Source organism: Xenopus laevis, chromosome 3S (genome assembly GCF_017654675.1).
Source record: "Xenopus laevis strain J_2021 chromosome 3S, Xenopus_laevis_v10.1, whole genome shotgun sequence".
NCBI lineage: Eukaryota > Metazoa > Chordata > Amphibia > Anura > Pipidae > Xenopus > Xenopus laevis.
In genome coordinates this window covers 61337346-61388716 of record NC_054376.1, presented here as the reverse complement: position 1 = coordinate 61388716, position 51371 = coordinate 61337346, and the positions used below count along the sequence as shown (strand labels likewise).

The 51371-nt window shown below is 38.3% G+C and overlaps 1 protein-coding gene and 1 long non-coding RNA gene across 15 annotated transcripts; one reads left to right on the top strand and one right to left on the bottom strand.

The window, feature by feature from the left end:
• Positions 1 to 6173: 6173 nt before the first annotated feature.
• On the bottom strand, positions 6174 to 37880 carry LOC397944 (tropomyosin alpha-1 chain-like). 14 transcript variants are annotated; one of them, XM_041588383.1, is made up of 10 exons: positions 37555 to 37820; positions 36529 to 36654; positions 36209 to 36334; positions 22825 to 22958; positions 22489 to 22606; positions 22140 to 22210; positions 20474 to 20549; positions 19401 to 19463; positions 19235 to 19304; positions 6174 to 7401 (listed from the first exon to the last, which is right to left on the bottom strand). In XM_041588383.1, exons 1-10 carry the CDS (start codon positions 37666 to 37668, stop codon positions 7319 to 7321), a joined length of 981 nt encoding a protein of 326 aa, XP_041444317.1. In that variant the 5' UTR covers positions 37669 to 37820; the 3' UTR covers positions 6174 to 7318. The 14 variants fall into 14 exon arrangements, with proteins under 14 accessions (XP_041444317.1, XP_041444316.1, XP_018109606.1 ...); XM_041588381.1 differs by lacking the exons at positions 6174 to 7401; positions 20474 to 20549; positions 36529 to 36654 and adding exons at positions 13255 to 13442; positions 18619 to 18697; positions 21137 to 21212 and having other exon boundaries at positions 37555 to 37841; XM_018254114.2 differs by lacking the exons at positions 6174 to 7401; positions 36529 to 36654 and adding exons at positions 13255 to 13442; positions 18619 to 18697 and having other exon boundaries at positions 37555 to 37795.
• On the top strand, positions 27771 to 33573 carry LOC108712995. Its single transcript, XR_001935088.2, has 3 exons — positions 27771 to 27898; positions 29957 to 30081; positions 33475 to 33573. It is a non-coding gene; the product is annotated as an uncharacterized LOC108712995 (long non-coding RNA).
• Positions 37881 to 51371: the final 13491 nt, after the last annotated feature.

The following is a 51371-nucleotide window of genomic DNA, read 5'->3' as shown; positions in this document are numbered from 1 at the left end:
AAGTAGAAGCATATTGAAGCAATAGATTGTTCTTGAACTTGATGAACTTTGTCTTCAACCCAAAAACTATGTTTATTTTGCTCAATTTACATGATAGGAAAGGATTTATAATTGTATTTTATCAAATAATTCAGTTTTTTCCTCTGTAATTATAAAACAGTACCTTGTACTAGATCCAAACTAAGGGCACTTACCAGGGCCAATCCTGCCATGAGGCAAGGTGAGTGGTTTTTAAAAAAAAAGTGAGAAATGTTCAGATTTTAGTAAATAACCCCCATAATGTGGCCCTGCAATAGGCTTAGAAAAAAAGATCTTTTGTGGGACTCTTGCTTTGTTAACGACAAAATGTTTGTTATAATCGTCATTATGACTTGGGGGCCAATTCATTAACTTCGAGTGATGGATTCGAAGTAAAAAAACTTCAAATTTCGAAGTGTTTTTATGGCTACTTCGACCTTCGACTACGAGTTCGAATCGAATGATTCGAACTAAAAATCGTTTGACTATTCGACCATTCGATAGTCGAAGTACTGTCTCTTTAAGAAAAAACTTCGACCCCCTACTTCGCCACCTAAAAGCTACCGAACCCAATGTTAGCCTATGGGGAAGGTCCCCATAGGCTTGGCTAAGTTTTTTTGGTCGAAGGATAATCCTTCGATCGTTGGATTGAAATCCTTCGAATCGTTTGATTCGAAGGATTTAATCGAACGATTATTCCTTTGATCGTACGATCACAGTATTTGTGCAAAATCCTTCGACTTAGACATTCGAAGTCGAAGGATTTTCATTCCCAGTCGAATATCGAGGGTTAATTAACCCTCGATATTCGACCCTTGATGAATTTCGCCCCTTAGAGTCAATTTTTTTCTGTAGAATCAAGACTCAGAATTGTAATGAGGAATTGATAGATATTGAATTGGTCAATTTAATGAAATATATTGAAATAAATAAGTTAAAGGAAATTAAATCATGGTGGGATAAAGCCTGGTTAAGTAAATACAGTACAGAACATAAAATCCCTAGAGGTATGAAAAATTTAACAACACCCTCATTTTACAAGTGGATGGAGATTCTTGACAGAAACCCTTATGATTTAATGAGACTTATAGAAAAACGTGAAAAGGAATTGTTGGCAAGATATTTAATAATTAAAAGAATTAAGGAGTCAGATTCAACAATTTGAGCATGTGCCAGAAATCAAAAATATGGAACAACGGATAGTAGAGAGACAGTTAAGAAGGAAGAGGAAATAGTTGCTGAAAGAACGAAAAAGAGGTTTAAAAAAAATGATTCAAAATGGCAAACATCCCACATAAATTACCTAGGGGTCAAATTGACACCACACTACCATCAGTTATATAGAGCGAATTTTGTACCCTTGGTAGCTCGCTTATCGACAGATATGCAGGAATGGGGGTCCTATGGTACGTCTTGGTTTGGACGCATAGCGGCGGTCAAAATGACTGTACTCCCGAAGTTATTATATCTGTTTGAGCCCATTCCGGTCCCCATTCCCCGCTCTCAATTAGGCCATATTCAAAAATTGATCTTCAAATATATCTGGGGTTCAACTAAATCTAGGATTCCACGCTCAGTTCTCTTAGCGAGGAGGAGTCAGGGAGGCCTTGCAGTCCCGGACATAGGACGATATTACGAGGCTTCTCACCTGCGCCAAACCTTGGCTTGGTTGCAGCTGCAAGCGCCAACTAGGTGGGCACGATTAGAGGCTACTTGGGTATTTCCTTACCATGTCAGTAACTTGATATTGATAAACCATCCCAAAACACAGCTCCCAGTTTCAGCCCCAAAGCCTATGAAATTTACCCTCTCCATATGGAAGCTATGCCAAAGGAAATACCGAATTAGTAACTACCCATCGGCCTTGATCTTGCTCTCCGGCAATCCGGACTTCCAGCCCGGCCAGGGGAAATCGTACCAGCTAGACTGGGCAGCATATGCATTTCATAGAATCCGGGATTTTTTTGACCCATTGAGAAAACGGCTATATACATATGATGAAATTGCTCGAAAATGCGAGTGGAGTGCTGGGAAAAGGCTGGAATTTCCTAAACATGCCTATATGCAGTATTGGGAAAATGCATGGGGTAAGGAATTGACCCAATCCCAGTGGGAAAGAATGTGGGAGAATGCACGTAGAATGACAGTATGTACCTTACAGAAAGAAAGTGTGTATAAATCTATGATGAAATGGTACCTCACGCCGGATAGGCTTTCCAAAATGTTTACCCACAGTAGCCCTTTCTGCTGGAGAGGTTGTCAACTTAGAGGTACATTGTCTCACATTCTATGGGATTGCCCGAAACTGACTCACTTTTGGAAGGCAATTATTGATTTAATAGCAGCAGTTTTTAAAACTTCCATGAATATAGAGATGCCCCATCTGCTACTAGCCCTCCCTATTACTGGACTTAAGAACGCTGCCCAAAAGTGGGTAAACCAGGTAGCGACGGCAGCGCGATTGGCAATCACTTCCAAATGGAAGTCCCCAGACATTCCATCGATTCAGGAGGTTACATTCAGGCTTGAAAGCAATAGGAGATTTGAGGAAATGACTGCCCGAATAAGCAATACATTACCATTTCACGATAAAATTTGGGGTAACTGGGTCTACTATACCACAACCAACAGAGCGGACTCCCCTGATTGCTGAGAGTAGATATGTTTAAAACTGGTATGTTACAGTGGTCGGCCACATGTCTCACATCTCTTGTGTATATTCAATACCAAACTGTGGGGCTCATTTCTTTTGATTGTTTTTTTTTTTTTTTTTTTCTTCTTCTGTTAACCTTTCTCTTGCTTGTTTTACTGTCTATGATTGTCCTTTTGACAGACCTGTTTTATGTGTACGATGTAATGGCTACTATTGTGCAATTCTACGCCAACATGGATACCTATTATGATTGGAATTGTCTGTATTTTTTTTTTGTTTTATTTTTCTTTTGAAAATCAATAAAAACTAAGTTACAAAAAAAAAAAAAAAAATGATTCAGATGCCTATAGATTGGGAAATGGAAAATTGACTTAGTAGGTACAGTTGTTTCAAAGAAAACAACAAATATTGCACTCAACTGACACAGCCTCTTCTCACACTTTCCACACAAGACTCCACTGCTGAAGGAAAAGCTTGTTTAATTTTGCTGCACAACATTAAACTAAACATTGCAGGACAGGCATCTTCAAATGAATCAATCAACCTCTGCCATTGACTTGTAAATAAACTCGGCAGGTTTTAGGTGGCAAATATTTGAATTAGAACGGTTTCCAGGGTCCAGGAGTGAAAAATCTCACATTCGAATTAACATAAAAGAGTTGAAGCTTTTAAATTCGAATTTGTGAGTTTTGGGTAGGACTACACGGGCATTTTCAGTGCGATCCGATACACAAAAACGCAGGCGTCAAGTCTGATGCGACGGAAATAAGGTAAGATATACTAATGTAGGATGAAGTTACAGCGTTGGTCCGACGCAACAGCGTCTGCATCCGACAGTCGTGTCACTTCAGATCAACGATGCAACACCATCCGACAATGCTATTGCTTACCTTATTTCCGTCTCACCTGACTCGACGCCTGCATTTTTGCGCAGCGCGTCGGATCGCGCCGAAAACACCTATGCAATCCTACCCTTAGACTCAAAAAAAAAAAAAAAAATCGAAAATTCTAATTTTCTATTCAATCCTTAATAAATCTGCCCCTTAATTTATGGAGTGGGTTAAAGAGCAGAAAAGATATGTTTTAACTGGAGATACGACAAATGTTTAAACATAAAATGAAATACTGATAAAGCAGAAAAAGGATAGATTTTCTGAGAAGGCCTATAAAAAAAGAAATAGTGGAAATTATAGTTCCCTTTATATCTCAATATATTCGTTACTACGCTAAAAAGATTGGTATGATCATAAAAAAACATCGTGGAAGAAAATGCATCATGCTGCTTCTAAACAAATGCACTGAAATGCAAATAAGTAAAATGCAAATACAGTAAAATGCAACTCAGAACGCTCATGAGTACAACCAGGCAGAATATAATGGAATCAATTAGCGAATGTGTTTATTTGCACCCAAACCTGCTAATGTGCGAGATCCATAAGATATAATTAATCCTTATTGAAAGCAAAACCAGCCTATAGGGCTTATTTTAGGTTTACAGGATTTTCTAGTAGACTTAAGGTATGAATATCCAAATGACAGAAAAATCCCTCATCTGGAAAGCCCAGGTCCTGAGCATTCTGGATAACAGGTCCCATACTTGTACTTTCTTTGAACAATAATCAAGGAGGCAACAAGTCTATTAGTGTAGGTATTGGGAATGTATTACAACACCGAGCTGGGTTGGAAATGGATAGGACACCACAGTGAATTGGTTTCTCTTCCACTTTTCAGTGGAAGCCCAACAGGAATAAAAGCTTATGTCCTTTTACAGCTATGATCCCTAAACTATGCAGGCATTGCATGAGGAACACAAATCCACACTAGTTTCCTGGATGGAGCACAGGGTTGTTCTTGCTCACTAGCCCAGACTTTACAGGGTCCCTGCTCCTTTCACTACCCACTATAATGGAGTCTAGAAAAGAAATGGAAGAACATGGTTTTTCAGATCCTTTTAACTGGCTTATACACTTCCAAGAGAAGGCAGAACCCTTATTTTACTTTGTTGGAATAGCGCTACAGTATTTCCCTCTTTCGATTTTTTCAATGGCCCTTTTAATTTCAATGAATCCTATGCACATTTGCACTCAGTATATAGCAGTGATCGCCAACCAGTAGCTCGTGAGCAACATGTTGCTCTCCAACCCCTTGGATGTTGCTCCCGGTGGCCTCAAAGCAGGTGCTTATTTTTGAATTCCAGGCTTGGAGGCAAGTTTTGGTTGTATAAAACCCAGGTGCACTGCCAAACAGAGCATCAATGTAGGTTGACAATCCTCATAGGGGCTACCAAATGGCCAATCACAGCACTTATTTGGCACACCAGGAACTTTTTTCATGCATGTGTTGCTCCCCAACTCCTTTTACTTCTGAATGTTGCTCACGGGTTCAAAAGGTTGGGGATCCCTGGTATATAGTCTGTACATGTCCAGGTAAGGGATCTATTATTCATATGCTTGGACCTGGATTTTCCATATACAGCCTTGTAATTTGGATCACTGTATCTTAAGTATATAAACATTTAAACATTAAATAAACCCAAAATAATTGTTTTGCCAACAGTATACATTCATACAACTTATCTACCATCAAATGCAAGGTCCTGTATTATTATTATATTGAGAAAAATAAATGAATTTCCTCAAAATTGGCCTTCCCTTTAATTAAAAAATTGTGGTAAATGTTTCCCTCTTCTTTTTCATATACAGCTAAAAACTCAACAAATTCTGTGCTTAGACACACAGCAAGATCCATATAGTAGATTTGCGGCTGTACATCAATACTTCCTATGTACAAAATACATTTTTAATACAGGGCAGTAAAGAAACTAAGCAAGATTGGGGCTGTGAGTAGAAACGGGGATGATTTAGAAAGGCTAGTATGCCATTATGGTAATGATTTGGTTGAAGGGGGAAAAAATAGCGGTTCCATAGAATGTATTGAAGTATGTACGGGCATTTAATTCTTGATCTACATTCTATACTATGACAATAACATTTCCAAGAGGGTGAATACTTTTTATAGGCAAGCTGTAAGAATGTTTTTTACCCTTAAATACCAATACAAATCCAATCAATTCATTTTACCACTTAAATAAAAGCTAAAATAAAGCAGGGTTCCAAGTACAGATATAGGATCAGTTATCCAGAAAGATCCAAATTATGTAAAGGCCATGTCCCATAGACTCAATTTTTCTAAATAATCCATTACATATTCTGTAATAATAATACAGTACTTTGTACTTGATCCCAACTAAAATATAATAAACACTTATTGGAAGCAAAACCAGCCTATAGGGTTTATTTAATGTTTCCATAATTTGGATCTTCGTAGCTTGAGTCTACTAGAAAATCATGTAAAGATCCATTATCCGGAAAACCCCAGGTCCCGAGCATTCTGGAGAACAGGTTCCATACCTGTACATCAAGGCAGCACAACAGTGAGTAGTCAAATACAAAATCACAATGCACACAAAACTGCTATGCATATAATGACACAAGAGTATAGAAAAATTTCAAGTGTGCTTTTTATTTCATATTACAATGTTGTACAATTTTGGTTGTAATCTTAAAAACTAGTGTAAAAAAAAAAAAAAAAAGTGATGCTTTGCAAAATATGTATATCCAAAACAGATATAAAGCAAATTTTTCCCAAATAATTATTCTGGGTTAATCTGGATCAGAAACAATACAAAAAAGTACAGGGAAATGCAACTAGACCATACAAGAACGCATGCTGTAAACTTTGCTGATAAAGGATCTGAATTTCGTCTTGAACCATCATAATATAATTTTACACCACTTATTAACCAGCTTCTGATTGCTAAAAAAGCAGCGCATATTTTAAATTAGACAAAATTTTTTAAAAAAATATTGTTTTTGCAAAAAATGGTTTGTCAAGTACTTTTCACATATTTCTGTGGCCTGTATGTTGAGCCTCCAGCACTGTAGAATATTTTCTTGGTGAAGTACAAATTCACCATTTGCCTTTATGAAAAGTAATTGGTAAATATTGGCTTCCCCCCCCCCCCCCAAAAAAAAAAAAAAAAATTGGGTTTATATCTGCCTCAACCAACCATTGAAAGGGCTGACCACTGTGAAAAAGTGGATTCTCTCTCCCCCACCCCTAATCTCTGCCACTATTTTACTGTAATACCTGAAAATTTTGCCTTGTAGTAAAACGCTACAGAAAAAATTATTATATTGCATCGATTTGTCTAAGAAACAGAAAACATTTCCAACAGAAGCCTGTTGTGACAGTGGTGAAAGGGGAACCTGAATTACCAGAATTTATGGCAAATATTTTATTTAAAAATAATACAAACACACCTGCTGTTTATAGACATAAAATAATTGGTTTACAGTATATCGGTGTGCAATTTAAGGCTTTGTTTAATTGGCACCATGTCTGATTGTATTCAGATTGCCCATAGTCCCAGCCCCACTTTAATTCCATTGGTAGAAAAACACCCAGGCTGCATAAAATAAAAATCCTTCTCCCCCAAAGATTTTTTAATAGAAGCCTTTGACTTTGAGTGCTAGAATGGTTCAGCAACAACTAAAACAAGGGGCTGATTCCACTGGCATTTAAAAGAGCAAACATTTAACAAGCAGGGACTTCCAAAAACCAAGCTATGGAACACACCAATGTCTTTTACATGTTATTTAATTCCAACAGTGTCTGGTCCAACATCTGATGCATTTTTAAGTTTTCCTCCTTAGCATGTGCCACTTTCTCTGTAAAGGGAAAGAAAGAAAATATATTAAATGGATGAAGAGTAATAACACTTTACACAAGTGACTAGTTCAACCCCTGTAGCAGCACCTTGCACAGGGCACTTCAGTGCACAAAAGGGTCAGATGTATTAGAAGAGTCTCTGCAGTTTCCTTGAACTACACCAGGGGGCACATTTACTTAGGGTCGAATATCGAGGATTTGACTGACAAAGTAAAATCCTTCGACTTCGAATATCGAAGTCGAAGGATTTACCGCATTTCCTACGATCGAAGGAAAAATCCATTGATCGAACGATTTTCCTTCAATCAGAAAATTGTTAGGAAGCCTATGGGGACCTTCCCCATAGGCTAACATTGCACCTCGGTAGGTTTTAGGTGGCGAAGTGGGGGGTCAAAGTTTTTTTTAAAGAGACAGTACTTCGACTATCGAATGGTCGAATAGTCTAATGGTTTTTAGTTCAAATCGTTCAATTTGAAGTCGTAGTCGAAGGTCGAAATAGCCAAAAAAAATCATTCCAAATTCGAAGATTTTTTTATTCTATTCCTTCACTCGAGCTTTGTAAATGTGCCCCCAGGTGTCTGAAACCTGTGATGGCCCAGCTATAGCTGAACAAAACCCCAGCAGCTGGGTATCCAAAGGTTTCAGATGCCTTGCGTGAATGTTATAAAACCAGGGAGTGTAAACCTTTTGCATTCCATTAACCAGGCAGTGATTTAAATAGCAGACTGGAAGGACAGTGGCTAAACGAGATGTTACTGGGCCCTACAGAAAATGAATTTAAGGGTCCCAGAGCATTTGCAAGTTGACCCCCCCCCCAAGATATATTGAAATTCCTCATTAATTAGGGCCTCACTGGGCTCTCTATACTGTTGGGCCCACTTCCTCTTTAGTTCTGTTCTTGCTGGAAGATTAATACAAGAAACAGAAGAGAAAGATGCTCTAAATTTAGAAAGAGCGCTACATTTTTGCCTTATTAATTCAAAACAAGACGCAGGCAATGGCTAGTGCTCCATGTGGCACAGGAACACTTTCCAGAAGGCCTGTAGTAGGCTAAAGGAGGGGATGATGGGAGATTTCATTTCACAGCAGGTGGAAAGTAAGAGGAAGGAAACTGCAGGAAAACACTCAATGTTATATCAACTCCAATATTAGTAGCAGATTAAGTTTTACATAACATTTTAATGAGTGAAATTCATATTGAAAATCATTTAACCACCCTTGACAAAACTACATTATTTATGTAATGTTACATAGTAACAATGGTTAGCATGTATGATGGCAATTGATGGTCCATGCACCCTATAAATTAAGCATGAACTTCACTCAGGTTTGTTTAAATGCACGAGCATGCCAACAGTTAAGATTTGATTTTTCACTCCTTATAATATAAGTTATGTTGCAAAATGCTGGTTATGACATAGAAAACCTTTTTTTGGTTAGAAAAAAAAAAAATGAAACAAGAACTGGAATTATACAATACCTCACCTTTACTGAAGAGATCAGTAAACATTTCTGCTAGAAAACACATCTACATCATGGACATTGGTTTAAATAATAATTGTTTTGGAACCCAAAGCACAGAAATGTCAGGAAGGTGTGGCGCAACCAAACCCCATACTGAGCAGGGTAAAGAGATGGCTACGATACGTACCTCCTAAATAATAAATTTCAACAGAAAATGCACCAATTAGAAGGCCATGTTGTCATACCAGGTCAACATTACAGGATGCCAATTCTCCATCTGTCTGTTGAACTCACAGTTTGCAAAGTTTGATTAATTTGTGTCTGATATTAAATAGTCTAGGTTGTCCAACTTAAGATTTGAAGACTGGATGAGGTCCTTTGTAAGATAATTGTAGGATATAATTACTTTGTAATAAGAGGGCCACAAAGCAGTGAGATAGTCGCTATTTGGCCCATGGTAGGACTGGTGTAAGTGATACCACTAAATGGACAGACTGAGATGCCAATAATCAGACAGTCAGTGTTTAAATGGGTGTTGATTAGCACAAGGCCGTTTAGAACAGTTTAGTATCTACACAGTGGCTCTTAAAGAGGCTGTTCAGCCTTACAAAATTAAACATTTCAAAATTAATGGACTACTGGCTCCTCAGAAAACAGAAGATACATTTCTACAAAGTAAAAAACAAGCCTCCCCCTGAAAAAAAAAAAAAATTATGTATGATCAAAGAAGTAAATGATGAAATCTTAACTTCCACCACCTACTTTGGAGGATATATGAATATTTAACAAGGGAGTCATGTTTTGTATGGTTTGGTGAAAAACGTGTCAATTTATTCACACACTTTTACATGTTATCAGACGTTTCGGTCCCACATGGGGACCTTTCTCAAGGTCCCCATGTGGTACCGAAACGTCGGATAACATGTAAAATTGTGTGAATAAATTGACACGTTTTTCACCAAACCGAGGTACCGAAACACATAGATGTCTACATGATTTAGTAAAGGACTTCTAAAATACCTTTATGTCGTGAGTGCTTCCTTTCATTTCTGGACTTTATATTGAATCTGGCGAGCACCCAGTGAAATTGCCGAATGGCAGGTGAGTGCCGGCAACATATAATATATGTTATATATAATATATCTTTTTTACACAACATTATGATGTACCTGGAGTGTTGTCAGGGCAGTGACTGGCAATAAGGGAGCCTACCACCATTCTTTTTTGCCTGTGCTGAGGTTAAATGGGCTTATGGAATTGCCTGAGCCTATACCAAAATACTCCCCCTCTATACAGACATGCTTTATAATGCCTAAGCCTATACCATAATACTCCCCCTTTATAAATTGACCTGCTTTATAATGCCCAGCTGAAAGCTTGTACCAAAAAAAAAAAAAAAACACAAGGAAGTCTCTTTTTATTTAAATATCACACTTTAGTAACGTGAATCGCTGGTGGTAAAAGCCATGCTCGCTAGTCTTCCAAAATTGCTTGAATTTTCCTCTTGGGGTACAGACTACCTTATCTGCATCCCAAACAAACGAACATATACTATTTTTCCAGTGGCCTGTGTAGCATATGGGCAGTAAATGCCTAACCATTTGTAAATGACACCCATATGTATTCAAACATTTGAATCAGAGGTACTCCGATTTAAACAGCTCCTGAAATTATAGTCAATTTCCTTTAAAGACAGGGTGAATGGCAGTTTTATGCTTCCTGGTAAGAATGACTTATGACAATGATTGCATAACTAACTGCTTTTTTGAGCAATGACGTGCAAGTTTGCTCAAACAGAAGTAGGTATAGCAGTAGGACTAATGCCTTACACACTGCTTGATATCTAGCTTATACTGCAAGTCACAAGTACTTCAGCAACAATGAATAAGAAGCTGCAATTCTAGGGACCAGACATGCTGCCTGCATTGTTTGCTAGCACTGTGCTGATAGAGGCACAGTAGCATTCAGCATTAAAACAGAGAAAATAGCCCCAAATCCTAGGCTTTAGAGAAATTACCTGTTGGCAGTTACAGTATTGACCCCCATGAACCCCATGCCTTGCTTTTCATTTCCACTCTCTAAATCTAATTGCACATAAAGAATTACCACAATTACCTGTGGTGTATTTTTATTTTGGTATGCAACCTATGGTGCACAGTATTATGACCACAACTGTGAAAAAATAAAGGGCAATAAGAGGCAGTTAGAACACCGCTGTCCATCTGTCACTAATGGTATCAAATTGGTTTGAGTGTTATTGAGCGGAGGCATCCACCTCCTCTCCTTGTGATTCAAAAACATATAGGGGCAGATTTACTAAGGGTCGAATATCGAGGGTTAATTAACCCTCGATATTCGACTAGGAACTAAAATCGTTCGACTTCGAATATCGAAGTCGAACGATTTAGCGCTAATCCTACGATTTAAAGATCAAAAGATTATTTGTTCGATCGAACGATTAAATCCTTCGAATCGAACGATTCGAAGGATTTTAATCCAACGATCGAAGGAATATCCTTCGATCAAAAAAACGCTGGCAAGCCTATGGGGACCTTCCCCATAGGCTAACATTGACTTCGGTAGCTTTTAGCTGCCGAAGTAGGGGGTCGAAGTTTTTCTTAAAGAGACAGTACTTCGATTATCGAATGGTCGAATAGTCGAACGATTTTTAGTTCGAATCGTTCGATTCGAAGTCGTAGTCGAAGGTCGAAGAAGCCCATTCGATGGTCGAAGTAGCCAAAAAAACACTTCGAAATTCGAAGTTTTTTAATTCGAATCCTTCACTCGAGCTTTGTAAATGTGCCCCTTAGGGTAGCAACACACAAAGTAGAGTTTGATTTGCTTCCACCAGAGGGCAGCTGTAGTAAAAAATAAATTAAAAAAAAAGATGAATGCCATAAACCTCTCTGACTGATATTTAGCTTGGTCACAGTCAGAAAAGCTGGAAAATCCATACAGCAAGGGTCACATTTAGCCATGAATGCAGTCCTCTGATGGCAGGTCAGTATAGGTTAAGGTGGCCATACACGGGCAGATTAAAGCTGCCAATATCGGTCCTTTAGACTGATTCAGCATCTTATCTGCCCATGTGTGGGGGCTCCCGACGGGTCCAACTGATCGATATCAGGCCAAAAAATCAGCCAAATATCAATTGGTCAAGTTTGATTTTTTCGTACGATCCAGGACTGCATCGGCTAGTTGATGCGGTCCTGCGACCCGTCGGAGCCCATTTGTAGTATCTTAATACGATCGTTCGGCCCCAGGGCCGAACATTCGGATTCATCCGATATCGCCAAGCCGTTGGTGGGCATATTGGGTCAAGATCCGCTTGTTTGTCGACCTTGCCAAACGAGCGGATCTTAGAGTGTATGGCCACCGTTACTATACATTTAGCTTGCTATTCTGAGTATAAAACAATCATATGGCCATTTTGAGGGCAATGGCACACCAGGAGATTAGTCATCTGTGATAAATCTTCATAACCATGGGCAAATGTTTTCCCACTGTTAATGTAAATTGCAGGTGGGAAAATATATCCAGCACTTTTTTTCTGAAGTGCTGCATTTGTTTTCCTAACAGCAATTTACATTATTGCAGGTGGGAAAGCATTTGCAGGATATAATGCAAAGGAATAATTTCTTGGTTTGCCATTAACAGATTATACACAAGATCCACTTGGAGAGGAATGCACATATAACCCAAGGTGGCGCTCACCTAAAGCACTAGTCATGTATTGTCTCAGGTAAGGCATTGAGTTAGCTTTATACACAGGCCAAAGGCTGCAGACTCAGTAAAAAGTTGCAGAGTTGGCAGTAGGCTTGTGTATGGCCATTTTAATTATTTATTTTATAATTATTTTAATGAAAAGAGCAGGCGAGTACCCAACAGTGTAAAGCAGGTACAGAAATAATATAAATACAGTATATTTTGATACATTTGCTTCCTACTGACCAAATTAATATGGTCAACTGGCTGATTTGTACTTACACTACCATGGTCTAAACTGAACAGCTCTAAACTAAATGTAGAAATTAAAAACAAATAAATTCATTACACTCCTCAAAGAGCTTTACTTCTATGTCCCACAAAAATATAAGTATATAAATGGTACAGTCTGTTTCCAGGGGACATCTTGGTTAGGACTCATGTCCCAACACAAAGCATCTGCATGAAACACTTGAACAGCAAAAATCAAAAGATTCAATAAAGATTGTCTGGTGGCCATTTAAGTACAATAATTGTTTGGACTTGGTTAAATGGCAGCAAAACACTTGAAATAATAGTTGAACACAAAGAGAAATGCCCTACAAAATATTAAAAGTATTGATCTGCAGTTTTATTAAATGTTCCTTTATAAGATAAGCAATAAATAATGCAGGAAAAGGAAAGAGAGAGAAAATACACAATGGGTCCTTTATTTTACAGAGTGTCTGTACAACAGAAAAGTGATTCTTGTTTAATGCAGCAGGACAGTTTGAAAGGTTCCCAAGAAGAGAATGGGATAAAAAGGACAGCTCAGAGAGGATTATCCAACCCAGGTATGATAGAGATGACCATTGGAAGCAAAGCATTTTATCTGTGAGAAGGAAGAGATGAGAAAACATTAAGAAAAAAAAAAATAAATGTATCAAACAAATGGCAATGTGAAAGAAACATGCAGGCAGCACATGCTATAGCATGAGGACTTATACTGTTTATTTTTAGATTAGAGACTGGAATGGATGACACTGCATTTCGATTAGTCTGCTACTGCTTTCTGCTGATTCTTCTAAAACTGAATTAAAATGAATTGAAGTAAGCATACTCAAGAGTGCTTCCACCAGGCTTTTAGCTCAACCAAGAGCCAGCGACCCTAGGGAACTGCATACAGGCAGTGCATAGGGAGCAAGAGATCTGTGGAAATTTAACTAAAATTGCCAAAATCTTAAAGGAAAACTATACCCCCAAAATGAACACTTAAGCAACAGATAGTTCATATCATATTAAGTGGCATATTAAAGAATCTTACCAAACTGGAATATATATTTAAGTAAATATTGCCCTTTTACATCTCTTGCCTTGAGCCACCATTTCGTGATGGTGTCTGTGCTGTCTCAGAGATCACCTGACCAGAAATACTACAACTATCTGTAACAGGAAGAAGTGTGGAAGCAAAATACACAACTCTGTCTGTTAATTGGCTCATGTGACCTAACATGTCTGGTTTGTTGGTATGTTTGTGAGTACAGTGAATCCTACGATCCCAGGGGGCGGCACTTATTTTTTAAAATGGCATTTTTCTATTTATGATTACCCAATGGCACATACTACTAGAAAAGTATATTATTATGAAAATGGTTTATTTACATGAAGCAGGGTTTTACATATGAGCTGTTTTATGCAATATCTTTTTATAGAGACCTACATTGTTTGGGGGGTATAGTTTTCCTTTAAGCCACCAAAAATAGAAATTTAATGAAAAAGACTTTGGACCACTATAAATTTACATCTATTCATATTTGTGAATTTAGCTTTGCCTTATCCCTACATGCTGTGTAGTACAGTACGGACTACCCTTTGTTTTCATTAGGGGACCAAATTGTACCCTGCTTTACAGTATTAAAGTTTCACCCTTTCAAGTAATGTTAGTTGACCCTGTGATAAACTGCAGGGACAAACAGTTACTGCTTTTCCCTTTTGGTTACAATTAGCTAGAAGCACACAATCTTTATATATTCATATTGCTGCACTAATAATCTGATATTATCCACCCCTCCTCCCATAAAAAAAGGGGCTTGTTAACACCTTAAGGCAATGTATGCTTCTAGCAGATGTGCAATACAGTATGGAAACATTCAACCTATGACTACATGCACAGGACACCATTACCACCCTCCTTTTTAAGGTAAATTAACAGTGTATTGTTTAATTACTTAATTCTGCTTTCTTGTATTACAAAGGAGGAGTAGAAATCTGTTTATGAAAGAATGCCTTCTCCTGCTTCAGGATTTACTTACTTATAGTTCTGTTGCAAACTGAACAATGACAGTCAGCAGATATTGCTTAAGTCATAGCAGTAGTTATTTAAAGCATAACTCAAGAGACTATGCTTGCTCAGGTTCTAAAGGTGGCCATACATGGAGAGATCCGCTCGTTTGGCAATGTTGCCAAACGAGCGGATCTCCCTCCGATATGCCCCCTAGGGCCCAACGATCGGATCCTAACGATGCCCAAACGGGCGGTCGGATCGCAGGACCGCATCAACGAATAGATGCGGCCGCGATCCGACGGGATTTTCTGTCCCATCCAATCGAGATCTGGTCGACTTTCGGCCAGATCTCGATCGGTGAAGCCCGTCGGGGGGCCCCATACATGGGCCAATAAGCTGCCAACACGGTCTGTCGGCAGCTTTTATCGGCCCTTGTATGGCCACCTTAAAACACATACTGAACCCCAGACAGATTCAATGAATTTGACTGCCTGGGGGCATTTCAAAACTGCCACAGAGAACATGGTGTTAACAGCCTTCCCTTAGGCCAGTGATCCCCAACCAGTAGCTCGTGAGCAACATGTTGCTCTCCAACCCCTTGGATGTTGCTCCCAGTGGCCTCAAAGCAGGAGCTTATTTTTGAATTCCAGGCTTGGAGACAAGTTTTGGTTGGATAAAAACCAGGTGCACTGCCAAACAGAGCCTTGGTGTTGGTTGACAATCCACATAGGGGCTACCAAATGGCCAATCACAGCACCCCAAGAGCATTTTTTCATGCATGTGTTGCTCCCCAACTCCTTTTACTTCTGAATGTTGCTCACGAGTTCAAAAGGCTGGGTATCCCTGCCTTAGGCTATGGGCACTTAGGCTATTGGTTTCAGCTGTTGCATATATTTGCAGGCTAAGAGAAGATCTGTTCAGTGCCCCTGCTCCATTCATTTGAATCTTGTCATCCTGTGTGCAGTCACACTCAGGCCGAGGTCAGCCCAAATACTGACCTCGGCTTCAGTTCTGCCGTGTATGACCATACACTGGCTCATTGGATTCATATCAATGAAGCAGGGGCACTGAGCAGATCCGCTTCTCTCAGCTTGCAAAAATATGCAGGTTGACAACAGCCTGTGTGCCAATTGCCTTAGGAGCACTACAGCTTACTATTCTTGCTCTGTATGATAAAGTGACAATAAGGGAATCTACCACGTATGTGTAATGTCCATAAGGGCTCCCACTTTTTTTTAGGTCACTAGCAATGTCGAAACAAGTGACCCCCCCCTCAAAAAAAAAAAACTGCTTTGATTATCTTTAAAAGTATATTGTAGTATATTTAAAGCTGGCCATAGACGCAAGGATCTGATCGTACGAATAGAGGACTCGTACGATTTTCGGACCGTGTGTGGAGAGTCCCGACATTTTTCGTCCGGTGGAGATCTGTTGATCGGACAGGTTAAAAGATTTGTCGGCTGCCGATAATATCTCTGCATTTATTGCAGATCGTACGATTTTCAGTGGGAGACTGTCACTAGCTTTTGTCGGACATAACTTTCGTACGATTGCTGTCAGGGCAAGAATATCAGCTGATCTGTTCTTTTGTACTTTATTTGATCCGAATGGTTAGTGGCAGGTCGGGAGATGGGAAAGTCCGATCGTACGATTGTTAGCCAGCTAGCTAACAATTTATATACTACACTCACTTTCATGCAATTAATTTAGAATTCCATTATGCATTATGAAAGGTTAACTTTTGAATTTGGTTAAATCTCCTTAATAGTTTCTCATTTTAAAGGGCTCCACAAGGATCACATGGCAGAAGCTGGGGAATTATGGAAGCTACAACTTGGGAGTTATTATTATTATAGCCACTATAGTATAAACTAATAGCTAAAGTGAAAGCAGAGTGCTATGCATATGTAGCATTAGCCATAACAACTGGTCAGTCATCTTCATTTGTGCTCTAGAACTAAGCTCTGTAGGTCTCTTGGTAACATGTGTGTCCTTAATTAGGCCTTACTAGGACTATAACATTTTGGAATTTGGCGATTATTGAAAAAGTGCTTAGTATAGGAATCAGCTGTGTGCTGTACACTACTCTTAAAAGTCTCGTTACTGGCCTTTTGCTAGTTCAGATCTGCCTGCAAAATTGCAACAAATAAACAAGTAATTAATTGGTGAGATCTAGCTGAACATCCTTGATTTTGCAGTTGAGGTCAGGAATTCACCCTCCTCTTCTTAAGTATAGATGTAGGCCCCCAGTAGAGCAGAATCTTACTTTTCAGCAGATAGCATTGCCTAATAACAATTAGTTCTACTACAAAGGGCTGCAGTGCAAATGACTATTGATCATAGCCTTGCCCAACAAAACGCAGTGTTGTACATTATTTTCATAAAATAATGAACTTGTAGTTTAGATATAGTAAGGCTAAACTACAAAAGCAACAAATTTCAAACAAAAGATTAAAAAAACAAAACAAATACCACCACATGTATAAATGGCTCCATCCAAATTATTTATAGACATACTTGACAGTTTTCTTTTTTAAAGTTTGGCTCTCTTACAAAGCTAAATGTACACTTGTCCCACTGAGACACACATGCTATGAAACACAGACAGTAATCTGTAAAAGTATTATTGAACCGATCTATATTTTTGTAATTATATATTTATTTGGTAATGGTTAAAGCTTTCTGGTTAGGTTAAAGCCAAATGAGTGTTACTAGTGACAGTTCCTAAAGAATTATGCAGATAGTAGTCCCTTGGTGACTCTATGTTGTTATTGGTTAAGCAGTTAACTGCTCCATTGCCAGCCATAAATCAATGAATATTCAGCTTGTTCTTTAGAATAAAATAATTCTGCAGTATAGCTTAAAATGTTTCAGTGCTTTTGCCAACCTCTTGTTTATGAAATCAATCTATGGACCAGAACCGCAAAAAAGTTGAGTTTGGGAAAGCACATTGTAGCAGGTCTGCCTATATCAATGATATAGCTTCAGAGATCTTTTTAGCAGTCTGACATCCTTATGTATTGTTCAGCATATTATTATAGAAGTATGCACTGCAAATGGAAGGTGTTTGTATATATGGTAGTTTAAAAAGAGACATGCAAAGCTGATTAGTAATGACCTATATACCTACAAATCCTGAAGATACCAAGTTGAACTGCTGAAACGAATATTGGCATTTATGCAGTCTTATTATCTGTTGCCTTTAAAAACCATCAGCAATTGTGCTTGTGGCTGTATTAAATTAAACAAATCTTTGCAGCTATGCATCCTATAGACAAAAAAAGAACTACATTTTGGAAGGAGCCATTAGTATCCAAATACTGTATTAAGCATACAGCATGGCTTTGTTTTTGTTTTTTAAGTTAGTGTGAAACATTTTTATACACAGGAAAAGCAAAATTAAAAAAAGATCTAAGAAAACACAAAGCAGATTTTACACCTGTTTTAGACTCTGGCATTTTTGTTGAAAGTTATACTTTCAGTTCAGGATAATTCATATGGTACCAGACTAGATTTAATGCCAATTAAAAAGATTGTCCAAACTATTATATAAATGTACCTGGGCCACTATGATATAATATTAGCCCAGAACACAATTTGATTTGACATCATTGATACGTGCATAAGAATCAGAAGTTACCATATTGCCAGATATCTAAACAGGGGTAAAACACACCCAAAAGGTGAGCAAAGAAAAAACTGAAGGTGTGAGGGTAGGACGTGAGTTTTATTAAGCAGTGGAAAGGGTACGGACATAAGCGAACACACAGAAAAGTGAATTTACATTGAAGTCATGTCATTGAGAGCGTGATCCAGTTCTTCACTGATGGCTTTGTACTTCAGTTTCTGAGCATACAGCTCATCTGCTCATAGTGAAGGGTGGCACAAAAGATAAGGGTGGTAGGGACAAAAAAAAAAATGAAGGGGTAGGGCAAAGAAATGGAAAGCAAATAAACAGAGTAGGGCAAAGGGAGGAAAGAATTTTGGAGAAGATATTGGTAAATCCACCATCCAGGAAACAAGATGAGGAAGCAGTCAGCGTAGAAGAGAGGCAGTGAAGAGCCCAGGTCAGAGAATAAATGGTGTTTTAAGAGAGAGAAAAAACAATTAGAAGGAGTAAGGTAGAAGGTATAAAGCCTTGCCATATAAGATATTCAGAATCCAGCAATATATTAAATGATCTAGCTCCTCTTTCATACTAATGTAATGTGCGATTCTGGATCTCTTCAGAGACTGGCAGAATCCCCTTAAATTACTCCAAAAAAAATCTGACACTATCAAGATAAAAACAAAACCCAAAAAGCGGTTTGCACATGTGGAATATACAATCATCAGATGTTTCCATTGTGTGATACAGAAACCCCACAGATGATCCACATATGTAGACAGGAATTTCATACCTTCTAAATCATCAATGCTCTTTTCCAATTTGGCTACTGTCCTCTCTGCAAACTCGGCACGTGTTTCAGCCTTAAGGATAAGAGGAAACGTAGCATATTAATTCAGCTAATTCTCCAATGCAATATATGATATTAATTTACAATAGGTATAGAATTGTGTACTCACCTCCTTCAGTTTATCTGTAAGAACCTTAATTTCCTCTTCATATTTGTCCTCCTTCTGGGAGTACTGTAAGCAAAACAAGAATAGTGTTAATCATCAGTATATGAAGTCCAATAGGAAAAAAATGCCATATTTATATTTAAAATGCTTATTTATTTATTTAATGTTTTTATAGGTTCTAGAGTTAAACTGCTTTACATAAGATCATATACTCGACTGCCAGCATCCTAAAACAAGGCCTGGCAATGTGTACAAGTCTGTTTGTTGGACAATATAATAATACTGAAAGTAGATAAAAGGATGAGTAGGTCAAAATTAATGCAGAATGAATCATAATCAAGACATAACCCAAACAGATTCCACTGAAGAGACAAATCCTACCCCCCGAAAATCACGTAGACAAAGAAAAAAAGGAGAGAGAATCTACCACCAGGTAACTGCAATAATTGCAATACAAAATCAGAGACTATAGACCAAAACTTCAATTCACAATAAGGAGTCTGTCTCTCCAAAACATAATAATAAATGAAAAAAGGGTGGGATCTTGCAAGATTTGCCTTCCAGTCACTGCCTTGTTGAGGATGCTGGTTACACTAATTCAGAACTGAATCCACTTGTAGGTCATACTTTATCCATTCTAACTATGCATAAAATAATTAATTTTAGCTGCAGCATATTGGGTATGAATAGTTAAACCACTCTTTAATGAAAAGCTTTTAAAGAGATTGGCAACATCAAGTGCCATCATACCTTAGCATTTAAGTTAAAGTGAATATTGGGAAAAGTCTGCAAAAATACAGCTCTCTAATGTATGTTTTATGTATATTCATTTGCATCCACATCTTAAAGCACAGTTTTTTCACAAGAAGGGTGGTGCAAGAAACCCAAGGGTTTTAAATCTGAATACGTGCTTCACGAAGCCCTTCTTCTTGGACATGGATTAATTCCATGTTGTCATTACATATGCACCCTGTGAATCTGGATTAGAACTGCCCTAACAATTTGCTGTAAATTCCATTGTCACGGTGTGGCTTATATTTATGTTGTGCATCTCTGAGCTAATTTCCCCATCCTACCTTCTCTGCCTGGGCCTCCAGAGATTTCAGGTTGTTGGTAACAGTTTTCAATTCCTCCTCAAGCTCGGCACATTTGCTATTTGGATGGGGCAAGGGAAAAAGGCAGAGGAAAAGGGAACATATGGAAAAAGGCAAAAGGAAAAAAAAAAGAAAAGAAAATTGAAAGAGAAAAATGAAAAGTGAATTGGAACAGGGGAAATCCATTAATGAGCTATAATAAAAATCTGTGAATATATAAAATGAAAAGCATGGCTGCATTTACCAGATATTATGCAAGGTGATATCTTTGCAAATTGGTTTCACTTTAAAACAAAGGCATTCTGATCCAGTCAGCTAATATAACCTGCACTTATGTTGGGAATATTTACTATACATTTAATAAATCTATTAATACTGTTGATGCATCATAATTTAGCATTGCAGATCAAAATGTAGTATAAATTTTACACATGGTAAATGCCCCAATTATATTTTATATGCTCAGCTTTTTACAGATAGCTCAAAAGATCAGTACAGAAGAAAAAAAAAAAAAAAAAAAAAAAAAGTCTACTAGAAGATCACAATAGTCAAAGGAAAGTATTGCGAGAATACTACAGCAAAGCAAACCAGGATTCTGATACCCAGCAGCCGGGAGAAGGAAAGGGCACAGACTAATGGCAATACCTTCTCCTCTGAAGCTATAAGCGTTTTCAGCGTTTGGTCCATTATTCTTTGCTGATCGTCCAGCTGCCGGCAATGGCTGTTAATGAGTGCATAAAATAAAGGGAAACGAGCAAGCCATTTGCAACACGTGGTGCATGCAAAGAAAAACATACGGTTATAAAAGGTATGGGTGGCATATATACTACAGAGCAAAGTATATATCCTGCAAGGTGCTGACTATAGAATCAGACTGTAGAGCAATTATCAGTTTTAATGTATTTTGTGGTTTAAATAGGCTAAATATTTTTATACTAATATAGGGCATGGATGGGAGAATGCAAACTGGTATCTTTGTTCTCTACTTTATTTTTACAAAAACTATTACTGTAAGAGAACTAAAAACGGATACACTTGATATTTGTGGTCAATTGAAATGTATTCATCATATCGAGTTAATGCAACAAAATTACCACTTTGGTTTATACATGTTAACTCCTCTATAATGTATGGTAGCTATAGGATTTATTTCTGCCTATGATTTCTACACAGGATCAGTTCCTCTATGATATATGGTAGCTAGATTATATGGTAGCTATATGAATTCTGCCTAAGATTTCTACATAGGACCAGATCCAAAGCCCTTAAAACATAAAAAATTGCAGTTATTAGAGGAGTAAGTAGTATAATGTAGAGAAAAAACATTTTGTAACCCAAACTATGTAAATAATACAATTAATTAAAATCTAAAGTAACTATTTCTTCTGGTTATGAGTTAATGGAATAATGAATATGCCATTATAAGTAACCACATTTTCATCACAACTGATAACAGCAATTTTGACTGGGCATTTTAGTTATTGAATTTCTGTCCACAGCAACTTGCAGAAGCAAACAGAACTGAAACATTAAAACATTTCATAGGTGCTATTTAACCATTAACTGTTAATGTTCGGTGAATTAATGTGATCAGCCACAACATGCTGTGTTAATTTTATTTCTTCTAAACTGAAGAAATCACACTTACCTTTCTGAAAGTTCAGCACGTTCCTCTGCACGTTCCAGATCACCCTCAATGATCACCAGCTTACGAGCAACCTATTGAGAAAGCCAACAGAATAATTTGTACTATAATTCAAAATGGCAAATACAGAAGTAGATTGGATCCTGTTATTTTACTGGTTACTGGTAATATACTGGATATGTTCCATTAACTAAAAGGAATGCTAATTTTTTCAGCATACTGAAGAACTAAAAATAATTTGACATGATTAGAAAAAAAATAAACATGCTTGGAAGATAAGATGTGGGCTTAATGCTCTTCCCATTGGGTGACTAGATGGCTTTATGATATTCTTATCCATTTGCCAGCTCACCTCTTCATATTTGCGGTCAGCCTCCTCAGCAATGTGCTTGGCCTCTTTCAGTTGGATTTCTTGCAACTCCATCTTCTCTTCATCCTTCAGGGCTCTGTTTTCAATGACCTTCATACCTCTGAGATAGGAAACAAGACAAGTTGGATAATCTTTAACATCACCAGCTAGCTTCCATACAGTAATGACTGCACAGTTGACGCCCAAAACAAATTCTAATAGAGTTAGTCTCTAGCATACTAGTTACCTGAAAAAAACGTATTTAAAAATAGTGGGATCAAACAATATGTTTCATCTACACTGATCTCATATTAATATACTTTTGAGAAAGCCTCCCACCTCTCACTCTCATCTGCAGCCTTCTCAGCCTCCTCCAGTTTCTGAAGAGCTGTGGCCAGACGCTCTTGAGCACGATCCAACTCCTCCTCTACCAGCTGGATGCGCCTGTTTAATGAGGCTACATCTCCTTCAGCCTATAGGAATACAAATGGTCACAAAATGTAAGTTATCAGATAACCACCAATTTTACTTGAGCAAGAAGAAAAACCCTTTGCTTGAAGTTTTTAGCTCCAAAGGTCACAGGTGCCTCTTGGAAGAAGACACACTTTATTTACAAGACGTAATACCTACAGTATAGCAAATCAACACCACATTTCTACAACATATACACCGCCTATAACACCTACAGTATAGCAAATTTGAACCACATTTCTACAAAAGATGAACTGCCTACTACACAGAGTTTATGGTTTTCTAGCTATAATGGGTCAAAAAGAAAAAAATATAAGGAATGGGAGACTCAATACCAGTCCACCTTGAAACAGATCAACTAGTAGTTGATGTTTTTAAGAGTTATGTTCTGGATTAAAGGTTGAATGTAATGGACGACAACTCCCAGAATCATCCTGCAAGCTACCGGATAGAAGGACTTTCAGAGTTTTAGTTGAGATTACAAGTAGTGCATCCCAGCCATTATTAGATGAAGACATATTTTGTAGAAAAAAAAGAGAAGAAAGGGGAGAGTACAGCATCTAATATAGATGCAGGTTTCACTACTTGTTGATGTTTAATCAGATTAAACACCTACGAGAATAAAACATTAGCAGAGAAACTGTACAAGGGAGTGTCTGCAGAAGTGTGTATAAGGTATAGGATGTGGTTAAACTTTTTTTACACTAGCTAAAAAAAAAAAAATACATTTCTACTTCCTCTTTCTGTAAAGTAGATGGGAGAAAAGTGTGTACTCTAAATGACACCCTTCATAACATTCAAATGCTTTAAAAAGATAGATTGTAATGCAGAAGAACAATGGCTTAACATGCTGTTAATATGCCACAAACGTGTGGGTATTTGAGAGATCATCGGCTGTAATTCTTGTATTGAAAACCCAAGCATGAACTAAACTATGAACAAAATAGCCAGACCTTTGGCAAAGAGAAAGCAGACAACTAGCCTGACTTCCCACAATTAAAGGTCACACAGAAGCAATGAGTTCTGGGTTGCACAATGCAGTTAATCACACCCAGACCCAGTACAAATCATATAAAACATATTCTCAATGAATGGCCAAAGGGGATGCAATGAAGTGTTTGCAGAGCAGAGAGGAACCCGCCCTGTATAGTTATGCGTGTGCAGTTACCCATTAACCCTTAATTACCTGCCACTGCTATGTTCTGCTACAAAGCAAAACCGATTACTTTCACAGAATCCCATCTTTAGAATCCCAGTGGTACACTCAATTGAAGCACAAGTTACATGATTGAGTGATATGGTACAAATAAATCAATCCAGCAGGACCACTTAACTGCCAGGTTTGTTGCATGGCTGCGGGGAAGGTCAATGCAATTTGTCATTCAAGGTACAACTGTTCTGCCAATACCCCAACACCTGTTTCATTATGGATCTTTGAAGACATTAATATTAAAGGGATTGTTCACCATCTGCAAATAATTGGATAGCCATATTAAATGTTTACATTTGGTGGTAGTCTCCAGTCATTACCTTAAAAGAATCTCAAAGGCAAATGAAAAGATTTAAAGCAGTGTTCTTACGAACGGATACTTTTGATCTGAGCAAGTCCCTAGTGATTCCACTTAGTTGTCCTGACCTTGGTAAGCCAAAGGCTATAAGAAGCGCTATAACTGAATGTGCAAAGGTCTGTGGATAAACAGATGCAAAATCCCAGAGTCAAAACAAGCTCATCAGATGATATTACTGCAGTACCTCCCAGGCCTAAACACAAACAGATTTGCTTTTAAACATTTGCATGCAGTTTATACTGTTTAAGCTACCCTGTATTATATTAACTGTTCTTATACTGAAAGGAAAGAAAGAATCACTATATATATGGGCTTCCATCTGACCCACGCTACTTGACTATTACAATTTTAGAGCTGGAGGTTTGCAGTGTAGGCATCCCTGACCATATCTGCAAGACATCATCAGTGCTCTACAGATACAAGTTAAAATAAAACCAGCAAGGGAACATTTCCTCATTGGTCACTGGAGTAGTTGTGGCCAGTGAAGGGAATGACACTCTCATACAGTAGTTGCATGACTGGGCCAGCCTTGTGGCCTTATAAGGCAAGGAAAGTTCATAAGATACTATCAGGCAACTCCCAGCTGTGCAGAGCATTGTAACTACATCTTCATACAGAGGGCCAGTGGTTTATTTACTGTACAAAGACAATGTAAGAAGAATGGTTCAACCCAAATGTTGCAAACAGACAGCAAGCTCTGTCAATTTCACTTGTACAGGCGAGAGCAGCAGGTTGTTTATCTTTGCTATAGAGTGCTTAAAGTTTAGGAAGTTCGCCTTGAAGTTAACGTTTAGTATGTTATTTCTTACAGTTTTTTTAATTAGGTGAAAACCAATTGCAACTTGTCCCAGAATATCAATCTCTACAAGTTAATTTGAAGGTGAACTACCCTTCACGTTCATATACTGCTTGCTGTATACAAACACCTGATTATAAATTCCTGGGGCATTATTTTAGCAACAAGGAAAACAAAATAGGTTTCATGCAATCTGAAGAGTGTCAATCTGAGTAGGTTTCTGTTTCTTACGGTATATCTATTGTTTTGAGTGAGAAGCCCTGGCCTGCTTCCATATGAATATGAACTTTGCTTTCAGAAAGAATCAATCACATGCACAGAACAGAGGCCATTATGCATAGTGTTTAGCACCCTTCCTACTTACTTTCTTATTGTTCTTGGCCTTTGCCTGCTGAATATGTGCAAATATTTTATGCACTTGCTTTACAAACAAATCTTACAGTCTATTGTGGAATCCCATTTTTCAATAATTATGGCTAAATTTGTTTAACAGTCAGGTGAGCAACACCCTATGCACCAGCAGGCCAGCCATCAATACATAGCCACTTTCACTGGGAACCTCCAGCCAGAACTCAAAGAGCAGGGCTGAAAGTGTTAATACGTCTTAGCCCAGATGAGCCCGGTAACATGCTTGGAATTCCCTACCACATTCACAGCTCCCTGTCCCCTCCCTACCTGAATGGATACAACCTGCCCTGGGGGTGGCTGGGTAAACACCTAACAATTGCACAGTAAGCACAGCAACACAGTAAAAGGGCTACAAACATACAAAGCAAGATATGCATAATGCTAAATAACCTCCAGGCAACCAGATCTGTGAACATTAATGGTTCTTTTGGGCAATTTCAGGTGCATTTATGGGTTTTAATCCTTTAATATCATATCAAAAGCATGCAATTTAATTATACTATTGACTTCTGGTATTTGCCAAGGAGAAAATTCCCAGTACAACATTAGGCCACATGATTAAGCAACACTGGATCAGATTGCTGTGTAGCCAGCCTCAGTGTTCTTTACAGGATGAACATCAGTAAGTTCAGTAAGAGACCATTTTCTACTGCTAACATTATAAACCAATGGAAGACTGTGTTCTTTATCCATAAAAAGAAGTAGATGGGAAAGAATTCTAGAAGTCAGGTAAATGGGGACATAATGTGGCACAAACAGTTGAATGGTGCACAAAGCCAAAATATTGGTACTACCAGGGAAAAGTGTAGTAAATAATTAGAGCAAAAAATAAATAATGTTCACAGGAGGGCATACCCACAGTTCACCCCAGTCCCAAAAATTACCGTAAGCCTATGAGTAAGTGGCCCAACAGGCACGAAATGCGTCAGGTTTCTAACATGTCCTAATAAATAATTTGTATTTTTTTTTTTTTAATTCATTGGCCCTTTATTTTTTGGAGGTACATGCAATTATTGGAATGTTATTGTAGACATAATGTGGCACTCAGAGTTGCATGCCTCAGTATAATGGGTGAGGCCACAAAGCCAATGTGATCCTTAGATACTCACTACAGGTTCGGTACATGGGAATCTGCCATTGCATTGAGAGGTGTGGCCATATAGTTAGAATTGGGGGGGGGGATCTGTATATATATAGTAATTTTAGGTATGATTATTTAAGAGGGGTCACAGAGTAGGAGAGAGGTTAGCGGGAGGAGATACACAGGAGTGGTAAGGAAGGTGGACAGAGACCCTCATCTACACCCCTCTTTTGTATTGGGTCACCTGTCTCATATTAAACAGCAGAACGTATTGAGGGTTTTTTTTGGGGGGGGGGGGGTAGTAGTAGTGATGACAGTTGTACCACCAAACCATCTAAAAGTGGCCAAAGGCATGAAGTAGTAGAAAAGGGATAGGTTGGGGAGCAGAGTAGTACCAGTCAGGAATGAGAGGAGGGTGTAGGAGATGGAAGGTATGAGGACAAGGTGGCCATTCAGGGCGGAGGGTTAAGGGTAAAAAACACACACAGAGTAGTCCAGAGTGTGAGGAAGGTGTGGGCGCAGCGGGACATAGGAGTGAGGAAGGTGTGCGGTTTGCTGGTGCAACTGAATACAGTAATTGCTAGTAGTACATGTCTTGAATGAATCTTACTGCTTCTCGGAGCTTCCTTTCCATGTCCCGCTCCCTCTGGAGCTTCTCTGCTCTCTCCTCAGCTGCATCTGCCTGGTCCTGTAAGCTTTTGATCTTTCGCTTGACGGCCTCCAAAGAAGTTGTTCCGGCCATTTCTCTCACACAGTAGCAGCAGTAGCAGCAGCGTCCCTTCCGCCTACTTTCCCTTCAGCCCGGCTGTACAAAGCTTGTAGTCTCAGTGCTTCCCCTGTCTCTCGCTGTGACTGGCTCAGTAGGCACACAGGAAGTCTCCTCCTTACATAGGCTCCAGCCCCTTCAATTAACACTAGCATTAAATAACTGCGCACATCTCTCTCACACACCTAGAAATACCTGCAGCCCCTTGTCACCGGCCTCTGACTGTACAGCTGGGAGCGGGAGGTGGGCTATGTGCAATAAAAATACCTCAAACGTGAGCACACCTCACAGGGAAAAGCTACATAGGATTCCTGGTTAGACAGGTAAGGGCCTGCTAGCCACCTGCTGGACACTTTATGCACTCACTATAAACCTTCCAGCTTTTAATTACTTTAACTGGATACTGTTGACTTCTCTTTTGAACATGCGCATAATACAAAGCACTGATAACCGCATGTGAAGCTGCTTCACTTATGAAAACAGTATAGATGTGCCATAGCCTATCCAGGTCTGGACTGGGAGTCAAAATAGGCCCTGGCATTCCAAGTACAGGGTGGCCCAATCAGTCGCCACCAGCCCAATAAATAGTGACTTTCTATGGCATCTTATGGCATCCCCTCTGGCGTTTACCAGAACCCATAGATTGCCAATCCGGGCCTGGCCCTATCTCATGGCAGAAAAGTACAGCTATCGAATTAGAAATTGCCAAAATGAAGAAAAAAACCCCAGAAAGATGAGGTCACTGCTAGGAAACCAAGTTCAATTAAAATCCACAAGGCAATACTTTCCATCCAGGCCCTGGGCCCATTTTTTTAACTAAATAATGAAATAGCTTGGATTCTGCCCTGATTCTTGTGCAGGCATTCCTCTATTTTCATCAAAATACAGTTTCTGTAACTCATTTTGGAATTTGTTTACAAAAACGTATGAGAACTATCTCACATTCAAGCTTTAGCTTAACTGGAGATAATTCGGAAAGGTTGTTGGGGCTCACCAGGACACCTCATCTCTGTATCTCACTGACCAAAATATTTCATCCAGTACCAGGGCATGAGGCAAGTTGAAAAACTCACCTCAAGCGGCAGCAGCCCGCAGGGGCAGCAAAAAGCTGCTCCTGGTAACTTAAAGAGCTGCAATTTTAAATCAGAATTTTAGCTCTTCTAGTGCAGATTGTGCTCTTATCATTAGCAATTCGTCCCCCGCCTCGACCCACTCCGGCACTCAGAAAGGTAAGCACCTTATGTGAGGGGGAGGGTAGCAAATTAAACCTGTTTCAGGTTGCAAAAACCTCAGAAATGCCTGTCCACTATACGCCACCTCCCCCTATCCTCTTGCCATTCTCTCCTTCACCAATTCTGCCATCTTTTTTTCCTTTCCCCTTCTGCCTGTATTACAGGTTCTCTTCCACCCTTTGCTTTCCTTCGCCACCATCTCCCCTTTTCTCATTCATCTATCCTTAGTCTCCTCCTGTGTGAGTTCCAAAACCTACTTCAGAGTGTTATGATGTTCTAAAGAACTTATCATGGAAGAAATTATGTACTTCTTGCTAGCCATTACATAGGGCAATTTTAATAAACGGTCATAGAAAATATTATTTGGCCTTGCATTTTATGTGTGTCAATTTGGGTGTGATCTGCTTGACCATTGGTGCTTATTTGTGTACTTCAGGAGGCATTTTAGAAAGCCTGTCCTTGAGGTTCTCAAACTGTGGGAGGGAAAGAACCTTGGCAGGGATACCTCTCTGAATACCAGCTAGGGTGAGATATTGGGTGAATGCCTATTTACTCTCCTAGATAGAAGCCTGGCCTGAAGGTCAATTAGATTAAAAATGTGCATGAACATATATGCTGTTTTAGATGTTCTTAGAACTACAGCTGATGCAGCAATATATACATAAGCCTGTGATATGAGCTGTAGAGATTTCTTTGCCAAATTTTGGAACTGATCATTTTTAGAACTGGCTGTCAACAAGGATGGTCAAACCAGACAAAATCATAAGATATTGATATCAGCTGTGTATGGTTGCTTTTTAGGCATAATTTATAATAATATAATTCATTAGACAGAAAATCTAAATTGACTGCTATTATGCATCCTAGTGTTATGTTTTTAGCTACTGGATCATGCAGGATCCTTGAAAATGCTTTAATTTTTTTTACATTAGCCTGTACAAACTTTATAATTCTTTGCTTATTGTTACATTGTTGTCTCTTGTTTGTTTCTTGCTTTGCCATTACTGAAAATAAAGTTGAAACCAATAAAAGTCATTAACATGTAACACGTACAGTGAACAATTGTGTTCTAATGAAGGACTATTCGTGTTGCTGCACTGATGTATATGCCCTATACCACTTGCACATCTTCCTTATTTGTCCTTACAGATTTCCATATGTTACAGCAGTGAACTTAACATGTGGCTCTTACAGTATTGCTGACTTCAACTCCCAGACTGCAAATGGCAGCCAAAGCTACATGTTTAAGATCGTTTTCTACAGAAATATATGAGGTAAAATCAATAAAAACAAACAATCCTTGCTGTCAATAACCGAATAACAACAATTTTTAAAAATCCGAAATGCAAGTACAGTAGAGATCCAAATTTTATAAATATAACTGCTGTATGTTATCAAATGTTAGGTGCAATACTTCTCATTGCCTGTGGAGGATGCTGTTTAACACTCAATGCACTACATTTTCATCTCTAGTCGTAAACTAAGCAATTCTCATAGCCTATATACTTTATCTGCTATTTGTATAACAGGAGGAACTTACTGGGTGTAGCAGGTATGAAACACAACAGCCTCAGAAATAAACAAATCAGTTGGTAGATAACATTCATTCAACCAATACCCAGGGTAGTGGATACAGTTGATGGTGCTTTAGGTCACAATAAAAAGGGGAAGAGGAATCCCTAGTAACAGCAACTGCACATAGAATGAATCATTGCACTCTGGGGATCAACTACTTTATCTGAAGCTGGCACAGGTAACTGTTTTTTAGAGAAATGTACACCTTTCTGAAATTTGTGCATCACCTCTTTTAAGTGGGATTATATTATTTAGCCGTTATTTCTGATAAAGCTTTCTGGGTTATTAAACCGAATTACATAAGAAAGGAAAACATAGGATTTTTAAACTTTGGGTATGTATGTGTGCTAATAAGGAATTTTAAGATAATAGAATATATTATTAATAAAAATCTAGCATAAGAAGAAATATGTTTATGGTTGTGGAACTAATTATCAGCAACCAAAGAGCATTTTAGATTTTAACTTAAAGAGTAGCAGAGCAGAAAGTTAAATAATTCAAAAACACAGAAATGAGAAAGAAAACTGTATTGTGTCTTAATATTAATGTCTGTATTACATTCAAAGTTGTCTCTAACATGAAGTTCTTTAATGGACAAGCTTTACCCGAAAGTCTAGTGTATGCTTGGACTTTGTGCTTATTTAAGCCTGTAGCATGCATATTCTAATGTTATTCTAACTAGAGAAATGCAGGCAAGCAAATGCCGAGCCAGCTTATAGAAATACAGGTAAAATGTAATAGATCATTAACAGAAGAACCAACGGTTCTAAAACTGTTAAATGGGTTGTCCTCTGTCACTTTGAGAAAAATATAATTCTAAGTAACTTACACAAGTTAAACATTTTCAATATTTTTTTATTATTTCTAAATATAATTGCTTTTTAAAGCAGCATCTGACAAAATATTGCAGAATTCAGGTCTTTTCTAGCCAAGATTCAGATTCCTACAAAACACACACACTCCTGTTAGCATCCATATTACCAGGCATGTTAAAGGAACAGTAACACTAAAAACTGAAAGTGTATAAAAATAATTAAAATATAATGTACACACAGCTAGCTGCTGTGTAACCATGGGGCCAACCATTCAAACTAGAAAAAAGGAAAAAAAAGTCACAGGTTACATAGCAGATACCAGAGAAAACAGCATTGTATTGGGCAGAGCGTATCTGTTTGCAGAAAAGCAGTACACTGTATTTTTATTACTTTACTACACTTTATTTTTTGTTGTTGTTACTGTTCCATTAATTGAAAAACATTCAAGGCATTGAGAGAACTGAAGTCTTAGCTGAAGGAGAGCTGAAAATATGTTTTGGTAGTATGAGTAGTCAGAACAAGTGGCATAAGGAATAATAATAATAGCAATTGCATTTACAAATAACAATACAATCATGAACCATTTTTAATTTATAGTTAAAATGTTGCTTCAAGTTAATTATTTTTTCATTAAGCAAAATTATTAGGTAGACATCCCCTTAAAGGGGTTGTTCACCTTCCAAACACTTTTTTTTAAAAAAATGCAGTTGTTTTTAGATTGTTCCCCAGAAATAAAGGCTTTTTTTCAACTACTTTCCATTATTTATGTTTTACTGTTTTTCCAAAATCAAAGTTTAAAGTTGAATGCCCCTGTCTCTGGTGTTTCAGTCTGGCAGCTCAGTAATTCAGTTGCAGACTCTAAACTGTTACCATTTTGCTACATTGAGTTGATACATTTCTCAGCAGCATCTCTGGAGTATTAGCAACTATTGTATCAATTCTAACAGCTGCCTTTAATGAAACCCAGGGATTCTGCTCAGCAAGGACAAAGATAAGTAATGTATAAACTAAATATATCCATTAGAACAGTTTACAGGGCCGGCGACCCCACCTCCCAGAGCTGCTTCAGAAGGTGAGAAATGACACTTTACACTTCAATATTAGAAAAGCGGTCACACATAAAAAAAATATAAAGTAATTGGAAAAAGTCGTTATTTCTGGTGCTCTATCTGAAATCAACTAGTTGTTTGAAGGTGAACCACCCCTTTAAACAGGAAAAATGTGTCTGAATTTCAAACATAACTCTGTTATTTTGTATCCTAGAATATCATTTATTGTGAGATGACAATAATCATTTCTAGCAAAGTGAGCAATCTGTATCAACAGGATGATTTTATGCATGGAGCTACCATATTTTCTTGTAATAAGCTTTTGCTATTGAGTTTAAAAGTAATTAAAGGGATACTGTCATGGGAAAAAAAATATTTTTCAAAATGAATCAGTTAATAGTGCTACTCCAGCAGATTTCTGCACTGAAATCCATTTCTCAAAAGAGCAAACAGGTTTTTTTATATTCAATTTTGAAATCTGACATGGGGCTAGACATTTTGCCAATTTCCCAGCTGCCCCTGGTCATGTGACTTGTGCCTGCACTTCAGGAGAGAAATTCTTTCTGGCAGGCTGCTGTTTTTCCTTCTCAATTTAACTGAATGTGTTTTTACTATTGAGTGCTGTTCTTAGATCTACCAGGCAGCTGTTATCTTGTGTTAGGGAGCTTTTACCTGGTTACCTTCCCATTGTTCTTTTGTTTGGCTGCTGGGGGGGAAGGAGGGGGGTTATATCACTCCAACTTGCAGTACAGCAGTAAAGAGTGATTGAAGTTTATCAGAGCACAAGTCACATGACCAGGGGCAGCTGGGAAATTGACAATATGTCTAGCCCCATGTCAGATTTCAAAATTGAATATAAAAAAATCTGTTTGCTCTTTTGAGAAATGGATTTCAGTGCAGAATTCTGCTGGAGCAGCACTATTAACTGATTCATTTTGAAAAAAATGTTTTCCCATGACAGTATCCCTTTAAGTTTTAACACTGGTTAATTTTTTAATCTTTGGTATAAATACATAGACAATATATATGTACAAATGATACAATATGATCTTTATTTTGGTGTGTATCATTTATCTATTACTGATCTGCTTTGATTAAAATAGTGTTCTGCAGAAACTCTGGAGTGATATTTATGTGTGTGGCTACAATCAAAACAGGCTAGGGTCTAAACTTGATATAGTGTTTAAGATGATGCTGACACTTTTTAATTTTTTTTTTTTTTTTACAGTTTATGAAAACCCAGGGCCCAATATTCATGGGAAATCAAATATTTTCAAATCACCACAGCTCATATTACATTACAGCAAAATAAACGAAATCCTAATTACTTCATGTGTACTTTATTGACTGCACCAAAAATAGGGTGTTTTTTTAAAAAAAAGAAACATTTTCCATACTAATTTGTGGGATTACTTTTATAAGATCTGACACAAAAGCGAAAGTAGTACCAGTCCATTACCTAACTTTTATCTATGCCACCTGGTATTTCTTCCTGGTTTAATGTATAATAATATTAATTATAATAATATTCGTAATGGCCCTACATGGTCTTTTGAATATTATAATAATATTAGTCTTAATAATGATATTAGTAATGACCAATACACTGCCTTTTACAAAAAAATCACAGTGTTGCAAAAAACATAATAATTTTAATATTTATATAAAAGTGTGTATATTATGTGCAGATTAAATAATAGAATACAATTCCACAATTGTCTGATCATTGTTTAATCACCTAAAGCTTGTGAACTAATTATTTGAATTCCCTCACAGGTGAAATACTTTTTCTATTGTTACTGACTGAAAATATAATTAATGTGTAGAAGATCTTATTCAGACTGTTGCATATCCTAGCTCTCGGCTATCCTTCATAATTATTCAATTCATTAAGGCAAGCCTCTGCATGATTTCAACATTAAACAAACACCAATACGTCCTCTCAGTTCCAAACTTCCGAATGAAATCGGCTCTCCCTTCTGGATTCAGCATGGGGAGCGATTTCTAAATAGTCAACATACTTTTCCTTATAAGGAATATCTGTCTGGAATCCATATGCAGCCCCTGTCAGGCCACAATACAGAATGTTTCCATTGTATCACACAGTACAAATCCTGCATCTATACCCTGCTCACATTACATGCATTGCTGTGTGGCTGAACTGTTTTTGTAGACACTGATGTTATTATAGTCACATCTGTTAATATATATTTCTACTGATGAACTTTCTACAGAGGCAATGCAGTTAAGTACTTTACCCTCACGTGGAAAGCTACATTGTAACTGATATATATATATATATATATATATATATATATATATATATATAGATATATATATAGATATATATATATAGATATATATATAGATATATATATATAGATATATATATATATATATATATATATATATATATATATATATATATACAGGATGATTTGATTGAATTTAAAAGATATGACAAATTGTGAACTTGTCTGCAAGCTGGGAGGAAAAGCTTCCTTCCTAATCTGTCAATGGTAAAGTGCTACAATGTACAAGCAGTAAGAGCAACTCCTTTTACATGTAGCAACATATAATGGTAAAGATTACTTGTTACAAAAATACCAATCATCATGAATATGAGAAAACTGGCAGATTATATACATATAGTGAAATGTATTTGTGCTGATAAACCTGATTCTTAATTATAAAGTATTAAACAAAACACACACATGTATACAGTACGCAAAAACACATTTATAACTCATATCCATTTATGCTACTATACTTCAGCATTGCAAGTTTTATATAAGATATAATAATACTGACTGCATGAAAATATTTGAAATGTTAAAATAGGCATAGGTTTCATATCTAAAAAAAAAGGTGTTCCTTGAATTGTTGCTGATCTTTCTGTAATTCAGCCTCTATCATATCAGTTGTGTGAGGTGGGACTGAAGCTACACAGGCGACAGACAAAGAACCTAGTAAATGTATAGGATCCACCCTAGAATGTAGCTATTTAATGTGTGACAGGGGGCAGACAGCTGGGACTGAGAGCCTTGAGTGTATACCATATAAAGCTTGAAGTTATATATAAACCAAGAGTGTTCCTATCTCTGTACTATCTGTGCAGGGCCAGTGAGTATCATTTTCCTCCTTCCTCCACTGTAAATACTATATTTCTCCTTGGGAGGAGGATGACGCCATGGGAGAAAGAGGTCACTGCAAATTTTAAACTGTACAGTCACAGTGACCACACGGACTCAAAGTAGCTAATGATCATCATTCTTCTACCCCCTAAAATCTAACTGTGGGTTCTGTATTCTGGCCTATACCTTCAGCAAAGTAATCTTAATCTCCTGAGTCCTGACTGATAGGCTGTAAGTAACATTATATCTAAGTATCTGTATTTAGCAAACACAATGTGTAAAGCTTTAAAGTCATTTATTCAAAGTAGAGCCGTTGACTTTGTAAGCATCTTGTTAGCTTTATTTTCCATATATAGAGCACAATAACATAATTTGATATATTTTTTTCTATGACTTTGTATAACAACCTCTAAAATATGCAGGAAGTACAGTTTTAAGATGTACTTTGTCTCTCTGTAAAAACAGCAATTCAACAACATACAGCCAGTAATTTACAGGGTGCAGGAAATGCACAGAACCCACTTTTATCCCCTTTTATGCCAGTTACCCTTTGTGCCTCTGTTATCCCACCCACTGGTATGTGAACATCTACATCTAAGAATAATATTGTCTAACTATGACAATAGCAATATCTAACACATATGTTGAAGGAGTAACAGCTCCAGAATGTGAGTGTTTCTCATTTAAAAGGCTAAGTGTGTTTGCCCATGCCTCTGTGGGTTCATGCAGTGACATTGAGGTAGAATACATGATTGGATTGTGTGCAGAGCTACAGTGGACTTGCATAGAGAACAATGTGTTGAGGGAATGGGCAGGGACATAACTTACATCAGTGGCTTTCTTCTCGGCAAGTTCTAGCTTCTCCTGGGCATCTTTCAGGGCTTCAGAGTATTTGTCCAGCTCATCCTCAGTACCTTTTAGTTTCTTCTGCAATGCTACAAGTTCATCCTCCAGCTGAGGCAGGTAGACCAAGTACCAAGGTTGGGTAGCGAGTGTATGGACAAGGGGGGTGCCAGGAGGGTGGCCAGTAACGTGTGACAGCAGGCAACAGAGGTGCAGAGAGACAGGACAGGTACCACAGAGAGGGAGAGAGAGAGAGAGAAAAAGAGAGAATAAAGTTAGACAGCTTCATTGGAACAACTCAGTACCTTAGTGGCCTTCTCCTCAGCAGCCAGGAGGCTTTCTTCAGCATGATGCAAATCATCCAAAATCTTATCTCTGATATCCTCAGTCACCCGCAACTGCTTTTCCAGTTGGGAGATTTCTTCCTCTAACTAATGAGTTTGTAAAGGTTAAAAAGAAAATCAGGCAATATATATCTGTCAGCGGGTACATATATAATCAATTTATCATTTGCTGAGGATTTAACATATCTACAGTGCATCAGACCACCCTCTTTAAGGTGGATGCTATGGCGAGAATGGATTGCACTGATTTTAGCAGAACTAAAAAATCATGAATTTTCTTTCTAGGGCAAGGGGTGGGCATAATTCTCATTAATATTGGGTGAATGGGGCTGAAATGTTCAGTAAACGGCCAAATAAGCTGGTAGGTGAATAGAAGGGATGTCTCTCAGGACATGTAAAAACATCAATTCTTCATATTAACCAATTCAAAGCCATAAAGGACAACTCAGCACATTTGATGAGTGATGCTATAGAGGGCCCAGGACTAACCAGGCTCTAATACAGTGTTGGAGCAGAGCTTCTCCCATGCACTACATACGTCCCATTTTTTATTTCCTCTCTTCATTAAATACAACTGTAAAAATGTGCTTTGCAGGTATGTGGAGCAATATTGATAGACCAATCATCCATAGCAGGGATCCCTAGAAAGAAGATATTTATAGCGAGGTAACAAATATCAACATCAGTGGATCTCCAGCTGTGGCTAAACTACAATTCCCAGCAGCCCCTGGCAGACAAAGCTGGGTGTAATCTTTTCAACAACAGCCAGAGAGGCACTGGTTTGGGCACAGGTCAATGGCTCACGTTTGCCTGCAGTACACACTCTCTCTCTATACAAAGTAATTCCAATTATCGATGATTAGGGCAAGGTAGACCACCGGGTAATAGTTGAAGAGGCTCCTTGGGGGATTAAGGTGGGACAAGTTCCAGGACTTGCTACACGGGAAGGTAGTCTTGGAATAAAGGGATTCCCAACAAGGTGCAGACCTGTTTGCTCTTGTCCTCTGCTCCTTTCTTGTCTGCTTCAGCCTGTTCTGCTCTGTCCAAGGCGTTTTCCTTGTCCAGTTTGAGCATCTGCATCTTCTTCTTGATGGCGTCCATGGCTGCTGGCTGTGTTTGGGGTTAGACTGGCAGAGAGAACGGGACAGAAGCTGCAGGGAGAGGAATCGTTCCTAGTGTGAGCCCTGGGCTGAAGTGCAAACTCTCAGCTGTTCCAGCCTCACAAATATGTAGCGGGGAAGGCAGCGAGGGGGGGCACACACATTCCTCCGGACACCCAATACTTTTTTGGGAGCCTTGCCTTTCTGTCCCACTGCTGGCTTTTTTTTAAGGATGGCTTCGTCTATTCGCTGCTGCCGACCATTTGACTGCATTTGACTATATAAGGGGTGTGATGGGCAGAGGCAGGGCTGGAGCGGCTGGGGTGGGGGTGCTGCTGTGGGGGAGAGCAGTGTGTTCCTATTTCTAAACCTCCAGGCATGTGTCTGGGAAGGAGCTCTGGAAAGCCAGTGTGGGACGTCTCAGGAGAACTTCTTGGAGCAGACACTTTTATTCTGCCCCAGTCTGCCACTTCATAATGAGAACAGTATAAATCCCAGCCAGTGAAATTCTAATCACATGCCAAAAGTAACCCTGCTGGGCTCTCCTCCCACTCACCTGTATTGCTGATGCCTCTGTGGCACCAACATTATAAATGCTTACTTACACATTAGACAATAAACCTGGCCTAGCAGTGCTGTAGCATGGGGTTACATTTCCCCCAAATGTTTTATTCATACTATAATGCCACCATAACACTGGGCCTCATTTACTATAGAAGATGCAACTACTAAGCACAAAACACATTAAACTTTATGCATGTGAAAACTCTTATAGACCATATATGATTTACAGTGTGTGTAAGGAGGCCCACACATACCAATGATATGCATGTACTATTCAGGGATCACGTCTGCCAGTGTTTAGCACATCGGCTGTCTGCCCAAATGATCACAACAATAGAAAGGCATTCACCCCGTGGCGTAACTACAGCACACCCATAGGTAGGGTTGCTACCTTTTTTGGGAAAAAATACCGGCCTTCCTTTATATTTAGATTTTTTTCCCTATTAATAACATTGGGGTCAAGCATAATTTTTACCAGTCTGGCCTGTAAAATACTGGCCAGGTGGCAACCCTACCCACAGGGCCCAGACCGCGTGGTCTACTGTATTGTAGTCCCCCTCATTGATGGTACTGAAGTTTTGAAGTTTGATGCCTGATGTAATTAAGCAAACAGAAGTCCATAGGTTGGACAGCTGAAAGCTTGGGGGGGGGGGGGTTACATCAGTAGTGTAACTAGTAACTACCTATACCTCAGACCCAATGGTCACAAGGGGCCCTGGGCATTAGGGGGCAAAGACCACGTGGTCTGCTCAGGGCCACTCCTGCCATGAGGCCACTTCAGGCAGCAGAGTGCAGCCAGTAACAAGGGGCAGCAAAACGCTGCTTCAGGGAATGCTAGTGCAGAGAATGAAATTTCTCTCATTGCACTAGTGATGCTGTCCCCGTTTGACCTGCTTCTACACTGATTTTTAAGTGCGGAACAGGGGGCCTCAGATGGCAGCAGAATTGCCTCTGGGTCTGCTGCATCATAAATATTGGCACAGTAAAAGCTGGGAGGTGTGGTGCGTGGGGGGGACCTGGGGAGGAGGGACTGTTCACGCATTTATTTTTTTTTTTTTACAGTTTTTCCAAAATCTAAGTTCAAAGTTTAATGTCCCTGTCTCTGGTGTTTGAGTATGGCAGCTCAGTAATTAAGATGCAGACTCTAAACTGTTACAAATTTGCAACATTTAGTTGATACATTTCTAAGCAGCATCTCTGGGGTATTAGCAACTATTGTATCAATTCTAACAACTGACTTTAATGGAACCCAGGGATTCTGCTCAGCAGGGACAAAGATAAGAAATGTATCAACTAAATGTATCAACTAAATGTATCAATTTAGAACAGTTTACAGGGTCGGCAACCCCCCCCCTTCCCAGAGCTGCTTTAGAAGGTGAAAGATTACACTTTACACTTCAATATTAGAAAAATGATCACACATAGAAAATAGAAAGTAATTGAAAAAATCTTTATTTCTGGTAAACAATCTAAAACCAACTTAATGGAAAAAAGGTGAACAAGTACAACACAGAAATGTGCAAGAAAACGCTGTACTTCAAAATGAGTAACCAGACAAAATAGACAGGGCTTCTTTTGTGGAATGCCATTCTTGCTATTTATTTGCCCCCTGATATCACATGCAGTTAAGGGATGTGTTAAGGTGACCATACACGACCCAATAAAAGTTGCCAATTGACTATGTTTGGCTAGCATACCCTCCGAGGGGCCTCCCCAATTGACAGTAGCTCGCCTTAACCGCCTCCTTTTACAATCTTGTGGCCTTAGGCCAAATGATCCGATCACCTGGATATCACCTACTTAAAGTGGACATATTTGTAAAGTCACCAAATGAGCAGATCTTTTTTTTTTTTTTAAAAATTATTTTTTATTGAGTTTTTTGTTACATAAAAGAAAAAAGGAAAAAAAATATAAAAAGGCACATCAAAGTTAAGCATTACAGTTAGGCAGGCTGGTAATTCTAACACAATCTAGTAACTGTGCATCATGGAATTGAATTACATATTGCTGCAAGGATATACAGGTTTCGGAAAATGCCATTCTACACCATGTGTTATACAGTGACAGTATATTGTACAATTGAGTCCTCCCTGTTTGTATATCATTTAACATAAAACATTGACTGTTTTAAACCAACCTGCTCTCATTCTCTTTAATTTGTTAGCAAAATCCAGGAGAGTGGAATATAAAAGAGCAAAGGGAAAGTACTCCATATCATATACAAGTATACAAATTATACCTATGCCACTGGAAGATGTTCATCTACCCAAACCAACTAAATTTTTTCCAAACTTGTTTGGGCATGCACGTTTGTAAAAAGGTGGTTCTGTATAAGGGAAGGCTTTGGTTAACTAGGTCAAGCCATTGGTGGGCAGAAGGCTAGACTTCCATTTCATGGCTATCTGTCTTTTTGCCTGTATAAACAGGTAGGTTAGCAGATGTTTTTCTGCTGTAATATCCCCAATTTGATTTAAAAGTAGTGCTAGTGGGTCCATTGGTATAATGAGGGCTAAAGTGTGACTTGTTTCCTTTGTTACCATACTACAGTAGTTCTGGATATGAGGACACTGCCATACCATATGAATAAAGTTGGCAGGTGTGAATCCATATTTAGGACAGAGATCTGGTATGTTATTGTTTATCTTGTGTAGCCTATGAGGGGTCAGGTAAGTCTGGTGTAAAAATCTAAATTGTATCATACAATCCGTGACACTAATTAGAGGGGTATAAACTGATTCAAGGAGTTCCGGCCATGTTTCAGTGTCCATATTTGGTATGTCCATTTCTCCTTCAATTTTGGCAGAAAGTCATTATTTATTTTGAAGAGTATATTGTAAAAAAGCAATAACTGTTTGTCCAAGGTGTGTCAGTGTAGTGTTTGTTCCAATTGGTTAGGTGTAGTGTCTAACACTGCAACTCCGAACTGAGTTTGGATGGCATGCCTCAGTTGCAGGTACCAGAAAAACATGTTATGTGGAAGAGTGAATTTTACCTACAAAGCTGTGAAGGTTAGAAGTCTAACCTCCCACACGCCAATGTACTGTATAATATGTTGGCAGAACCACACAAGAGGCCCGGGGCCGGATAGGTCAACATAAAAGGAGTATTTTGAACAAATTCCCCATGCACAGTGTTTCACGTCACTTTCACTCAGCACACCAGAGCAATCCCGACACTTTCTTCATCACCCTTATAGATAATATCAATTCAGACAGAACCAGCGGCATTTGAAAAACTTAAAAAACTTGAGATGTATTGGATCCAAACCCTAAAGACACTCGTTGCTGAAGGACTCAACGAGGTCTTAGAGAAAATTTATTAAATATCAACCCCCATAATCATATCCGTTTTGTTCCGTTAACACTTTGAGTTAGTCCTCTCTTTTATGTTTCTTTTATTTTTTTTTACGAATTTTTTACGTATTTACGACCTACAGTCTCATGTTTTTACTGTGAATAAATAATATACATTTTATTTTTGGTTCAAACTTCCAATGTTTTTAGAACATTGGCATATCGTATATATATTTTCAATGTATTATATTGATTATAGCTACTGTTGGACTTCACCATTTGATCACAGTATCTGATACTTTATGGATGTATGTTTTTGATTACAAATTTTAATATATGTTTTAGATAATGTTTCTATTATTTTGTATAAGCAACCTGTTTTTGCTCCATATGGTTATTATTCAGGCATCATGCACTATGGCACTCCATTTTAATAACCCTGCCCTGATATAAATTAAAAAAAAAAATTTCTTTTATTCTCCCCCAATTTTATAGCCGCTTGCCCACATCAATATGATCAACACGCCCCTATTCCTTATATGTGTACCCTCACGCACTTTTATGTACCTATTTCACTACTCTGTCCCATCCAACATGGCGGCTAAGTAACCCCCACACTGCCCCTCCCAACATGGTGACTATTTACTCCCTATACTATATTATTGAACCTTTTGCCTTAACCCCGCCCCCCTATGATGCACTTCCTGTTTGTAAGATGCTGGTTCCCCTCCAAACTCTCACTATAAAAGACACTCAGGCGTCCTCCGCCAGCACAGAGGCGCTAAGTGTGTATACTACTGCCAGATGGTGAGTCTTGTTATTTATTACCACACACCACTCTATGCCTTATTTGTTTTGTTAGTTATGACTTTATATTAACTTTGCAGCCCCACTACGTTTTTGCTCACTGCACTTCTTTCTTACCCTATTTACTGCACTTCACCTGTATAATTGTTGTATCCTCTAATACCTATCAACCTTTACTTTGGTATATCCCAAAACCCCCCCCCATTTTTATTAATAGCTAACCAGTCCCTGCACCATACCTTTATCCCAGAATAAATATGTAATACCATACATATTTTGTAAAACTCAAAAAGCTTTTGTTTTGACAAATAAGCATAGAGCATACTATTTGTCACTTTGGTCTCTGAAATTCACAGCTGTAACTCCTATGTTTATTGCCTGAAGAAGCGGGTCTGAGCCCGTGAAACGCGTTGTACTGATTGGAGTTCGTTAATAAATTTTGACTGCTTAATTACAGTCGTTTTGTGTCTGCTTGGAGGAGGTAAGTCCACTACTGCCTCCTCTGATTACCAAGTTTTGTTTTTTAAACTCGTTTATATCCTTTTATTCTTTTGGTGCCTCTGTTCTTTTTATACAATACTAAGTCCACCCTCGGTGGAGGGTTGATACCCTTTTTCTATCTACAGAGAGCGACTTCTTAATCCTGAGTGGGGTCAGGACAATCTCCCCACCTGCCTTTACAGTGGTTGCCTATTGGTAACCCTGGTTTGTGAGTATATGTTATCTACTCTTATTTCATTATCCCTCACCAATACATATTACACTATTGGGGCTCTTGGTGTTCCTTTTGTTTACACGCCAATGTACGGTCCTAGTACTCTGGACCCGTCATGATGTGCGCACGCACAGGAAAAGGAAGCAGCAGGGGACGGGGCGCAGGTCACAATGTGCCGAGGCACAGGAAGAGGAAGCAGTAGTGACGGGAGAGTGACAAGTTGTGCTGGCTTGGGGGCGCCAGATTTGTAAATTCGGGCCTGTAAACGGCTTGTGTAGTTATCCTAAATTGCATGACATATTGTACTTATTGACATTGTTCAATAAAAGTGCTTGAATCCAAGCATGCTCCTTGCACATCTTTATAGCTGCACTAAGCTCCCCTGTATGCTTTCTTTTCTCTGCTACTGAATCATGCAAAGAATGCCTTTTTATGCTTTTAAACCCTGTAGCTACTGCTACTCCAGAAAGTCTAGACTGAAGACTAATTTCTATACAGTTGTAATCTTAAAAGATGCAACAAATCCCAGATTTGTTGGGGCTTTGTCTGAAAATATCTTTCCAAGAAAGATTGTTCATTTCAGTTCATATGAGTAGAGATGTATCGTCAGATATACAGGTAGAAACAATACAATTGTACCTGTATCTGACGATTCAGCATTAACAATGGGCGATGTTCGGGTGCCATCAAATTTTACGGCCAGCCTGATCATCGAGACGACCGATATCCAAGTCTTCTGCCGGTATTGGCCAGCTCATCATAGACGCACCAAATATCTTAATAACATTTTTCTTGTGCAAAAAGTCATAATAAAATTGTAAAAAAAATTAGGATTTTTTTGCTTGAAACCTAAGATTTTGTCATAAAATTGGCTAAAAGCTACGATTTCTTCAGAAACCCATCGCAACTCGGTTTCAGCGCAAAACCTTCCAATTGTTAATGGGACATCTGCCATTTACTTTTTCATGTTATCGGCAGGTCAGACATTTAACACCATCAGACTTTAATAAATCCTGAGAAAATTGAGCATTTTTTTCCTCTGAAAAAAAATGGTATTTTTTCCCCTTTAAAAGTCTGACCAGAAAAATTCAGAACTTAATAAATAACCCTCTAAGTGTCTGGCTCAATGGAATCTGAAACCTTAAAATAATGTGAATTTAGGTGATATCATCAAGGCAATTACAACATCTTTCCCCTTCCTTTTTCTATTTTGCATATATTATGCATAGGTATATTGTTAAAGAATAACAATATAATAATATGTAGTCTAAAATTTCATTGATGACGATTTCTGGTTAAAGAAAGCCTCTCAAGCTGGGGTCACATGGCAGTGCCAGGGAATATGTCTCTAAATCTAAAATGTAATAAGTACACTGCACACCCGAAATCTACTATTTCTGCAGTAGTGAACCTGGCCCTCCATTACCCGGCACAGTCCCTGATGAAGGGAGGTTGTACCCCCCGTTACATTGATGTTGGAGATGATATAAATCAATAAAGAAGGTTGTGTGCCGATCTGTGATCTAAATCTAAAATGCCAGGGAATATGTTAGTTTGCCCAGTGCCCCAAGTCATTTCATTTTGGAATCTGGTGCTAGTAAGGCACTCTTTTGCAGCCAGTGTGCAACGTGTAGCAATGTTTCCTACACCATTGAAACAAAGTTTCAATTGTCGATGGTATCAATTTATCAGTTTATTAGAAAGTTTGGATAAATGCTGAAGTATGGTCAGTGCAAAAAAGTGGATTAAAATGGCAGAACTAAATGAATTTATGAACATGATTCTATTTTCTGCAGACATAATTTGGATTGTTTAACAATCATACATCATTCTGTACAGTGATTTAATTAGATGTTACTGGGCCCCACAGCAAATTCATTTTAGAGCTCTCAATATATCCAGAGGTTGACCTGTTTTACTAATATATGTTGAAATTGAGCATTATTTGGGACTCATGGGACCCCTATACCTCCTGCCCCCCCTGCAGCCACAGAGTCTGCTTCATCTGTATGATTCTATATTTTCAAAAATTAGAATTATGATAAAGCTCACATTGAGCTTAGTACCCACTAAAATGTAATCATGGTTCTTTTGTTGTTTCTCCAAACATCAGTCAGTCCAAAGAGAGCACCCACAAGCAGTATGTGTGGCTTTGGCAGATTTCAGATAATATTGTAGTATTTCATTGGCTGTATTTAGCCTCCTGACTACTAGACTGTTTGGGTTTAATATACTTGAAGGCTTGGCCTCCAGACAGAAAGCAATGCAGGCAGATATCTTCTAACTAGTTTGGCACTGACAAGTATATGGGGTCAGGACATGGGTTATTTGGAAGCGGATAAGGAAGCTTAGGGGTTTCCTCATGATAGGAGTGGCCTTATTCTACCTCATATATATTACAGAACATTTTGTGGTCCTACATCTCAGCACCTCATTGGCATTAACTTCTTTGTTCCCCAGTAATTAGTACAAGAGCATGTTATTTCAGATATATTGCACTTATTATTAAGCTTTCCTACTGCCTAAGGGAGTATCATAACTTTTATTTAAGGCTCTATTTAACATGCATACATATGGCATGCAATAGTCTAGTTGATTGCTATAGATGATTTTTTACAGTAAAAATTAAGTTATTCTTTGTGCAGAGGAGGTCATGTGCAAGTATATTTTGTAGCATTTGACTGAGATTGTTTGCATAGAACATGTATGTAACATGAATGTATGTAACGTCTCTGAAACGGGCCATTTGCAACCAGAGTTTTCCTCATGCCTTGTGGCTGAAATGTGGCTGATTGTTTCTGTTCCACTACGTGGAGATATTCAAATTCCTCAATGTAGTAAATGGGTAAAACTATAAACAGCCTACTGTGATTGCCATAAGGCCCCTGTTCCCTCCCCAGTCCCCACTGCTGCAGGCCTACTCAATCACTGTGAGGGCCACCTGTCATACAGGCTGAAAACTTGATTTGTAGGCTCAAGTGGGAAACAGCAAATGGCGAGATAAACAGTAATCTAGGGTAGCTGACATATTAAAGTCAAGCAAATCAGTGCTCTGGATGATATCATATTGGTGGAGGAAAGATGTTATTCTACTGCTTGTACCGCTTGTATACAGAGCTCAAATAAGGACACATAGCGTGCTATGGGGTAAGAGACACGGTAGGAAGGCCTTGTAGAGCTGACACAACACATCTGTCAGAAGGGAATTCTGCATACTGCATCTTCATCCCATAAGATAAAATCTCATTGAGTCTGACAGTGTTTTGTTCTTAAACAAACCACACCATCCTATTTAAATGATCCAACTTACATTACAGATGTGGGTATCAGATTTTATACGATCCTACAACATCTTGTGCTGTTGTGTGGTGTTGCATGGCAAGATCAGAAAAAAACAAAATCTGATCAAAATCCACTGTGTAGTTTAGCCATAATGGTTTCTACAGAATTTACTATAAATGCATGACTTTATCCCCATATACTTCAATGGACTTTGCCTACTCTACTGAAGTGTGAAATTTCAGTGTACATTCTCCGTGCCAGATTTACACCCAGTGCTGCTCTAGGCATGGCCCCTATCCCATCTCCTCACCTATGCGATCAACACATGTGCAGAACAGTCCATTTGCTTGCATCAATCACTTAGAAATGAGGTACCTCCCCCCTCAGCTTGTCTATTTTTTTTTTTTTTTTTTAATTATTTAAATAGTCACTCTAGAACTGCACCCCAAGGCCTATGCCATTGGAGAACTTGTACATTCTGCTGTAACGACATATACATTTTTACAAATAGAAACCCCACAGCATTAGAGTCAGAATTGATGCAATAAATGATATTAAATTGCCATTTATACACCACAGCTTTTAAATAGGTATTCAATTGAATCCAAAATGTTAAGATTTATATGTTGTATAAATAGGCCCCTTTTGATAAAGCTTGACATTACGGGTTAATTTCTGAATCAAAGCAAATATGTTACATCTAAAAAGTTTAGAGTAACAAGTCTTCCTAAACCCCAGAAAAATGTATTTTGCCCCCCCCATCACCTATATAGATGTATGTGCCACCCATCTCCATTCCTTTCATTATACAGTACTGTGGAAAATGTCAGACGTGATATGCATTGTAGAGTGCATCATGCAAATCATTTAGGGACAAGGTTCAAGACAAACTACTTTGTTTCCATTTTTTGCGCTTTGCACCATGCCCCATTTATTGTAAATGAGCTCATTAGGGTGTTATTTCAACAGAGAGAACTGCTGATACAAAAGAACCCCACTGTATCTTTCTGGACTCCATATTAGGCTGGGTGATCTCAAGAAAACATTGTACCAAAGTGCAAATTTAGGAAATATATGTCAGCTGTCACCTTTAGAAACTGCCTCAGCAATCCATTTGCTTAGTAAACTGACTCTTCAAACCAGTGAGGCCATAAATGTCTGACTGTGGCCCTCCAGCACAGTCAATTCTTATCATCTTTAGCTATTATGTTGGGAGTTGTAGTTTTAAGCAGCTAAAGTTTCCCAAGCTTGATTTAGCCTCACTAAACGAAACCTTGGCTAAATTCCTATAACATCTACATTATGTGTTACTTTAGCCTTTAGCTAGGCCCACAAGCCAAAAGGTATGTTCTAAAAAACCATCACATAATGCAGAGTGGACAAAAGATATAGCTCAAATTCTGATTGGAGATGGGTTCTTTTATCCATTCTTATCCAATGCATGCCTGACTGTTAATAACCCTTCTAATTTAAGGTAGAAGGGTTAATTTGCTTTGCTGAAGTGTCTCCTGTGCAGTGTATATTTATAGCAGTTGTTTGCACCTGCTTCTCCCTGTTACCTCCCACTTCATGCTGTGACACATGTTTCACTACAGTACAGAGAAGTTTAAAATAGCATGAGAGAGACTGGCTTGAGGAATATTAATTCATGACTTAACTGCTAATACAAATTATGGCTTAACCTGTCCACAGTCTGTCATGGGCTGCTTACATATGTGTGTCATTGAGATACGCAAGCATATATTTGCATATATTTGCATATATTTCAGTAAGGAGGCAAGGAGTTTAGTAGTGTATTGCCAGGTTATAATGTGTGGCAGGAAACTTGCCAATAATTATGTAATCATATGTTATAAGATCCTTATAGATTTTTTTTTTTTAAAATGATATGACCAGTATAAAAACAATATTTAATAGCTCCCAAGTTATTATCCTTTATTTGTATAGTGCTGCCAGAGTAGACATCATTTTAAAGTGTATTATTACTCCAGATTCCCATCAGTACCTGTCAGCCTTTCAATCACTTCGCCAAACCCTGCCCTGGGTTCCCTATAAGTATTTTGAGGTCCCTTCTACCTGAATTTGGGGATGCAAGCTGTAGCAACATGTCAACCACATGTGGGCACTATGTGAACCACCCTACTTCTAGTGCTTACTGGCTTCATTTCCTCCCGGGCCTCACCCACAATTGTCTCTTTCCCTAGTCAGTATGCCAGTGCTTACAATCTAATATCTTAACCACAGTCATACAAGCACACCCTCAGTCATCCACCAGACCAGTACATTTTAGACTGTGGGAGGAAACAAGAACACAACTCTACAAGCAAAGCATATAAATTTCATTCAGATATTGCCTTGGCAAGGATCAAGCCCAGGAACCTAGTCTTGCAAGCCAGCAAGGCTCCCCACTGCACCATAGTGCCACCACATTCTTATTTTGCATTATTGCAAGGAATATAGATATAACTGATAATCAATATAAAATACACTTGTTTAAAGGGGAATGGTCAAGATCTGCCCATACAGTTGTCAATATTTAAAAATATTTTTTTACAAATTTTGCTGTTTGGAAAATTGGCATCCAAATTTGCTGGAATCAGTTTGTAAGATTATTACTTGTGTATCAAATTGCTCCAGCTATACTGTAAGTCTGGGAATGACAGCATGTGGAACGCATTTGCAGGAACCAAATGGAATATAATATGTTTGTTCAGTGATCACATTGAACAGATATAAAATCACTCAGCCAACAAACCATGTCTGTATTTCTCTTTTAGAGCTAGATGTATTTAATATCCATGCAAATCATTCCAGAGTTTTGCAAATGTAGTCCCTATTGAGTGTTATATTGGGTAGTGTGCTCATCTCTTCAGTGCATCATCCGTTTTTTTTACCTTACTTTCGTTTTAGAGTTATTAGCCTGTCTGAATTCTTTCTCTATCACAGCTGGTTTCTTAAAGGTCACTAATAAACCAAAACTGTATATTTATTTCCGCCCAAATCTCTGAATACCAGTATATTAAGACTTTTAAAAAAAGAAAATAGCACCAACTGTTTTTTTACCATGAGGTTTTGTTTGGACATGCATGTTGGTATCACATCAATCAGAAATTACCAAGAAAAGGCAGCATAATAAGGAGAACAACAGCTGGAACATCACTAACCTGTGCTACAGTCATATGAAAAAGTTTGGGAACCCCTCCAATTCTTTGGAGTTGTGTTTATCATTGGCTGCCTTTGTAGATTTCGAAGTGTGTTTAGGGTCATTGTCTTGTTGGAATATCCAACACCTGCGTAACTTCAACTTTGTAACTGATGCTTGAGAATTGTCTTGAAGAATTTGTTGATATTGGGTTGAATTCATCCGACCCTCGACTTTAACAAGGGCCCCAGTCCCTGAACTAGCCACACAGCCCCACAGCATGATGGAACCTCCACCAAATTTGACAGTAGGTAGCAGGTGTTTTTCTTGGAATGCAAAGCGTTTTTGTTAAGACCAAATAACTCAATTTTTGTCTCAACAGTCCAAAGCACTTTGTTCCAAAATGACTGTGGCTTGTCTAAATGAGCTTTTATATACAACAAGTGACCCTGTTTATGGCGTTAGTGCAGAAAGGGCTTCTTTCTCATCACCCTGCCATACAGATGTTTTTTGTGCAAATTGTGCTGAATTGTAGAACAATGTACAGATATACCATCTGCAGCAAGATGTTCTGGCAGGTCTTTGGAGGTGATCTTTGGGTTGTCTGTTACCATTCTTACAATCCTCCACATATGCCGCTCCTGTATTTTTCTTACCCTGCCAGACCTGCCACATTTTTGCACAACCAATTTTTCAAATTTTGTTTAATTTCATACCGAATACTGCTTCACTAAAAAATCTTTGTTCAGAAAACACCACAGTACTGGGGATGTTCCTGGGAAATGAAAGTCATACTTCACTGTTATTTTTTTTGTTGAAAGTGGAGTAAAAATGTCGGCATTGTCTTTATTTATTTATCTATCAGTATTTAGTGTGTTGATTTAAAGATCCACAAAATACTTAATGTAGCGAGTGAATGTATAAATTAAACAGCACTGGGGTGGCTTTTCTATTTGAAAATTTACTTGACCAGTGTACCAAACTTTGTCCACAAGGGATTTCATAAAAAACGATTTAATTCACATTTAATTCACTATTACACATTTTAAGTTTTCCCAAACTTTACACCGTATTTTTCTGGTCACTTTAATTTGGGGGTTCTACAGTATGGAAACCTGTTCATTAATTTGCACCGAAACTGAACCATTTTGGGTATTTGAGCATATCCTGACTAGGCCCTGTGAGACTAATTGTGCTAATTGTTATTTTGTGGGAATTTGGTGAGTAGTCATATATACTGTATAATGTATCTCTTCATTTTTGTACTATCATAAACATCATAAATCTTGCACTAAATAAATATTGAAAAGACAAAATGAAAAGCCTTCCATAGTATTAGATATGGGGCAGCAAATCTCTGTTAGCCTCCTGTACATCTAAGGGTCCAAAGATTTCCATTTACCGTATATACTCGTGTATAAGCCAACCCGAGTATAAGCCGAGGTACCTAATTTTACCTACGAAAATTGGGAAAACTTATTGACTCGTGTATAAGCCTAGGGTGAAAAATGACAGATCAACCTTTTCCATTGCATACCGTACTTTTACTCAGTTATTTGTTTTGTTGATAATTCATGCACATACCACCAACCTGGTGCATAATGAACCACAACAGACTTTCAATGGGGCTTTAAATAGGTAAAGTTTATATAAATAAAAATATGTTAAATTAAAACATCATCTAGTATTAGCCCAACACTCACCTGGGCTGAAAGCCCTACCTACTAATGACACCCTAATCTAAGACTATTGCTACTGCACAAAAGTCACACCCTCGTCTTCTGAAAAAATGCTGCCCCCAAATCTGCCCAATACGCACTGCATTTTTAAGCTTTCCAAAATGTGTACAACTCACCAATAAATGCCCAACCTCGCGCTGTGCCCGCACCCTATCCACAGAA

Excerpts from the sequence above, each read along its gene's own strand:
- LOC397944 (XM_041588383.1), bottom strand. The coding sequence starts at position 37,668 with ATGGACGCCATCAAGAAGAAGATGCAGATGCTCAAACTGGACAAGGAA. Across the intron at positions 36,335-36,528 it reads CTGAGGAGAAGGCCACTAAG|CTGGAGGATGAACTTGTAGC; the intron begins GTACTGAGTTGT and ends TACCTGCCTCAG. Across the intron at positions 19,305-19,400 it reads TTACAGATAAACTGAAGGAG|GCTGAAACACGTGCCGAGTT; the intron begins GTGAGTACACAA and ends CTTATCCTTAAG.